This window comes from Bufo bufo, chromosome 2, assembly GCF_905171765.1.
Source record: "Bufo bufo chromosome 2, aBufBuf1.1, whole genome shotgun sequence".
NCBI classification, from domain to species: Eukaryota; Metazoa; Chordata; class Amphibia; order Anura; family Bufonidae; genus Bufo; species Bufo bufo.
In genome coordinates this window covers 716,582,231-716,654,319 of record NC_053390.1, presented here as the reverse complement: position 1 = coordinate 716,654,319, position 72,089 = coordinate 716,582,231, and positions in this window count along the sequence as shown.

The window sequence follows — 72,089 nt, the reverse complement described above, 5'->3', positions numbered from 1 at the left end:
AGGTGGACACCACTGGACCTCTACAGATCCCACTGGGGTGCATTTGGTTCCATTAAGTTGTCCGTCATTTTGATGGGAAAAACATCACTACAAGGAACACTAATTTTCCAGTCAAAAATGGAAGAAAATACAATGGATTTTCTAAAAAGAACCTGTAATACAGATATGAACAGTAATAAAATATATACAATAGGCAATGTACATGAAAAAGTAAGTCTAACCTGTATATGGGATTCAAGGCACTGCCCAGGCAGTTGTGGGCCTTGTGCCATGACCTGTTACAAGAACATAGGAGAATATCATATAAAAACATGTTATACAATATATGAGAATACCATACAAAAGTCATATGTTATACAATATATGAGAATATCAAATAACATTTAAGGCAGGTTTACACTGGCCGAGGAGCAGCCGATTGTCGGAAGGAAGAGTTCCCTCTCAACAGTCGGCTGCTTGTTCAGTGAAGGAGACCTCTACATTTACATGAAATGATCTCCTTCACAGTATGAGGACGAGGGATCGCTATTGTTTAGACAGCACGACCTGTTGCAGAGAAACGATCATTGGTGTACCTGCAAGAACGACAGGGTGACCTGATAACGGGCTTTTAGATGGGCAGATTGTCGGTAGCCAGCATTCGCAGGAACCTTCGTTTCCGATAATCTGCCCAAAAATCAGGCAATCTGCCCAAAATCAGGCAATGTAAATCCACCTATAGTAATGGGAGTAGACCATACCTCAGCATTATTCTCCATAATGCAGTGATTGGGTGAAGGAGGTGAGGTTGGTGGTTGTGACCTCATATTCTCCTATAGTGAGTGTAGACAAGAGGAAGCAAAGATCAGAAAAAACATGAGCATTAAACCATTACAGTATATCAGTATACATAGGAATAATAACTGCCCCAGTATATCAGTATATAGGAATAATAACTGCCCCAGTATATCAATATATAGGAATAATAACTGCCCCAGTATATCAGTATATAGGAATAATAGCTTCCCCAGTATATCAATATATAGGAATAATAACTGCCCCAGTATATCAATATATAGGAATAATAACTGCCCCAGTATATCAGTATATAGGAATAATAGCTGCCCCAGTATATCAGTATACATAGGAATGGTAACTGCCCCAGTATATCAGTATACATAGGAATAATAACTGCCCCAGTATATCAGTATACATAGGAATAATAACCGACCCAGTTTATCAGTATACATAGGAATAATAACTGCCCCAGTATATCAGTATACATAGGAATGGTAACTGCCCCAGTATATCAGTATACATAGGAATAATAACTGCCCCAGTATATCAGTATACATAGGAATAATAACCGACCCAGTATATCAGTATATAGGAATAATAACTGCCCCAGTATATCAGTATACATAGGAATGGTAACTGCCCCAGTATATCAGTATACTTAGGAATGGTAACTGCCCCAGTATATCAGTATACATAGGAATAATAACTGCCCCAGTATATCAGTATACATAGGAATGGTAACTTCCCAGTATATCAGTATACATAGGAATGGTAACTGCCCCAGTATATCAGTATATAGGAATAATAACTGCCCCAGTATATCAGTATACATAGGAATAATAGCTGCCCCAGTATATCAGTATACATAGGAATGGTAACTGCCCCAGTATATCAGTATACATAGAAATAATAACTGCCCCAGTATAACAATATACATAGGAATAATAACTGCCCCAGTATAACAATATACATAGGAATGGTAACTGCCCCAGAATATCAGTATACATAGGAATAATAACTGCCCCAGTATATCAGTATACATAGGAATAATAACTGCCCCAGTATATCAGTATACATAGGAATGGTAACTGCCCTAGTATATCAGTATACATAGGAATGGTAACTGCCCCAGTATAACAGTATACATAGGAATAATAACTGCCCCAGTATATCAGTTCTATAGATTTGCTGATTATCCACAGACATATATGTATAGATGGTAAGATAAGACAGTTTACCTCATCGGAGGAATCACCTCTCCCCAAATTCTCCATTGTGACTGAGGAAATAATGATATAATAAAACAGTGATGAGACAAGAAACCGGGGAGTTCTCTCTACCAACCTGCCCAAGACGTCGTATTGAAAACTAACCTAGAGAAACCTTCAGCTGCTAGTAAATCATTAGCGGTAATATCTGTGGTAAATGACTTACCTGATATTATTATCAGAAATTAACAACCGCTCATCTATCAGTTTTTTTGTGAGGATCGGGCCTGGATTATGGTTAGATAATCTGTGTGGGTGGAAGCAACCTCCAAGCATAAAGTGCCTCTACAGTAACAGTCTAATCAATATACAGAGTTGAGATCTGATTGATGGGCAGAGTTTATGCTAAAACTGCATAAAAAAGATGTGGGAGGGAAAGTATGAACACATATCACCTCTTTTTAAAAAAAAAAAATTATACCCAAAACATTTCTCCTATTTTAAAGAAAAATAAAAGTATAATGACCTCATGTTCAGTTCTGATGAAATATAGGAATTTACACAGAAAATCTACTTTCTATGAACATATAAACTTGGTGAGATACTGGTGTGGTTATAGTAATGTCCAGTGTGAACCTAGTCTTCTAGGAGGCTCTTCAGCACATATATACCCTGTGTCCAGTAACATGTGTCATTACTAATACTTACATTATAGCTGATAAAATGCTGCATCTTACCTGTCAGACAGTCACGCTGCTGGTCCAGATGTTATACCAGAAATCAAATAAATCGCCAATATATAGCACGCTATAGAGCACACACACCGATCAAGGATCAAGTGCAAAATGAGCATAAATCAGCTGCACCTGGAAACTTATAGAACAGTTCTGTCTATGACATCATCAGTGATGTCATCAGTGGAAGCAGTAGCTGTTACATCACAGTCGTCTCCTGCTGCCTGGATACACTTGCTCTGTATACACTGGATATAGGCCTGTTATACAGAGGAGCTGATTTATGAACGTGGAAGAAAGATGTAATGAAATAGAATTTTATCAACATGTCACTGATATACATCGGATCAGTGCGTAGACTGTCAGGGGTTAAAGGGGTTGTCATCATGTCTGCATTTTAAAGCCGTCCAGAAATCTGCTGGTTATCAAGAGTCAAGGGTTTGGACAGCGTAAGGCCTGGACAGATGCCTGGGAGTCCACCATTTCTGTGGTTCGGCATTCTCTGACAGAAGCATTGCGGTGGCTCTTGCGCCCATTCACTAGAGCCAGCCCGACATGACATCCCGCTCTGTGACTGGAGTCATTCATCCTGCTCATTGGCTACTGTCCAGCGGTCAGTGAATAGCTTGCGTCATCACACTCAGTCTCAGAGCGGGATGTCACTCTAGTGACTGACAGCACGAGACAAGCAGCAGCCTAGCCAGCGCACCGCTCACTTCTGGACCTAATTGTCAGCTTTACAGACAAGGTTCTTATATACAATTCATCCCATGAGAGCTGCTTCTGCGTCACTGCTCCATACAGTATACTAACAACGTTTTATGTGAATCGTCCGGATGTTTCATCCGAAGTCGTTTCGCTCATCCCTAGTCCCAACCATCCTGGATCCAGCAGGACAGTCCCGGTTATTCACCACTGTCCTGCTGTCCCGGGGGTTGCCTGCATGTCACACTATGCCTGCCTGGTCCTAAGAGGGCTCTGCTAATGGCTGATAACAGCCATTAGTAAGAGCTGAAGGACCTGTGGGCCTCACTTTCATGCAATTAAATGAATTAATGAATTAAATTAAATTAAATTAATAAATTTTTTGAGAACTTCGCTCATCTCTACATGTCACCCATGCGGCATGTGACCAAGTTTTAGTAGCAATTGTGCCCAGCATTGCAAATGAGAGCAGTACAGTCCATGCAGATTATGGGACTGAGCTGTAATTCCAGGCAGAGCTGTGACTATAATATATATGTTCACGCTGCATTCACCTTCTCATAACCTACAAGCGTACAAACATATTTCACATTCACCACACAGCGAGAGGGCCTGTCCGCTTTACAATGCCAGGGCTGAATTTCAGGCCCAGTCCAGGGCTGGTGGCAGATCTGTTAAATGACATACAGGGGCATCTCAATAAATTAGAATATCATCGAAAAGCTAATTTATTTCAGTAATTCAATTCAAGTAAAACTCATATATTTAATAGACTCACTACACACCGACTGATCTATTTCAAGTGGATATTTCTTTAACGTTGATGGCTATGAAAATAAAATTGCCTAAGACCCCTAGGATAGAACCTGGGAAAGTGAAACATTTGTCCTACATCTCCACCTAATACAGACATATGTGTATAGAGAACAATAACTAAGAAAATAAGCAAATCAATAAACATTTAAGTAGAGAGATAAATGGAATCACAGAGTTCAGTAAATAGGACCCAAAATGGAAAAAGGTCAGACTGTACAAGAACTAAAAGATAAGTAAAAGGATATGTCATAAAGTGTTTTCAGGTGGTCTCTGCAAGAGTCTCAGGGTGGGTGAGTTTTCCAAGTTCTTTCTTCATCTTTACCATCCTCATATCTAAGGCTTCTTTCACACTAGCGTTCGGAGCGGATCAGTCTGATGTTTCATCAGACGGATCCGCTCCTATAATGCAGACGTTTGCATCCGTTCAGAACGGATCCGTCTGCATTATAACTTAGAAAATTTTCTAAGTCTGAAAGTAGCCTGAGCGGATCCGTTCAGACTTTACATTGAAAGTCAATGGGGAACGGATCCGCTTGAAGATTGAGCCATATGGTGTCATCTTCAAGCGGATCCGTCCCCATTGACTTCCATTATAAGTCTGGACGGATCCGCTCGCCTCCGCACGGCCAGGCGGACACCCGAACGCTGCAAGCAGCGTTCGGGTGTCCGCTCACTGAGCGGAGGCTGAGCGCTGGCAGGCGGATGCATTCTCAGTGGATCCGCCTCCACTGAGAATGCATTAGAGCTGAACGGCTGCGTTCAGGACCGCTCGTGAGCCCCTTCAAACGGAGCTCACGAGCGGACACCTGAACGCAGGTGTGAAAGTAGCCTAAGTTGACTTGTTCCCAAGGAGTGAAAGTAGATGGAGATGGAAATGTAGCAACATCTTGAATAGATGACCCATCTGGGACATTAATAGTGAGTAAGTTCAACTTTTCCACGAGGTCTCCCAGGTCAGAATGCTTATGAATCGTATAGTGCTTCCCCTCCACACTAGATAGATAGATCAGAGGGGAACGTCCAACGATATAGAATCTTTGAACCATGGAGGGCGTCCGTGAGGGGTTTAAGGATTCTTCTCCTGGTCCGAGTGGTAAACCATGGACTAATTTTGTAAGTTATCTTCTGAGATGTCTCTATACATATGTCTTCATTAAAATGATTTCTCACATGGAAAATGCATCGGACCACTCTTAGGCATCTGGGGTATCCTTGGCCCTTAGGAGGTTTCTACAAAATATGTCCCTCTTATAAAGCAAGTAGTCGTGACTCCAGTTGCAGTTAAGCACCAAGGACATGGACTCCCCTTGTAGATGGTAGTGTTGGTATCCAGATGTAGAATTGCCAGAGTGGTGTAGAGTGGCCTACAATCTCTCTGAAGGTGTTGTATGCATGTGTAACGGTGCTCCTATCTGGATATCCTTGGATTCCAGACGTGGTGGTCCGAAGCAGTACAGAAAGGGGGTTGTTAAACTTGGGGAGTAGAATAAATAGAGTCCAGACTTTGTATTAACATTGAACACAGCTTTACTTAAATAAACGGTAATCCAAACAGTTTCCAGACTTTATCTTGGTCATCAGCAGGTATTGGCTTAACTTCTGGCAGGCAAACACTTCTGCAACAATCTCAGCTCTGATATGCTGTAGCTTTCTCAGGTCTGCTATGTTGGCTGGACTAAATAGGAACTTTTCCTCTTCTGCTGGAACTTAGCTATCTGTAGTCTGTCTCTTACTTTAATCCTAGGAACTTCTTCCTGGCATCAAGCTCACTTAGCTTAGATATAGGCAATGCAAGCCCAGGAGGGGACATGCAACCATGTAGACTTCACAGACAAGGCCTTCCCTTAGGAAGGGTAACTCTCAATTCCCTCTAACTAACTAACTAACTAACTAACTCCTCCCTCTCTAGAGAGGGCTGGAAGGAACAAAAAGGTTCCTCTCCAGGAAAACTAGCTCTGCACAGATTGCCGCCGCCTGCTGGTGAACCAGGCACATTGCATTTAAACAGTCAATTATGAGAAAATAGGAATACACACATTGCAGGAAATGGAAATTGATATAAGACGTGACACATGATGCACCAACCAAGATAGTGGGGGTACAAAAGAGGTGATAATGCCACTCTGGGGTACTACAAAAGCTGAATCAGAATATGTTGAAGCTTAAGCGCTAAAACATCATAAGTGAACTATGGAAGGTGTCTATAAGTGGGGCAGGTAGGTGAAATGGATTTTCTATGCAGCAGATCTTCCATGAACTCCATTTCCTCCTCAAGCTGCTGGGTCTCTTCTTTGCCGCCTGAAGAAAATCATGTTGAGGGTGCATTCCTTTCTCCAATCGGTTGTAGAGGCCCCTCCAAAACCTTCCACATTTACTGAAAAACAAGACTGAAAAGTTAAAATTTCCACAAGATTATAATCTAGTATTTTTCATGAAGTGTAATACTCCTAAGGCCCATTTTATAGCCTTTTCTGCAATCTAATTTTACTAATATTTAGGACGACTCTTGGTCAGTCCAGGTTATATCTCTGAAAAGCTTTAGCTTATCACCTAAGGGTATGGTCCCATGTAGCAACTGAGAGGTGGCGGTGATGCTGCCTAAAACTATGCAGTCCTGCGAGTCGTTTACTTATTCAGACTGACTTAAATGGCTATTTATTGGTTATTCTTTGGTAATGGCTGCATTGTTTTATGAGTAAACCTGAAAAACCATGCAGATATTATCAATTAATTATTAATAATGATAATAATAATTATGGTCGTGGTTACAGATACTGGTGCTAGCGTCATTAGCCCAGGAACCTAGACATACCATTAAGGGGGCATACCCTGAGGAAGCCCTTGAAAAGGGAAGGGAGGGTGGGGCACAGAATAACGCCAGCGTCGGATGACCGTGGGAGGGGAGCTTATAAAGCCTACGCCCCTCCCACAATCACAGGCTGCAACAGCCTTGACAATTATGGTCGTGGCTACAGATACTGGTGCTAGCGTGGTGAGCCCAGGAACCTAGACATACCATTAACCTAAGTAGGCCTGGATTCTGCCCATAGCCGTACATAGCCGCTTTTATGATGGTGCTGGGATGGAGCCCGAAAGGGTTGCTGTCTAGGGAATTGGAAGCTTCCTAAACAGATCCCCTGAGACTGGTTGCCTGGTGGGAGTGCATGGCAGGCTGCTTTTTTGAATCCCCCTAGGGACTGCCCTGATGGAGGGGGACGCAAATATGGCCTTACTACCTGGATGTTTGATAGTGAAGTAGTATTGCACCTCTGCCATGTACAATCTGATGGAATTGTAGCCAAGCTTGAGGTGATGATGAAAATAAGCTAGAAAAGCCATCGAATAGGTGGTCCTACCCGTGCTGCTCCTAGGATGTAGACGAGACGACTATCTTTGGAAGCTGTTTTATAGTTTCTAGCTGTGTAGGCTGATGGTGATTTTTTTATGAGGGATTTGGCGTATAAAATGATTTGCGCTAGTCCATGCGTAGGGTGTTGAACTCTGGAGGGGACAATCCTGCTGGATCCGCCTCTGGCATGACCTGGAAGAATGGTGGAAATGGAAGTGTGACAGCGTGTCAGCCGCGGAGTTCTGGACACCCTGGATGTGTCTGCATAAAAATAGAAAATTGTGCTGTAGGGAGAACCAAACTAATTTGCGGACGAAAGGCATGATGTGATGGGATTTGGACCTGCCTTTGGTAATGATGTCCACTACTGACTGATTGTCCGTGATGAATGTCACCGGGGAGTTTGCCCACTGCCTGCCTCAACCTTGAGCGGCCACTACAATTGGGTAGATTTTTAGGAGGGGGGAGGATCTGAGATACTTGCTGAACGAAGGAGGATGAGAGCGGTGGCTTCACTGAGAGAGGAGTATTATTTATGGTGGGGGTTGTGATGGTCGCGGAGAAGTGCGGCTAGCAGGTCCATGTTGATCACGCCTAGTTACTTGGTTCTGGCCGATCTGTTTGGGCAAACCGATAGGGGTTGGGCCCTGAAACAAGTGGAGCAGACGTGGAGCGCTCTGCACTGATTGTAATTGCAGGTTGCAAAGTTGTAATTGTTGCATACCTGACTATTTTCTAGGAAAACTATGGGGCGACCCAGCTTGTCCGTGCCCAAGGTGTGTCTAGGCTGGGACCCCGAGGTGCCTGCCACAGACCTAGTCTGGGACGATGGAAGGCTGGGATTTGGACACCAATCTGAGGCATGCAGAATGGATTGGCATGATGAGCAAGCGGGGGCTTTGAGGCCGGCGAAATGTCGGCAAAACAGCTCCCTGTCCAGGGATGGCCAACTGGTGACCCGTTGGAACTGGGCGAGGGCCGCCGTGGCTTTGGCTGAGAAGGAGCGATGGTAGTCATAAAATGCGTACCCTCCGTACTTGTGCCCCAGATCCGTGACCCTGTACAGGTACAAATCTAGCTCCTCACGCCTTTCGGGGAAGGCGGAGCAGATTATGTCCCTGAACAGGCTGAAGGCAGGACGAACTCTGGAACAGAAAGTTTCCTGTTCAATCGGGCGTCCCTGGACCTGAGAACTATCGACACATTTTCGCAGGCGATGGTCCTATTCTCAACCGTGTCGTGGGTGGCAATGAGGATAGCGGCCAAATTGACGTCCTTGCCCTCCAAGATGTCTCATTGAGGGTGTCAGTCACGAAATGGGACGGGGCTACCTCGGACAAGATGGGAACCCTACCTGAGGATGTGGATTGGGACGTGGAAGCGACCGGGAGAGGAGGGACGGGGAGGCTGGGAGGCGGATCTCTGGACTCCACTGCCGACAGCCTGGTCTGAATTTCTGAAACGGAAGTGGCTAGGGTGTTGATGGTGGTGTGCAGCTGAGTCAATGACAACTGGATTGTTGACATTGACACCTGTTCTTCGGAGTGAGAGGAATCGGACACCAGGAGTCGATAAAACTCCGCCTTCCTGGCCGAAGCTGCGTAACGAATCCCTCTTTTGGTTAACTCAGCTATGATTTTGGGGATCGTCCAGCTCCGAAGTGACCCCACGCTGGCGTGGCTGGATGCCAGGGAATCTGGAAGGGAAGCGGAGTCATCGATTTCAGAACGATGTGACATGTTGGAAAGCTGAAAGAGAGCAAGATTTAGTGTTCTTTTGGGGTTAGCCGAGACGTAGCCTCGGAATCATTAGGGCCCTGGATCCGAGGAGGTGTGTTGCATTTGCTGCCCCCAGATGAACGTTTGGAGCGACCTGAAAAAGACGTGACGAGGCTTCGTAACCGGATGAATTTAGATAAAGAGAGGATCAGTACCTGAAAATCCCACCTGGTTTAACGAGGTCTCAGGTCCTGAAGGTTCGTGGCGGCGTAGACGAAATCGGGTCTTTGACTGAGATAAAAGTAAAAGTTTTAGCGGAGGGGCCTATGGCCAGTGAGCAAGATTGAGAATTATTAACCTGATGCCTGGGTAGGCCACCATGAAGACAGACGAAAATGGATGAGGGACCGAAATGACCTGCCTGACGTGGCAGGTGTGAGACAAAGAGTGACAAGGGTGTGACCAAAATAATAAAACCTGGGTGTGTGTGTGTGAAACGGAGTGGTCTGATGGAGGATGAGGATGGAATACATGGATGGAACGAGAAGAAGAGATGTGGCTTGACACGTGAATAGGAGGGGGACGTGAGAAGACAAGACATGGCCTGAATAACGAAACAGGCGTGAGACGTACATGACAGACGTGGCCTGAATAACAGAAACAGGCATGAGACGTGGATGACAGACGTGGCCTGAATAACGAAAACAGGCGTGAGACGTAAAAAGACAGACGTGGCCTGAATAACGAAAACAGGCGTGAGACGTAAATAATAGACGTGGCCTCAATAACGAAAACAGGCGTGAGACGTAAATGACAGACGTGGCCTGAATAACGAAAACAGGCGTGAGACGTAAATGACAGACGTGGCCTGAATGACGCAAACAGATGTGAGACGTAAAGACAGACGTGGCCTGAATGACGTAGACAGGCGTGAAAAATGCAATTTTTTTATTTTTTTTTATTTACGCCTGAGTAAAGTAAAACCGGCGTGAAGCGTAAGACAGACGTGGTCTGAATAACGAAAACAGGCGTGAGACGTAAATGACAGACGTGGCCTGAATGACGCAAACGGCCATGGGTCGTGATGACAGACGTGGCCTAAATAGCAAAACAGGCTGGGACGTAAATGGGACAGGAGACGTGAAAAAACAGACATGAACCGGATAACTAAAACGGCATGGAAATGTGGACAAAATTGTGACCTGAATAACGCAACGGTGATGAGCAGACGTGTCCAGACTACCGTACCCAGAGCGCGAATGAGACAATGGTGAGAGTAAAGAAAATTACCAACCTGTTGATGAAGAAACTGACGGACAAAAAATCAGGTAAATATCGTATTAAATGCGGTTGGCATACAACGGCTCTGTCAGAATGAACCAGAAAGCTAGTTCTGTAACGTAAATGAATGAACTGTGTGACTGTGAAAAAAGAATGTACTATTGTGGCTTAGTCCTGCATGCCTGCCGGGGAGCATGTGCAGAGCGGCGCCGCCTGGTTTGAGGCATGTGTCGATGAAAAAAGGGGGCGTGGAAAAGGAGGAGCTGGCCTTGCCCCCCGCCGCCAGGATCGCAAGGACGCCGGAACAGTGGTGGAGGGGACGAGCATGCCGTCTGCCGGGCCGGCCGGCCCCTGAAGCGCATCGGGCCGAGGTGAGGTTGTAGAGGGGTGCTGGGCTTGGGATGGGGCAGAGCAGTGACCGGGTGGTAAAGGCAGGAGGCGCTGGGTGATGGAGGGCGGGCGGTAGGAGGGGTGCGGAGGCTGGAGCCGAGCAACCCTCCCCTTGGCAACGTTGGTAGCAACCGTGGCAATCAGGACGGGGCTGGAGATGAGACATGCGGACGGCACGCCAAGCGTGGCCGGCGGGTGCCGTGGCCGTAAGTAGCCGAAGCTGCCGGCACCGTGGGAGTCTTTTTTTTGCATTTTTTTTATGGGGAACATGAGGGGGACGTGAATCCACTTGAGGCCGGACGGCTTGCTGGATCAGACGAGGTGGTGAGGAAGCGGCGTGGAGGAGTGTCAGGCCGTACATACTTACCTGGCAAGAGCCTCGTACATGCAGGACTGGCGAAACGAAGTGCAAGCACAGAATAAGGCCAGCGTCGGATGACCGTGGGAGGAGAGCTTATAAAGCCCACGCCCTCCCACAATCACAGTCTGCAACAGCCTTGACAATAATAATAATAATAATATTCAAACTGTTTTGGGGTTTGTATGACTTTTTGATCACTTTTTATAAAAAAATTTGGGGAAGTAAAGTGATGAAAAATGGCAAATCGGCCATTTTTACTTTTTTCCCATTACACCATTTCACCTTATGGGATAATTTTTTATATTTTAATATTACAGGCGCTTTCGCATACGACGATGGCCATGATGTAATTTTTTTTAAAAATATTTTGGGGGGGGGGGGAACGGGGGTAATTAGAATTTTTCTATTTTTGTAATATATTTTAAAAAAAAATCTCTTTATTTTTTTGGGAACTTGTATAGAATAATGGAATTTGCTCAGAAATTGCTATATCACAGTGGTAGTTGCTCTGGCTGTCCCAGTCAATTATCAGCTCTGAGTCTGCTGCAGAAGAAGAAGCACACAGGAACAGAGAGACCAGGATGTGATGTCACCGAAAGGGAGAAGTAGACAGAGAGCAAAGGCAAATGGGATTTACATAATACATTCAGGAAACCTACAACAAGAATGACCACAGGGTGGCAGCATTACATAACATGGTAATGACATGATAACACAAATACAGCAGTTAATCTTAAATGTGAGACATAAATGCTGGAACAGTACACTCCCCGTCTGAAATTTTAGGATTTCACACTATATACTAAACATGAATGTCCATATGACGTTCAATAAAAATATTGGGACCTGAAATACAAAAAGCAATAAAGAAAACACAGTAAACTAGAATGGGTGGACAGGATCAGTCCAATGTCTGGAATTTTAGGAATAGTCCGGAGATAAACGACTAAATGGAACAAAAGTTCTTAAAAAGTTCCTCAAGGTAGAAGAAATCATTACTCAACGGGTAAGAGAAGAACAATCTCAGATGCAGGCCTGATGAAGGACTTGGGATTGCCTTGTTTTGCGATGGTCACTCCCACCTTCCGGACCTAGCCAACTTGCCATCTTGCAATCTGGCAAAGATTTTTGAGATGAGACCCATGGGCAAGGAATTTCTTTCCACCTTCTAGTCATTTATGAGAACAAGATCTCCTATTTGTAAGTTTGGCTTGACCTGCTGCTACTTCCTTTGTCCTTGAAGAAGGGTTAAGTACTCTTTTTTCCACCTGCTCCAGAAACAGTTGGCCAGATGTTGAACGTGTTTCCACCGTTTCTGATATACTGTAGGTTACAGAAGAAGACTCTTCAGGTGTATTAGGAACAGATCCAAACTTCTGAGTGAGAAGAGTTGCTGGAGTGAGAATGGCAGGGGATTCTGTGTCCATAGATACAGGTACAAGAGGTCTTGCTGTAGCTGGCCAGCTAAGACCTGTCCTAGTTTGCTAATATTCCTTATATGTGTATGCAGCTAAACCTGCTAATAGCCTTAATACAGTTCCTATGTTTATGTGCTAAAGACAAAAGCAGAGTTATTTACTGTGACATCATGTTTTAGATGTCATATAACTGTTATATTTTGTGTTCACAGAAGCAGAAAAAGATAATATGCCTTTAAGATTCATTTTGTAGTGTAAGGTAAGCTCAGTGACACAGCAGAAACAACAGAAAGCATAGTGTTAATCTATTGTTATTGGGCAGAAGTCTAGACCAATCACAGCCAGCTTCTCACACAGCAAGAGTTTTCACCAATCACAGCTAGCTTTAGACACAGCCTGTCTGGAAATTCACTGAAAAAAGTGGCCTAAACGGGTGGAAATGCTCCAAACCCAAACACTGTAGCGTGCCTATAACCAGGGGAGCAATTCCTCCGCATGCGGTCCGCAGATAACGGCAATCCCCAGCAAAAAATGCGTACAATGGAGTATGCCGGGGCGGACCACATGCACCACAAGGACATCTTACACAAAATGATACATTGTGCAGATGAAAAAATATATAAATACAAAAATCACTGCAAAAAAATGCACCAAAATGGTCCTTGTGGTGCATGTGGTCCGCCCTGGCACCCTCCCTTGTATGCATTTTTTGCTGGGAATTGCCCTTATCTGTGGACCGCATGCGGTGGAATTGCTCCCCCGATTATAGACACGCTACAGTGTTTGGGTTTGGAGCATTTCCACCTGTTTAGGCCACTTGTTTTTTTCTTTATGTGTATAGTATGTGCCACTTCATTTTGTTGGTAACGTTCTTTTGCACCTGGTAGTTTCTGTGTCACATGGTCTGTTGTGGGTGCGGCTCACAGCTTTATTCTACCTCACAGTGCATTGGTAATACCACTATGGAGGCATGTGAGAGTCTGGCTGTGAGTTGGTTTCTAGCACTGTTCAGACCCTGTTCACACACCACAGGTAGTTTAGTGGTAGGACCCCATGCTTGCTGAGACACCGTGATGTGGTGCATGAGGGGCTCCGATATGTTCCTGACTGGAAGATATTGGCAATGTTCTCAGCTTTTAACATCGGCTTGAGGAATTAGCTAGTATTGTCAGTTGCGTATCATTTTGGTGGATTTTTTGCAGTGATTTCTGTCTGGGAATTCACCTAGCAGGAGCTGCTAGAATCATTCTTCACACAGATCCAGCCAGAGTTCAGTTTTATGGAAGCAAAGAGGCCAAAATAGGTATTTAATACAGTTATGATGTGTTCCTATTGTTAATATAGTGATTAGAACTGTATACTGAACCAGTTATGTGTGTTTGGGCTTGAGGCTCATTGGCACCAACCACTCATTGGTCTGTTGTTCAAGGCTCGTCCACAGCTCCTGCGCGGTGTGGTGTTTGTCCCCCAAGCAGATACGTTTTAAAACTGCCTGCTGTCGTTTACCCCTGGCAAGTTGGTGGTGCAGGTGTTACGCTGACCGGATGAGGAGCCGGTAGAGGATGAGGAAGCGGAGTAGGAGGAGGAAGCAACAGGAGGTAAACTGAAGTGCCCTGCAATCCTTGGTGGTGGAAGGACATGCACCAAACTGCTACCCAGTGTGCTGTTATGGAGATATAACGTCCCTGACCGTGGTTACTGGTCCACGTATCCGTAGTTAGGTGGACCTTGCCACAGATGGCATTGCGCAGTGCACACCTGATTTTGTCCCCCACTTGGTTGTGCAGGGAAGGGATGGCACGCCTGGAAAAGTAGTGGCGGCTGGGCACGACGTACTGTGCGACAGCCACCGCCATAAGGCTTTTAAAACTCTCCGTCTCCACCAGACGGAATGACAGCATTTCAAAGGACAGTAATTTTGAAATGCTGGCATTCAGGGCCAGGGATCACGGGTGGGTAGGTGGGTACTTCCTCTTTCGCTCCAGTGTTTGGGAGATGGAGAGCTGAAGGCTTCCGTGGGACATTGTTGAGATGCTTGGTGACCCAGGTGGTGGTGTTGCTGGCAGATCCTCTGTTTGCGGGGTGGCAGGTGGCGCTGTCACTCCAGAGGTGGATGAAGAGGCCGAGACTGCAGCAGAAGAGGAAGCAGGAGGAGCCAGAGACCTTTCTTGGATTTTGAGGTGTCTACTACACTGCAGCTCGTGCTTTGCACTTAGATGCCTGCTCATGCAGGTTGTGCTCAGGTTGAGATCGTTTATGCCTTGCTTCAGGCTCTGATTGCACAGCGTGCAAACCACTTGTGTCTTGTTGTCAGCACATTGTCTGAAGAACTTCCATTCCAGGGAACTCCTTGGAGCTGGCTTTGGTGTGCTCAGTCCCTGGGTGCGGTGGGCAGTAGCAGGCATACTGGCTAGGGGACGACCACTCTGCTTTTGCACCCTGCTCCCTCTTTTGCTGTGTGGCTGGCGCTGAGTAACCACCACCTCTTCCTCCAAACTGCACACGTCGCTCGCGTGACCTGGATTCCATGTGGGGTCTAGGACCTCATCATCCTCCACATTATCTTCACTCCTCACCCATGCCCTCCTTGCCAGTCTGCACACTGCAGAAAGCCGCAGCAGTTGGCACCCGTGTTTCGTCATCATCAGAGACGCAGACACGTGCGAGAGTGAGGACGTGATGACGTAGCGTTGCGCTCCCCCCCCCCCCCAATGCCGGCCGGAACATGTCCTGAGCGTCTCTTTGGTTCGCGGATCTGAAAACTTTCACTGACCCCTACAGACCTCTGTATGTCTCCCGGACGCTGAGCTGCATTGCATTGCGGACGCCGATCGAAGCTTGCTTGCTTGTCCTGGAGGGGGTGAGAGCGCTGTGTTCTGGGTGCTCCCCCCGGATTTGAAGCTTCCATTAACCTCTACTGACCTGTGTGTGTCTCCCGGACGCTGAGCTGCAGTGCGGACGCTGATTGAGGTTGGTTTGTTCGTCTTGGAGGGGGTGAGAGCGCTGTGTTCTGGGAGCCCCCCCGGATCTATCTGCTGTAGCGACGCGCTTCATATGTCTGTGGCTGCGTGTGTTTGTGGCTCTTCCTTGCCTCCTGCTCTTGCCTCCTGTCCAGTCTCCCTGCTCCCTGCTGATGTGCTGCCTGGCTGTCCCCTTCTGGTTGGATGGATCATTCTGTTTGGATCTTCCGGACCCCTCTGTTTGGACATTATGTTTGGAACTTTTGTCTCTGTTGGTCTGAGGTCTTTTGAAGATTGCAGCCAGAACTTGAAGATCTGGGCTTGGTGAGATCTATCCTTGTCCCCCTCCCTTGTCTGGACTGGTACCTCTTCCCTTTTGCCCTCTGGAGTTTGTGCTCCCTTTTGTTTTTTGTTTTTTTCCCCTTTTTTTTCTCTTCCTCGATTTTAATACCAGTTTTTAATTTTCTCCACTCTCCAACTAACTGTTAACTACCTACTGTTTTTTTGTTTACTGGAAGAAAAAAAAGGGGGGGAGAAAAAAAATAAAAAGTACACGGATAAGGAAAAAAAAAAAAGGGGGGATAGGGAAAGGGGGTGGAAAAAGAAAGAAAAAAATAAGGGAAAAGGGAAGTAAAGGAAAAGAAAAAAAGAGAAGTGAGACACTAACTCAAAAAAGGGGTGAAGAAGCTAATAAAAAAAAAAAGAACAGGAAGGAAAAAAATAAAAATAAAGGAGGAAAATGGCTCCTAAACAGAATAGACGATCAACGGACTCAACGCTGTTCAAGCCAGGGCAGAAACAAATAGAGTCTGCTAAAATTGATAAATTCTTAAGGTCACCAAATTTAAATACCAGGTCTGGGCAAAAGGGGAAGCAAGATATTGATGCTAAAAAAAAATATCGCTGAGTTTAGATCGGAGGATCCACACGATGGGGATCCGGATAACGGAGATGGGGAGAAGCAGGCAAAAAACTCCTTTCGATGAGATGAGATTTTACTGATTGTTAAAAATAATGGAAAAGCGATGGAAAATATTGCTGTACAATTGGGGTCAGTACAGTCAGATATACTTATTATAAAAGATGATCTGACAAAGATTCGCGATAGAACTAAGGAATTGGAAATCACAGTGAATAAACTGGAACAAGAAGTGAAAATGTTAAAGGTTGAACAGTACAGTAAAAAAGGACTATAATTACAGATACATCATCGCTAGCGCTCCCTTCAGAATCGCGGGAGCGCAAAGGGATTTACAATTCAATGAGCAAATCGCGTAAATAGCCATTGAGAAAAATCAGGGTGCAATGTTGGTTTGTGAATACCAGATGGCGCATGGAACTACAGTCAGTTACTTAGTTCCTGTGCGCTATACAGTAAATATCAAAGTATCGCTGTGGAGATACTGTAGAAGTACTGAAAATGTGAAAAAAAGGCAAAAAATTAGAAAATGAAAACAATGATAAAGTGGATTAAAAAATAAGGCAGCAAAGTTCATGTACTGTAGCTGCGAAATTCATAGAGCGATATCTCTCATGGGGCTGGTCCAAATATATGCACATAAATCCGTATAGACGTTATGGATTCAAAAATTTATGATATCTCCTGTGTTAATTAATGGTTATTATATAATCACATACAGTTCATCCATATTTAAAATATAGTGTTCGCTATATAATATTTATAATGCTTCCTGAATCAGACAAAAATTGTTATTTGATCACATACAGCACTGGTTTGCTTGAATTTATAATCTAAGCCCTCAAGAACGTTGTATTGTAATACACTGCGTGAGTATACCACCTTCCAGGAATTATCAGATAATTGATACTCTGTTACATATTCATCATTTACTGAGCGGCTATTATGCAACATGATATAGTGAATTTCACGCAGTGTAGGTAGTGTAATTACCTACTTTAGGTTAACACTGCCATCTACTGGGGTTGTGATGTATTGCAGTTACAGTAGTTGTTTCTTTCATAGCGAAGGATGAGAACTCGCGCTTCAGCAGTAACATTATGCAGAAAAAAGGAGCGCTAGCGATGACACAACTGTACTTGAGAAAAAAAAGGTGGACCTTGAGGATAGGTCAAGAAGATGTAATGTACGAATCTTGGGCCTAACAGAAATCTCTGATGAAAAAATAAATTTGGCAGGAACAATATAATCCATAATTTTTGATAATTTCGGGAAGGAATATTTTTCAGCTTTGTTTCTAATTGAAAGGGCCCACCGAATCCCCGGTGGTAAATCGATCCCGGGGAAGCCACCAAGAACTGTAATAATTAACCACCTCAGCCCCCATAGCTTAAACACCCTGAAAGACCAGGCCACTTTTTACACTTCTGACCTACACTACTTTCACCGTTTATTGCTCGGTCATGCAACTTACCACCCAAATGAATTTTACCTCCTTTTCTTCTCACTAATAGAGCTTTCATTTGGTGGTATTTCATTGCTGCTGACATTTTTACTTTTTTTGTTATTAATCGAAATTTAACGATTTTTTTGTAAAAAAAATGACATTTTTCACTTTCAGTTGTATAATTTTGCAAAAAAAACGACATCCATATATAAATTTTGCTCTAAATTTATTGTTCTACATGTCTTTGATAAAAAAAAATGTTTGGGTAAAAAAAAAAATGGTTTGGGTAAAAGTTATAGCGTTTACAAACTATGGTACAAAAATGTGAATTTCCGCTTTTTGAAGCAGCTCTGACTTTCTGAGCACCTGTCATGTTTCCTGAGGTTCTACAATAGCCAGACAGTACAAACACCCCACAAATGACCCCATTTCGGAAAGTAGACACCCTAAGGTATTTGCTGATGGGCATAGTGAGTTCATAGAACTTTATATTTTTTGTCACAAGTTAGCGGAAAATTATGATTTTTTTTTTTCTTACAAAGTCTCATATTCCACTAACTTGTGACAAAAAATAAAAACTTCCATGAACTCACTATGCCCATCAGCGAATACCTTGGGGTGTCTTATTTCCAAAATGGGGTCACTTGTGGGGTAGTTATACTGCCCTGGCATTCTAGGGGCCCAAATGTGTGGTAAGGAGTTTGAAATCAAATTCTGTAATAAATGGCCGGTGAAATCCGAAAGGTGCTCTTTGGAATTTGGGCCCCTTTGCCCACCTAGGCTGCAAAAAAGTGTCACACATGTGGTATCTCCGTATTCAGGAGAAGTTGGGGAATGTGTTTTGGGGTGTCATTTTACATATACCCATGCTGGGTGAGATAAATATCTTGGTCAAATACCAACTTTGTATAAAAAAATGGGAAAAGTTGTCTTTTGCCAAGAGTTTTTCCAAAACTCTTTTAGAGAAGCCTCAGGTCTGGATGTAAATTGGGATAAAACTACGATTATGCCACTAGATACCACAATGACGCCCTTAGATAAATTATCATTTCCCAAGGATAGTCCTCTGAACACTCTGAAAATTGCAGACTCTTTTGAGTATCTCGGCATTACAGTCTCCCCTAGGGTGAAAGATTTCATTCCGCTTAACTTGATGCCATTGATAAATAAGTTAAGGTTAAAAATAACAACATGGCTTCGTTTATCTCTATAGAATATCTTTAGCTAAGATGGTGATTCTCCCTCCATTACTCTATCTCTTTAGGAATTCTCCAGTTTGATCCCGGATAGGTATTTTAAGGTGATTGAAAGAATTATTAATGATCTACTCTGGGGGAGGAAACGGGTTAGACTTAAATTAGAGCATTGGTATAAGCCCCTGGAGAGTGGAGGAGTTAACCTCCCCTGTTTCAAGGGATATTTTTTAGCTGCACAGTTTTGTTTTCTCCGTGAATAGAAAGATAGCCCACTTTGCAGGGACTTAGTAAACAGATCTCCATATGATAATTTTTTTTACTCTTCTGGAGTCTGATCAATTGACCAACTCCGATAGGAAATTTAGATTAGCCAGGAAAAATTTTTGGGAAGTCATGGCAGGCTATTAGACTATGGTGTGGAGTGAAAGGCTCACTAGGATGCACTCCTTTATGGTATAATCAGCATTTCAAAACTTTTGATGCACTAGCTAAGGAACAATACTGGCAAAAAAGTAATATTATATATTTGACACAGGTAGTAAGTAATGGAGATATTATTGTAGAATTATCACAGAGAGAAAAAGCACAGAAATTATTATGGTTTCGGTATTTACAGTTAAGATCGGCACTTTTGAGTATACAGGAAAAAAAATAGGCTTCAAATATACACTTTAACACAATTTAATGAGTGGATAGGGAATTTAGACCAGAATATGAAGATTTCTCACCTTTATAAAAAAAATTTAATAACTCGATTTGGAGTTGCTTCTTCCCCTGGTCAGAGGAAAAATGAGTGTCCAATGATTTATTTGGATGACCAGGAGAAGGTAACTCTGAATTTAACCCCTTAAGGACCGGGCTCATTTTCACCTTAAGGACCAGGCCATTTTTTGCAAATCTGACCAGTGTCACTTTAAGTGCTCATAACTTTAAAACGCTTTGACTTATCCAGGCCATTCTGAGATAGTTTTTTCGTCACATATTGTACTTCATGACACTGGTAAAATGAAGTCAAAAAAATTATTTATTTTTGCACAAAAAAATACCTAATTTACCAAAAATTTTGAAAAATTTGCAAATTTCAAAGTTTCAGTTTCTCTACTTCTGTAATACATAGTAATACCCCAAAAAATTGTGATGACTTTACATTCCCCATATGTCTACTTCATGTTTGAATTGTTTTGGGAATGATATTTTATTTTTTGGGGATGTTATAAGGCTTAGAAGTTTAGAAGCAAATCTTGAAATTTTTCAGAAATTTACAAAAACTCAATTTTTAGGGACCAGTTCAGGTCTGAAGTCACTTTGCGAGGCTTACATAATAGAAACCACCCAAAAATGACCCCATCTAAGAAACTACACCCCTCAAGGTATTCAAAACTGATTTTGCATACATTGTTAACCCTTTAGGTGTTGCACAAGAGTTATTGGCAAATGGGGAGGAAATTTGAGAATTTCATATTTTTGTCTAATTTTTAATTTTAACCCATTTTTTCCACTAACAAAGCAAGGGTTAACAGCCAAACAAGATTGTATCTTTATTGCCCTGACTCTGCCGTTTACAGAAACACCCAATATGTGGCCGTAAACTACTGTACGGCCACACAGCGGGGCGTAGAGTGAAAGGTGCGCCGTTTGGTTTTTGGAAGGCTGATTTTTATGGACTGGTTTTTTGACACCATGTCCCATTTGAAGCCCCCTGATGCACCCCTAGAGGAGAAACTCCCTAAAAGTGACCCCATCTAAGAAACTACACCCCTCAAGGTATTCAAAACAGATTTTACATATGTCGTTAACCCTTTAGGTGTTGCACAAGAGTTATTGGCAAATGGGGATGAAATTTGAGAATTTCATTTTTTTGCCTAATTTTCAATTTTAACCCATTTTTTCCACTAACAAAGCAAGGGTTAACAGCCAAACAAGACTGTATCTTTATTGCCCTGACTCTGCTGTTTACAGAAACACCCCATATGTGGCCGTAAACTACTGTACGGGCACACAGTATGGCGTAGAGTGAAAGGTGCGCGGTTTGGTTTTTGGAAGGCAGGTTTTGCTGGACTGGTTTTTTGACACCATGTCCCATTTGAAGCCCCCCTGATGCACCCCTAGATTAGAAATTCCATAAAAGTGACCCCATCTAAGAAACTACACCCCTCAAGGTATTCAAAACTGATTTTACAAACTTTGTTAACCCTTTAGGTGTTGCACAAGATTTAATGGAAAATAGAGACACAATTTCAAAATTTCACATTTTTGGCAGATTTTCCATTTTAATATTTTTTTTCCAGTTACAAAGCAAGGGTTAACAGCCAAACAAAATTCATTATTTATGGCCCTTATTCTGTAGTTTACAGAAACACCCCATATGTGGTCGTAAACCGCTGTACGGGCACACGGCAGGGCGCAGAAGGAAAGGAATGCCATACGGTTTTTGGAAGGCAGGTTTTGCTGGACTGTTTTTTTTTACACCATGTCCCATTTGAAGCCCCCCTGATGCACCCTTAGAGTAGAAACTCCAAAAAGTGACTCCATTTTAGAAACTACGGGATAGGGTGGCAGTATTGTTGGTACTAGTTTAGGGTACATATGATTTTTGGTTGCTCTATATTACACTTTTTGTGCAGCAAGGTAACAAGAAATACCTTTTTTGGCACGTTTTTTTTTTTTTTGTTATTTACAACATTCATCTGACAGGTTTTATCATGTAGTAATTTTATAGAGCAGGTTGTCACGGACGCGGCGATACCTAATATGTATACAATTTTTTTTATTTATGTAAGTTTTATACAATAACTTCATTTTTAAAACCAAAAAAATGTTTTAGTGTCTCCATAGTCTAAGAGCCATAGTTTTTTCAGTTTTTGGGCGATTATCTTGAGTAGGGTCTCATTTTTTGCGGGAGGAGATGACGGTTTGATTGGCACTATTTTGGGGTGCATATGACTTTTTTATCGCTCGCTATTACACTTTTTGTGATGTAAGATGGCAAAAAATGGCTTTTTTTACACTGTTTTTGTTTTTATTTTTTTACGCTGATCACCTGAGGGGTTAGGTCATGTGATATTTTTATAGAGCCGGTTGATATGGACGCGGCGATACCTAATATGTATACTTTTTATTTTATTTATGTAAGTTTTGCACAATGATTTCATTTTTGAAACAAAAAAAATCATGTTTTAGTGTTTCCATAGTCTAAGAGCCATAGTTTTTTCAGTTTTTGGCCGATTATCTTGAGTAGGGTATGATTTTTTGCGGGATGAGATGACGGTTTGATTGGTACTATTTTGGCGTACATGCAACTTTTTTGATCACTTTTATTACCTTTTTTGGGAAGTAAGATGGGCAAAATTTCAATTTTCTCATAGTTTTTATTTTTTTATTTTTATGGCGTTCACCGTGCGGGGAAAGTAACATGACCGTTTTATAGATCAGGTCGTTACGGACGCGGCGATACCTAATATGTGTAGTGTATTTTATTTTTTTAATTTTTATTCAGTGATAAATGTTTTTTTTTTTATCTTAACTTTTTTCACTTTTTTTTACATTTTTGTGACCCAGACCCACTTGGTTCTTGAAGATCCAGTGGGTCTGATGTCTGTATAATACAGTACAGTACAATATATATTGTTCTGTGATGGGGTATATGTGACTCCATTTTGTCTTATTTAGCCATGTGTATTACATTTGGTTAGTGCACTTACAAACCTCCCTTCCCCCTATGGAATGTGAGACACTTCCTTAAACTGTTTCATGAAATCCATATATGCCTTAGTTTGAAAGTATGAACAGTCCAAACCATATAAGGTCATCTGACTCAAGTGCCTGCTAGCTCATGTGTATATACCTGATTGGTCAAATGCTGTTACTATGAGTCAGCTATTATGTTAATGCAGAAGCTTATGTGTGACCATACCATAGGTCAAATACTAATGCTAACATATGATTGGATGTAAAGGAAGCTCAACCCCCTCTATTAAAACTGTTTGCCAGCTGTGAATAAACCAGAATGGATTGGAAATAGACATGTGTTCAAGCTGACCACTGAAATCATGTGTCAGGGACACACGTTAGGCGAGAGAGTAAATTAGGCCTAACAGCTTGGGGGCTCAGTTTCCGGGATTGGGAGGGTCAACTCTTCAGGTCTACCGTGAAAGACATCAATTTTTGTCCGCCTTGGACCTGGGAGCAATGACCAAAATCCCATTCAAGTAAGTCGAACCATCTATTTATGATTTCAGTGGACTGCGATGTCTGGGACACGCAAATGTTGATTGTAAGCGGCTCATATCATTGAGTCCATATCGTTATAAAATGTTGATTGTAAGAGGCTCATTTGAGTCCGTATCGTTAAGAGATAGTGCACTAAGGATATCTGTTCCGGGAACAGAAGGATACAAGCTTGAATTAACTCTTATGTATATATAGTATAAGTATTTTAGAAGTATTAAGATTATCTGTCTGTGTGAGATGTTGGCCGGGTGGTAAGTTTACGGTCGCATCCTGCTTTGAAATCATTCTGTTTCTATCACTGCCAACATGTAAACTTTGTTGCACGGTCTAGTCCCACAAATTATTTTCTAGTTAACACATGAGTAGACAATTGGGCAAGATGTGAGAATTGACAGTTAAAATGTGAAACAGAATGTTATGCCAGGCTGGCAGGGATGAAAAGCTGCAAAAAGCTGTTAGAAGCTTACAGACTGGTTACATCAGAGCTCCTGTGATTGTGAAGGGGGGTTAGGGTGAGTGACAAGACACAGCAGAGTCAGGAAGTTAATTCATGGCAAGGGAAAAAGTGTCTCAGTGTTTGCAATTAGAAAGGGCTTGTGTTAAACGTTCAGAAATGAACTGGTTAAGTTTTGTTGCCCTAATGATCTGTGTGTGTTTAAATAGTGACGATTTATAGTCCTAGAATTAGAGATTACAGCACTAAAAGATGGATAGTTAATGCATAAGTGTATTGATAATTGAAGTTAGAGAAATGAAATGAGCAGCATTTCTTATTTCAAGATGGAGGATTTTGAATCCTATATAGAGAACAAAGAAGTTGCCATGAGGCATTCCCCCCCCCCCCAGCACATCTGCTATAAACTCCAAAATGTCACTTGTAGTTCCACAAAAAAAAAAAAAATTCTTCCTGTCCTGTCTGAGATGTGTTTTCAGAGAGAACTCCCTCCCATCTCACCCCCCTCCTCTGCTCAGGAATTTCATATGGGGGTTGGGGGGGGAGGGGGGCTGCTAATTGGTAATGCATAAGCAGCAATGTGAAGATACTAACCTGTGTTATCTATAAGATATTCCAGACAGGGCTCCAGTATTGATTGTATCTTTCCAAATTGTATGTTCCGATGGTTTAAAATGTGCCTGCAGTGATGATGCTAATTGGAAGTGTCCACTCCTATCAATCTAAGGTTGCACCCATTTTAAGTCCTTATTCAGATATGAGTAAAAGTTTGAGGAACATGTGAGACAGCTGAATATCCTTGATGTATTGATTTACTTCCCCTGTTTGAACACTCCTGAAATAGGAGACGCAAGGCAGAGGAAATGGGGGAAGGGTTAGTTATATAGAATAAGTAACGATGTGTATAACACTAAACCAAAAAAACTACATGGCATATAAGATGATTTGTTAATTTTAACAAAATGACTGTATGATTAACATGTATATTGTTTTACAGCGACAGACCATCAGCAATTCTGGGTGGGGTGTGAATATCTGTGTCCCGGAAAGCTGTGTTTGTCTGTGCTGCAAGTTTTGGAATGTAGCAAAGAGATTGTGTGATTGGGTGAAAGATACATGATTCAGTGGAATGTGAATGGGTGTGGCTCTGAGTTGTATGTACGTAGCAGAGCTGTGTGTGCAATTCATATTTTATGTGTAAGGGCGTGGTTATGAGCTGGTTTGTGAAGATGAGTACATGAAAATGTATATGAATGCGTATGGAATACGGTATTTGTTTTTAAATATGCGCATTAAGAATTTTATTTTATTTTCTTGGAAGTTTTTTGGTTTTTTATTGGTACCAACAGCATTGATCAAGCTGTACATTTTTATTTCAATGAAAAGTTTTTATGGGCCCTTTGTGTGTTCATGTCTGTATTGTCAGATCTGTTTGTTTCAATGTTTGCAGTTACATGTTACATGTTCAGTGTTGTGCTAAACATCAGAGCTCTGCTCGTATGGACAGCTGGGATACTAATGGCAGAACAGAAGACAGACCAAAGCGTCCACCAAAAGGGGGGGACTTAGATGACTCAGAGTGTCAGGAAGGAAATGTGAGCCCTCTATGGGAATAAATGGGGTACTGACAAGGACATACAGAACAGATTCCTTACCAGTAGAAACCATGGACAGGGAATACATCATGTCATGTATTTAGCATTATACTAGATTGCCCAGTCAGCCTATTAGGGAGAGATTTGTTCATTAAGCTTGACTTGCAGGTATCAGCAAAGAATCAGGACATAAGAGTACACTCAGATCTCATTCCAGTCTCTACACCAGTGCCACTGATTCTTGCAAACATACAGGACCACCCAGAGCTTAATAACATTAACCTTGCATTATGGTCCTCAAATGAATATGACACAGGATTCATAGATTGCACACATTACAAAGCTACTGTGAAACCAGGTGTCATCTCAGTGTTCCAGAAACAATACCTGCTGTAAAAAGAGAAAGTTGATGGGCTTAGGCCAATGATAAAGGAATTCCTACAAAAGGGAATCCTGGCAGAGGTGATTTCACCCTACAGCACGCCCGTGAATCCAGTGACAAAGGCAGATGGTACTACCCGCTTTGTACAGGATTTAAGGGCCATCAACAACATCATTGTGCCTATAGCCCCTGTTGTACCTGATGTCACTTAATCATTATCTGCCATTCCAGCAGACGCTGTTTGGTTCAGTGTGATAGATCTGAAAAATGCTTTCTTTTCTATCCCACTTGATAAGATAACCAGACTACTTTTTACTTTTTCCTTTTGTCCTCACAAAAGGTGAACGGAGAATCAGCACAGAAAGAGCCCAGTCTATTGCGGGTTTGGTCGCCCCGCACACCAGGAAAGAAATATTATCTTTCCTTGGTATGATAAACGGTAGACAATGGATTCCTGATTGCTCCCACTATTGACAATGTTTTGAGGCAAGCCACTCTGGAAGAAAATCCAGATTTGATTAAATGGTCTTCTGAAATGTACAATGCATTTGATTATCTGAAATGTTCGCTCATGTCGAGTGCAGGGCTGGGCCTCCCTGACTATAATATGCCCTTCCACATGTTTGCACGCCAAAATTGTAAAACCATGGCGGGTGTACTGACACAAGAAAACGGAGGCAAGTTGCGTCCTTGTGTGTTTTTCTCAAAGGTAATGCCCACCTCTGTCCAGGGGATGCCGGCATGTCTGTGTTCTCTTGCAGCCTGTGCTATGATGGTAGAGTTGACAAATTCTTTCACAATGTGACATTACACCATTTTACACACCACTCATGATGTTGTAGGCCTACTCAAGGACATCCACACTCAAGAGAGCAGGCAGCTGAGCTCATTGCACTCACTAGGACATGTATTCTACATACTGATAGACCTGTCACCATCTATGCTGAGAGTAGGCACACACATGGGGTAGTGTAGGACCATGGTATGATCTGGCAGAGGAGAGGATTCACGGCAGCAGATGGTAAGGATCATGTCTCACAGGGCAATGCGCTGGCAGTTAAGGTGGCGAAATGAGTGGCCAAATGCAACCTCACAGGTTTGTATAACCATTGGGAGATGCCATGTTTGGCACCTCCAACCACCGAGATGTTGCAAATGCTTACTGATCTTCAGTGGTATGTCACTGAACAGGAACAGCAGGACTGGTGTTATCCAGTATTGCAGAAAAATCCTGAGATAGGATTAGTCTGCGAAGAGGGGAGGTTGTGTATTCCCCAACACAGTGCTTCCATCTTAAGTAGCACATTTCCACAGAGTAGGACATAAACAGCATTGAGATACTCATGGGTAGGCCTTTCCCCACACCATGGGCAAGACGCCCCCTGGTAGTGCAGGAAGGGGACTTGGACCTGATCAGAGAGGAGTAATAATCTGATCAAGGTCCTCAGTAAAACTGAAGAATAAGTTGATTGTAAGTCTTTTTCTCTTTCACAGGAATCAACCCGTCCATTCCGGATAGGCGACCAGGTGATGATCAAGATCTTAAAGAAGGGAAAGGAACCAGGAAGTTTCACCTACGGACAACCCACCGAGGTAGTCGTGATCACCAGAACAGCGGTCCTCACTGAACAATCGCCCACGTGGATCCACGCCACAAGGATTAAGTTGGTGAAGAAAAGAGAGGTACTAACGGGGGCAGACAGCCCTGACCTCCAACGAGGCCCAGAGGTACTAACGGAGGCAGACCGCCTTGACCTCGAAGAAGATACAGAAGGGGTACTAACGGAGGCAGACAGCCTTGACCCCCAACGAGATGACGCAGTCGGGAAATTCCTCGAGATGGCTGAGATGTAGTGCCTTAATAATTGTAATTTTGTGTCTCCTACTTACTGTCCCATGGCTGTGGAACAGACAGATATACCTGAAAACAGAATGCAGAGGGGAAGACAGTCTATGCAAGACAAAGGAGAACTTATGGCTGTACCTGGCTAAAACTCTGAACTTAACTGACTCTTGTCTCCAAACCACTTTATCGGCATCTAACATTTTGGAGACATGTCTGGTAGCGGTCCCCACCCCACTAGACGTATGGACGGAGCTCCTACGTTCCCAATGGAATGACGCAGATATGGAGGATCATGATGTTAAATATGGATATGTAAATCCTTATCATGCTTGTTATGACTGTCCTACATATGAGACTCTGCAAAGTAATATGATGGAAGTAATTACAGGTCTTGTCACAGCAGCAGAAATATGTTATAACTTCACCTGTGATGAGACACTATTGCCTCCCTGCATACAAGCAAAAATGCAGAATAAGACTAAACCAAATATTTGTGATAGAGATTTAGGTAGTTGTAAAAAGATAATATCAGGAAAAAATATGCAATGTAATATTACTAAAACAGTACCATCCCTAGACAAACATGTACCTCTACCAACAGGATGGGTATTGGCCTGTGGGAATACTAGTTACACATACATACCGGCCAATATTACAGAGGGACCCTGTACAATAGCCAGGCTGACATTAGCAATGATACCACTATTCCCAGCAATGCAGACACGACACACGAGAGACACTTCCCTACAGTTACCAGAAAATTGTGATTATAATGTGAATCTCCTCTCTAGATTAGAATATATGAGTTTAGGGGTATCTATGATAGGAGTACCAGGGTTGGCCATATATAACCACAGGACAATATTAAAACTTGCCTGTTTTATGATAAAACAGATAAATGTCACTAGTGCAGTTCTGCAAGATATGCTGCTGGATATACAATAGTATGAAAAGGCTATCTTGCAGAATAGGGCAACTATTGACTATTTATTGCTCCAACATGGTGTAGGATGCTCAGCGTTCGCAGGGATGTGTTGTTTCAATTTATTAGATCACTCCCGTGGAATAAAAGATAAAATAGGCCAATTAGAGGAGATGAGAAAACATATAAAACAGGATGTTGACCAAGGTTGGTGGGACTGGCTTTTTGGCTAAATACCTGACTTTGGTCAAATAAGATATGTTTTAGGAGTGGTACTCGCCGTGGTCGCTGCAATAGTGTGTCTCTGCTGTTGTCTGCAGTGTGTGCCCTCCCTTCTTGTCATATGTCAAAAGGTGGCCGAAAGAGGGGTACACTCAACATTCCTCTATACTCCGGTAGAGGTAGAAGAGGTAAACCCAACCTCAACAAAGCCTGAGGATTATACTCCTGAAGGGTATATGGAATACCTAAAGGCTTACAAGCAAACAAAGGAAGAGCAGAGAAAGAACCATATAGTATATATATATATATATATATATATATATATATATATATATAAAAGGTTCTAAGAGGGGATTTGATGGGGTATATGTGACTCCATTTTGTCTTATTTAGCCATGTGTATTACATTTGGTTAGTGCACTTACAAACCTCCCTTCCCCCTATGGAATGTGAGACACTTCCTTAAACTGTTTCATGAAATCCATATATGCCTTAGTTTGAAAGTATGAACAGTCCAAACCATATAAGGTCATCTGACTCAAGTGCCTGCTAGCTCATGTGTATATACCTGATTGGTCAAATGCTGTTACTATGAGTCAGCTATTATGTTAATGCAGAAGCTTATGTGTGACCATACCATAGGTCAAATACTAATGCTAACATATGATTGGATGTAAAGGAAGCTCAACCCCCTCTATTAAAACTGTTTGCCAGCTGTGAATAAACCAGAATGGATTGGAAATAGACATGTGTTCATGTGGTCTATCTTCTTCATTCTCCCGGTACTGGTTAGACTTAATTCAAGCTGACCACTGAAATCATGTGTCAGGGACACACGTTAGGCGAGAGAGTAAATTAAGCCTAACATTCTGTACTGTATTTTACTTACACTGAACAGATCTATGCTTTTAGCACAGATCTGTTCAGCACCATGGACAGCAGGACGCCTGAGCAGGCGTCCTGTTGCCATGGGAACCTTCCCTGTCTGCCACAACTTCGCAGACGGGGAAGGGTAAGCACAGGGTTGAGGGGGGCTCTCTGGGGGCTCTCTCCCTCTCCATCGGGGGGCTGCAAAGGCACAGCAGCCCCCCGATGGAGAGGGAGGGAGCTCCCTGACCGATGACAGTTAACTTTTTCCATACAGCGGTCCGTACGGACCGCGGTATGGAAAGGGTTAAACGGCTGACATCTGCACAGATGTCAGCCGTTTATACCAGGGTGCCAGCAATGTGCTGGCACCCTGGTATACCCACTAGAAGCCAACGATCGTTCATAGGGAGGCGGGCGGGGGATCGCGATCCCGCCTGCCGCACCGCCCGCCTCCCGCAACGCCCCCACCGCCTGCGACGCCCCCCCCCGCACCACCCGCCGGCATAAAATCGTGCAGGGGTGCAGGGGGGGGTGAAAAATATTGATTTTAGCCACTCTAAAGTTTCTGATCCCCGCGGTCAGGGACCGCGGGGATCAGAAACGGCAAAAAGCGCAGCAAACCACAGGTCTGAATTGACCTGCGGTTTGCTGCGATCGCCGATACGGCCCCCTGCATTGTTACCCCCCCCCTGCATTGTTACGGGATGCCGGCTGAATGATTTCAGCCGAAATCCCGTTACAATTAACCCCTGGGGCGCCGGAATACAGATTTTAAGTCAGGACGTCCTGGGTCCTTAAGGACTCGGGAAATAGGGCGTACCGGTACGTCCTGGGTCCTTAAGGGGTTAAAATTGGTCTCACATAATTTTAATCACGTGGTGGTTCCGTTTAATATTCTACATAGACTTTATGTTACACCTCTCTGGCTTAATAGATGTGGGATTAGGAAAGACTCTAACTGTCCTAGGTGTGATGTCCCTGAAGCGGACTATCTGCACATGTTTTGGTCCTGTGCAGAGCTGAAACAGTATTGGGGAGCTATTCATAAATACATTGAGGGGAAACTGAAGGTGCGGATCCCTTTCTCCGCTGAATGTTGGGTACTGGGTGAGCTGGCCAAGGTGAGCTGTCAGCAACATAAAAAAAATATTTTATTCAAGATAATGTTTTTGGCACGTCTTTTGATAGCACGCTCTTGGTTTTTGCGAAAGAGTCCCACTATGAATACATGGTTAAATCTGGTGAACACTACTAAGAGATATGAATATATTCTGTACAAGCAGAGAAATACGGAGAAAAAATGGATTGGAATTTGGGGAGACTGGAATTCATAGAACTTCCAATCCTCACTCGTCACCATTCTCCTCGGTCTTAGAACCGAGGAGTGGTGGTGAATGAAGACGCATCGCAGGGGGGGAGGGTTGTTGGGGGGTTAAAGAAAAATATGATGATAAATGTTAGTAATGATATTTTTATACAACGTGTATTGTTGGATGACTAATAAAGTGTTCAAAATTTTAAAAAATAAATAAAAGTAGTTGGGCATCTCTTCCACGTCTAAGGCAGGGCTAGGTGAATGGCCTATGGAAACCCTGCCAGCAGAGTCATCAAAAAGCATAAGAGACTGCTGCATGACTTGGGGCTCAGACTGCTTGGCTGATTTTCAAGGGGGTGAGGTGAAAGACTGATGGACATAGGCTGCAGGTGCCAACTCTGATCTTTCAGCCGGAGACTGGGTGGGAGACAATGTAAAGGAACTGGAGGCACTGTCAGCAACCCAATCTACTATCGCCTGTACTTGTTCTGGCCTCACCATTCGTAGAGCCGCATTAGGCCCGACCAAATACCGCTCAAGGTTCTGTCGCCTACTCGCACCTGTGGAAGGTGTTTAACTTGTGCGTATAGCTGGCACAGATCGACCACGTCCTCTCCCTGCACGTCCGCTCCACCAGCAGCACCACAACCGGGGCCACGTCCCTTATTTGACGCTCTCCTTATATTTCTCAAATTTAGGATCTTGCCCAAAATGGGTGTTTTTTTAATAGCAGAATAGAACATCGTTATCTAAAGGGTGTATCTCACAATGACAGATGCAGCAAAGGCTGCAAAATTTAGATTTTTGCCCTAAATAGGTGTTTTTTTTATAGCAGAATAGAACAACAGTATCTAAAGGGTGTATCTGATAATGACAGATGCAGCAAAGGCTGCAAAATTAAGATTTTTGCCCTAAAAAGGTGTTTTTTTTATAGCAGAATAGAACAACAGTATCTAAAGGGTGTATCTCACAAGGACAGATGAAGCAAAGGCTGCAAAATTAAGTTTTTTGCCCAAAATAGGTGTTTTTTTAATAACAGAATATAACAGTATATAACGCTTGAATTTCACACATACACATGCAGCAAGGGCTGTAAAATTGAGTTTTTTGCCCAAAAAGGGTGTTTTTTAATAACAGAATATGACAGCAGTATATAACGCTTGAATTTTACACTGACAGATGCAGATAAGGCCGCAAATTAAGTATTTTGCCCAAAATGGGTGTTTTTTTAATAACAGAATATGACAACAGTATATAACGCTTGAATTTAACACGTACAGATGCAGCAAGGGCTGTAAAATTGAGTATTTGCCCAAAAGGGGTGTTTTTTAAAACCCAGAAAATTATAGCTGTATTTGTAGCTTAAATTGCACACTGACTAATGCGGCAGAGGCCCAGATGGAGAGTATTGCCAAAAATGGGTGTTTTTTAAAACCCAGAAAATTATTGAATTATTTCAAGCTTGTTTTTAACAATCACAGATGCAGCAAAGGTTGCAATAATAAGTATTTTTCCCAAAAAGGGTGTTTTTTTAATAACAGAATATGATAGCAGTATATAACGCTTGAATTTCACACGTACCGATGCAGCAAGGGCTGTAAAATTGAGTATTTTGCCCAAAAAGGGTGTTTTTTCAAACCCAGAAAATTATTGCTATATTTCTAGCTTAAATTGCACACTGACAAATGCTGCAAAGGCACCAGATGTAGGATATTGCCAAAAATGGGTGTTTTTTTAAACCCAGATTGTTATTGCAGTATTTCAAGCTTGGATTTGAATGTCACAAAAGCACATATGCTGTGCTGGTGCACTGAGCTTGCATAAAACTGGCCGCCACCGCCCACCTAACTAACAGACGGATAAAAGTTCTTTTATTTTGTGTTACTGGGCTCAGGGCAGGGATGTGTGGGATTGTGCACTGCACCCACACAACTAAATCTATCTAGATCACTGAGTTAACAAGTACTTCTGATTAAAGATTCGTTCCTATTCTCTCCCTGATAGCAGCAGCATCATCCTCTCCCTACACTAATCAGAACAGAGTGACTCCTGCTTATATAGAGGCTGGGTCACATGCTGCACTGGCCAATCACAGCCATGCCATTAGTAGGCATGGCTGTGATGGCTTCTAAGGGCACAGAGTCAAATGCTTGTTGATTGCATATATATATATATATATATATACAGTTGTGTTCAAAATTATTCAACCCCCAACGCTGTAAAGGGTTTTAGGGAATTTAGTGTACATTTGTAATTGTGTTCAGAATGAAATCTTACAAGGACTTTTTAAAGAACCATAAGCAACTAAAATGACATCAATTGTTTTTGTAATACAGTATTAAATGTTTTTTTTGTGATTTCTTCATTGACACAATTATTCAACCCCTTAAAGACTACCACTCTTAAGAACAGAGGTTCATTCAAGTGTTTTCGATCAGGTATTGAAAACACCTGTGGATGTCAAGGAGCAGCAATCAAGCATAACAAGCACCAATTAGGCAAATTTAAAAGGACTGTGATACTCAGCTCCTTCTAGACATTTACTGGTGTGTTTACAAACATGGTGAAGTCAAGAGAATGGTCCAGGAAGACAAGAGAAGAGGTGATTTCTCTTCACAGGAAGGGCAATGGCTATAAGAAGATTGCAAAGATGTTAAACATACCAAGAGACACCATAGGAAGCATCATTCGCAAATTCAAGGCAAAGGGCACTGTTGAAACGCTACCTGGTCGTGGCAGAAAGAAGATGCTGACTTCGACTGCTGTGCGCTACCTGAAGCGCAAAGTGGAGAAAAGTCCCCGTGTGACTGCTGAGGAACTGAAAAAAGATTTGTCAGATGTGGGTACTGAAGTTTCAGCTCAGACAATAAGGCGCACACTGCGTAATGAAGGCCTCCATGCCAGAACTCCCAGGCGCACCCCCTTGCTGTCTCCAAAGAATAAAAATAGTCGACTGCAGTATGCCAAAAGTCATGTGGACAAACCACAAAAGTTTTGGGATAGTGTTCTGTGGACTGATGAAACAAAATTAGAACTGTTTGGGCCCATGGATCAACGCTATGTTTGGAGGAGGAAGAACAAGGCCTATGAAGAAAAGAACACCTTGCCTACTGTGAAGCATGGTGGGGGGTCAATCATGCTTTGGGGCTGTTTTGCTTCTACAGGTACAGGGAAGCTTCAGCGTGTGCAAGGTACCATGAATTCTCTTCAGTACCAGGAGATATTGGATGAAAATGTGATGCAGTCCGTCACAAACCTGAGGCTTGGGAGACGTTGGACCTTTCAACAGGACAATGATCCCAAGCATACCTCCAAGTCCACTAGAGCATGGTTGCAGATTAAAGGCTGGAACATTTTGAAGTGGCCATCGCAGTCACCAGACTTAAATCCGATTGAGAACCTCTGGTGGGACTTAAAGAAAGCAGTTGCAGCAGGCAAGCCTAAGAATGTGACTAAACTGGAGGCTTTTGCCCATGAAGAATGGGCGAAGATACCCGTAGATCGCTGCAAGACACTTGTGTCAAGCTATGCTTCACGTTTAAAAGCTGTTATAACTGGAAAAGGATGTTATACTAAGTACTAAGATTGAATGTCACTTGGGGGTTGAATAAAACTGATAATGATGTGAGCACAGAAAAGACATTTGTGGCTATTTCATTATAAATGTTATGTTATATTTGTCTGACTTACAAGGGCCTCTTTGATTTAATTGTAAGCAAGGTGACTGAAATGATCAAAATCAATGTCAAACTGGCCAAAACACTCAATTTCAGTGGGGGTTGAATAATTTTGAACACAACTGTATATATATATATATATATTAGATTAATAATGAACATGACGTTAATACAGTGATGGAAGAATAAATAAATAAAATATGATATAAATTCATAATAAAATGTGTAAAAAAGAGTGAGTAAGTGAAAAAAAAGGTGAAAAGTTCCAGCACTGTAAACATGCATGTGAAAAGTGAGATATCACACAGAAAAGTAATTATAATTTTAATATAGTGACTCATGAGAATCCTGCTCAATATAGTAGCTAAACCAATAAATTGCCCACGACAAATAGCATTGATAGAAAATCCCTATAATGTCTCCCTTGATATATCAACATCCAAAATGCACACCAATTTGTTGTAGGAATAATTGAGGTACACAAAGTTGCAGTGAACCAGAACATCTTTTTACTGAACAGTCCAACTATATACAGTCTTCAGTTAGTTCCATATGTATAATGTTGAATACAGGCAGGCTTCATACAAATGGCAGGCAAAGTCTTTGCAAGATACTCAGAGGGAATAACGCTTACAGATCAGGCTGTACTTTCCGCAGATCCTATCTGGCTTTCACCAAGGCCTGTATGCCCTATTGCTGGCTTTATCCTTGGGTAGGGAAACCTTCCTCTGGTATATATCCTTATTGCTGGAAATATCCTTCTGCCCTTCAGCTTTCTATTTGGCTGGATAAAAGTAGCTCTGCACTGTACTTTTAAAGGTGCTATATTATTTTCAAGAGGTAACTTCTTCCCCTGGAGGCAAGCTAGGAGCCTGGGCTATCTAGCTGCATGTCAGAAGCTGCTCCTCAGCTCCTGCCTGGCTGAAGTGACTCTTGGCTTCTGACCACACACCCCTCTCTGGACTAGACCTGACTATATATACTAGGGGGTTCCCTAGCTCCCTCTACTGCCTAGGAGGAGGAACTACACCCCTAACAGGCCTGGTACACAGGAGATAATATGACAACATACATTAAAATGCAATATAAAATACCATAACCATGTTCCACAGGAGGTGGAGAACAACGTGACCCAATTGACCCTTGTGTAGTGCCCACCCTTACGTAGTGGGACACTACATATGGACTAACAGTATTAAGTTGGAAGATCCACTTCGCCTCCCTTTGTGCTAACAGGCGTTTTCAATTCCCTCCCCTACCTGCAATCAGTATACCGTCGATACCCCTTACCTTAAGGAAAGAACAATCACATGAATGATGGAGCTTGAAGTGACGAGGAATGGGCGTATCCTCTCTCCTTAAATTGATTGTGTAGTTCTTTCGCTCGTATCTCAATTTCACTGTCACAAGAACACAGTCTCCTTATTTGCAGGAATTGGCCTATAGGAATACGGTCTATCAGCTTCTTTGGATGTGAAGACTTGGCATGAAGAAGGCTGTTGACTGATGTAGGTTTACGATATAAATCAGTGGGAATAAAGCTCTCTTGATCCACCTGTAATAATACATCTAAGAAGTCCATATTATTTCCCAACTTTATAGGTGAGGTGGATGTTCATGTCATTTCTGTTTAAAGACATCATAAAGGTTTGTAAATCCTCTACTGTGCCTTGCCAAATCATCGGTACATCATCGATGTAACAGCTCCTTAACTGTACTTTTTTAATTTGGCTAACAGGGTCCGTCCTTTCCCACAGCCCCAGAAACAAATTTGCATACGCGGACACACAAGCCGCCCCCCATAGCAGTCACCTGGAGCTGTAGATAGTAGGATCCCTTGAACGTGAAAAAATTATGACGCAAGGCAAAATCTAAAATATCCAATATGAAAGCCCCATACTCACCATGCTGACTGGACATGGATAAGAAATGGGTGACCACCTGCATTCCATCCTCATAACGAATTGATGTACAGTACAGACCAAAAGTTTGGACACACCTTCTCATTCAAAGAGTTTTCTTTATTTTCATGACTATGAAAATTGTAGATTCACACTGAATGCATCAAAACTATGAATTAACACATGTGGAATTATATGCATAACAAACAAGTGTGAAACAACTGAAAATATGTAATATTCTAGGTTCTTCAAAGTAGCCACCTTTTGCTTTGATTACTGCTTTGCACACTCTTGGCATTCTCTTGATAAGCTTCAAGAGGTAGTCCCCTGAAATGGTTTTCACTTCACAGGTGTGCCCTGTCAGGTTTAATAAGTGGGATTTCTTGCCTTATAAATGGGGTTGGGACCATCAGTGGCGTTGAGGAGAAGTCAGGTGGATACACAGCTGATAGTCCTACTGAATAGACTGTTAGAATTTGTATTATGGCAAGAAAAAAGCAGCTAAGTAAAGAAAAACGAGTGGCCATCATTACTTTAAGAAATGAAGGTCAGTCAGTCAGCCGAAAAATTGGGAAAACTTTGAAAGTAAGGGCTATTTGACCATGAAGGAGAGTGATGGGGTGCTGCGCCAGATGACCTGGCCTCCACAGTCACCGGACCTGAACCCAATCGAGATGGTTTGGGGTGAGCTGGACCGCAGAGTGAAGGCAAAAGGGCCAACAAGTACTGAGCATCTCTGGGAACTCCTTCAAGACTGTTGGAGGACCATTTCAGGGGACTACCTCTTGAAGCTCATCAAGAGAATGCCAAGAGTGTGCAAATCAGTAATCAAAGCAAAAGGTGGCTAATTTGAAGAACCTAGAATATGACATATTTTCAGTTGTTTCACACTTGTTTGTTATGTATATAATTCCACATGTGTTAATTCATAGTTTTGATGCCTTCATAGTCATGAAAATAAAGAAAACTCTTTGAATGAGAAGGTGTGTCCAAACTTTTGGTCTGTACTGTATAAAGCGATTCCACATCGCAGGCAACAATCATCATATCATCTTCTAGCTGTAGACCATTCACTTTGCGTAAGATGTCGCCAGTATCTTTAACCCCTTAAGGACACAGCCTTATTTCACCTTAAGGACCAGGCCATTTTTTGCAAATCTGACAAATGTCACTTTAAGTGGTGATAACTTTAGAACGCTTTGACTTATCCAGGCCATTCTGAGATTGTTTTTTCATCACATATTGTACTTTATGACACTGGTAAAATAAAGTAAAAAAAATTAATTTTTATTTATAAAAAAAAAAACAAATTTAGCAAAGATTTGTAAAAAATTGCAAATTTCCAAAGTTTCAAATTCTCTACTTCTATAATACATAGTAATACCTCCAAAATAGTTATTACTTTACATTCCCCATATGTCTACTTCATGTTTGGATAATATTGGGAATGATATTTTATTTTTTGGGGATGTTACAAGGCTTAGAAGTTTAGAAGCAAACCCAATTTTTAGGGACCAGTTCAGGTCTGAAGTCACTTTGTGAGGCTTACATAATAGAAACCACCCAAAAATGACCCCATTCTAGAAACTACACCCCTCAAGGTATTCAAAACTGATTTTACAAACTTTGTTAACACTTTAGGTGTTCCACAAGAATTAATAGAAAATAGAGATACAATTTCAAAATTTCACTTTTTTGGCAGATTTTCCATTTTAATAATTTGTTTTCAGTTACAAAGCAAGGATTAACAACCAAACCAAACTCAATATTTATGGCTCTGATTCTGTAGTTTACAGAAACACCCCATATGTGGTCGTAAACCGCTGTACGGGCACACGGCAGGGCGCAGAAGGAAAGGAATGCCATACGGTTTTTGGAAGGCAGGTTTTGCTGGACTGGTTTTTTTGACACCATGTCCCATTTGAAGCCCCCCTGATGCACCCCTAGAGTAGAAACTCCATAAAAGTGACCCCATCTAAGAAACTACACCCCTCAAGGTATTCAAAACAGATTTTTCAAACGTAGTTAACCCTTTAGGTGTTCCACAAGAGTTATTGGCAAATGGAGATGAAATTTCAGAATTTCAATTTTTTGGCAAGTTTTCCATTTTAATCCATTTTTTCCAGTAACAAAGCAAGGATTAACAGCCAAACAAAACTCAATATTTATGGCCCTGATTCTGTAGTTTACAGAAACACCCCATATGTGGTCGTAAACAGCTGTACCGGCACACGGCAGGGCGCAGAAGGAAAGTAATGCCCTACGGTTTTTGGAAAGCAGGTTTTGCTGGACTGGTTTTTTTGACACCATGTACCATTTGAAGCCCCCCTGATGCACCCCTAGAGTAGAAACTCCAAAAAAGTTACCCCATTTTAGAAACTACGGGATAGGGTGGAAGTTTTGTTGGTACTAGTTTAGGGTACATATGATTTTTGGCTGCTCTATATTACACTTTTTGTGAGACAAGATAACAAGAAATAGCTGTTTTGGCACCGTTTTTATTTTCTGTTATTTACAACATTCATCTGACAGGTTAGGTCATGTGGTATTTTTATAGACCAGGTTGTCACGGACGCGGCGATATCTAATATGTATACTTTTTTTTTATTTATGTAAGTTTTACACAATGATTTAATTTTTGAAGCAAATAAAATCATGTTTTAGTGTTTCCATATTCTGAGAGCCATCATTTTTTCAGTTTTTGGGCGATTACCTTGGGTAGGGTATGATTTTTGCGGGATGAGATGACGGTTTGATTGGCACTATTTTGGGGTGCGTGTGACTTTTTGATCGCTTGCTATTACACATTTTGTGATGTAAGGTGACAAAAAATGGTTTATTTAGCACAGTTTTTATTTTTCATTTTTTACGGTGTTCATCTGAGGGGTTAGGTCATGTGATTTTTTTATAGAGCCGGTCGATATGGACGCGGCGATACCTAATATGTATACTTTATTTTTATTTATGTAAGTTTTACACAATGATTTAATTTTTGAAGCAAAAAAAATCATGTTTTAGTGTTTCCATAGTCTGAGAGCCATCATTTTTTCAGTTTTTGGGCGATTACCTTGGGTAGGGTATGATTTTTGCGGGATGAGATGACGGTTTGATTGGCACTATTTTGGGGTGCGTGTGACTTTTTGATCGCTTGCTATTACACATTTTGTGATGTAAGGTGACAAAAAATGGTTTATTTCGCACAGTTTTTATTTTTTATTTTTTACGGTGTTCATCTGAGGGGTTAGGTCATGTGATATGTTTATAGAGCCAGTCGATACGGACGCGTTGATACCTAATATGTGTACTTTTTTTTCCCCACTATTTTTTTCCAATTTTTTTTTACTTTATTTGGGGAAAATGACGTTTTTGTTTATTTTACTTGAAACTTTTAATTTTTTGGGGGGAAAACTTTATTTTTTCTCACTTAATTTTTTTTACCACTTTGGGACTTGAACTTTTGGGGGTCTAATCCTTTACAATGCATTCCAATACTTCTGTATTGGAATGCATTGGCTGTATGAGTAATACTGTGTGTATTACTCATACAGCTTCCGGGGCCTGTGAGATCCAGGGGGCTGGATCTCACAGGCTCGTCACCGGAAGGCAGCACGATGCCTTCCTTAGACATCGCGCTGCCTTCCATGCCATCGGGTCCCCCCCACAGCCGCATTGGGACCCGATGGCACCGCCACACGCCACCACCGCAACTTAGAAAAGCCGCAAACCGCAGGTCTGAATTGACCTGCGGTTTGCGGTGATCGCCGACATGGGGGGGTCACGGGACCCCCCGGGCATTTAGCCGAAGTGCCTGCTCAATCATTTGAGCAGGTACCGGCTGCGCGGCAGTGATCAGAAATACACAGGGCGTACAGGTACGCCCTGTGTCCTTAAGTACCAGGACATAAGGGCGTACCTGTACGCCCTGTGTCCTGAAGAGGTTAAAGGGAACCTGTCACCAGTTTTATGGTGTCCAAACTAAGGGCAACATAAATAAGTGACTGATTCTCTTAGCAAAATGCTGGGTCACGTTCTTTAATTGACCCAGTCAATCTGCCAACATCTTGTATTGAAAAGCTCCAGCTCATAATGATGAGTCCTGAATATTCATGAGCTCCAGACTCTCCCCGCCTACCTGCTGCTGATTGAGGTTTTTTTCCATATGAATCAGCAGCAGGTGGGCAGGGGAGTGGCTAATTATTTTTTTTTAAACTCTGGACTCTCTGACATCATGCAATGAGCAGGATACGGGTATACGCTGACGCCAAATTATGCAATGACTGGGTCAGGTGTACAGGGTGGGCCATTTATATGGATACACCTTAATAAAATGGGAATGGTTGGTGATATTAACTTCCTGTTTGTGGCACATTAGTATATGTGAGGGGGGAAACTTTTCAAGATGGGTGGTGACCATGGCGGCCATTTTGAAGTCGGACATTTTGAATCCAACTTTTGTTTTTTCAATAGGGTCATGTGACACATCAAACCTATTGGGAATTTTACAAGAAAAACAATGGTGTGCTTGGTTTTAACGTAACTTTATTTTTTCATGAGTTATTTACAAGTTTCTGACCACTTACAAAATGTGTTTAATGTGCTGCCCATTGTGTTGGATTGTCAATGCAACCCTCTTCTCCCACTCTTCACACACTGATAGCAACACCGCAGGAGAAATGCTAGCACAGGCTTCCAGTATCCGTAGTTTCAGGTGCTGCACATCTCGTATCTTCACAGCATAGACGATTGCCTTCAGATGACCCAAAGATAAAAGTCTAAGGGGGTCAGATCGGGAGACCTTGGGGGCCATTCAACTGGCCCACGACGACCAATCCACTTTCCAGGAAACTGTTCATCTAGGAATGCTCGGACCTGACACCCATAATGTGGTGGTGCACCATCTTGCTGGAAAAACTCAGGGAACGTGCCAGCTTCAGTGCATAAAGAGGGAAACACATCATCATGTAGCATTTTCGCATATCCAGTGACCCCCTTACACTTTTATAACACACGTCCCAGGTTAGGAATGCCAAAGTGGTGTAATGGCCTATAATGTCTCCATAGGTGGTTATAATTGTGTCAACAGTGTCTCCTACCTGGGTACGGCTGGACTCCTGGCTCCTGGCTCACTTGCAATACATTTTTGGGTAGTGATAGTAGGAGTAATAGAGGAATTTTGAAATGATATCCTGACCTTTAGATGACGTTCAAACGTTTCTTTACTGAAAATAACTATACAGCTTTGGTCTTTGGTCCCAGCAGGTTTTGGCAATGGTTGACAAGAATGAATGCTTCTGCTTTAATGTGAGCTTACAGGATAATTTGTCTGCTTGATCGCTCTGTAACTGTGGTAGGAATTTATCTTCTGCGCTTCTCGATATCTTCTGCTTTGTGGGAACAGATTAGCTGAGGAGGATATGGCTTCTCCTAGGTCCCTGGACTTGACTCACAGATAGGCTCTCAGGGAATGCTTCCATCCTGGAACTCTGGAGATTGTCTGCTTTCTTGCTCAGACTGGGAATATGATCAATGTCTCAGCCGAGACAAGATCCTGGCTTTCTTCCCTATACAGGGGGACTCCTGAACTCTATCACACAGCCTTCCCCAACAGGGGTGGCTGGCACACTACCACTAACTTTCTTCTCCTCCCATGCTGAAGGATGTGGGAACAGTCCACACCTCCACAGGGGGGAAACTAAGCTGGAATAAACCATTCTGGCAAGCGCCCGACTGTATAGGGAGGGTGCTCAAGGACTGATGGTCCTCCCCCCTTTTCTCCTTAGGGGCGTTTAGGGAGCTGGCCCCATCTCAGTAATGGTTAAGTGGGTTGCAGATTAGGGTCATTAAGGGTCAATTCACTGGGGATCCTCCTTAGACAGGATGGGGGCGGTGCAGGAAATCCTGAAGGTCACATATACCTCCTCCCTGTTCTGGTCACTTCCTCTTGCAAGTGGAAGCAGATTGGTGTGGTATGTGCCCTTTTGCTCTGTCCACACCAAGATGCCGCGGGAGGTGCTTCCCTTAAGGAAGCCTCCTGGCGAGTTTCATGAGGAGGGTGAGGGTTAGCTGCGCTCAGTTTTGAGCAGCCTCAGCTCTCCCCTGACATCCTCCTTCCCTGTGCCTGCTTTTGTGCCGAGTGTGGAGCTGCTGCAGCATGCGTGCAGCTCCAGCGCGTCGGGGGGGGCGTATCCGCCCCCCCCCCCCCCCGCACGACTTGGTCATAATCCCCCAGCTGCCCGCTTCCTCTGGCATGTCTAGAGCGAAGTGCGCACCATTTTTCCGGCTCAGCCTAGGGAAGTTTTGCGGCTCTGTGCCGGGGCTCTGCCCCTCCCCTGCAGCGCTTCTGGTACGTGGGTGTTGGGCAGCGCATGCCAGGCAGGATTGTTAGACATGAGGGGGGGGGAAGGCGCGAGACTGCTCCTTTACTCCCTGAAGAAATCCACCTCCTCTACACCACCTCCATTGTAGCCTATTGTGCCCCCTACCGCTAATGTGGGGCAGCATGAGGGGGTCACCGCAGCCCTCACTGCTTCAGGCAGGACCCCTTCAGCGCCCATGGTGCTAGCTGGAGCCTGGCCCCGCCACCTTCTCCTGCAGCGCTTACAGGGCGCTCATAACGGGCGCCGCTTGGCAGCAGGTTCGTTTGTTACTCTGAGGCCCCTGGAGAGCTCTTTGCCCACCCCTGGCATCCCCCTACCCCTCCTCCCTTCTCCATCCCGGATTACAATGTCACCACTAATATAATATTGCATCAAAGGGGAGTTACTGCCCCCCCCCGCTTCTGTGGTCAGTGCCCCTCTAGTACTGTGGGGTGATCGGGGTCTCTGTTGGAGCATGTTATGGCACCTCCCTTTTTTCTCGCCATGCCTGATTGCATTGCACCCGCGCCTATGGCTTGCCTCGAAGGGGTGTTCCTGCTGTCCCTGCTTCTGCGATCAGTGCCCCTTCAGTACCATTGGGGCTCTCTGGGTCTCATTTGGAGCCCATTTTGCAACCCCCCCTTCCCCATGGGTCACGCAGGTGCAGGGAGCTCTCTGTTTTTCCTCCTCGCAGGTGGTCAGGAGGCATGGTGCAGTAGGCGCTCCAGATCCTCCAGGTGGCGCTTACCGTCGTCTTCAGACGGAATGTCAGGCGCATCTGAGGAGCCTGATCTGATGTTGCGATTGAAAACTGTAAGAGGCTGGTGCCTGACCATCAATCCAGGGTTCTTAGCCTGGTCACTGCAGCGGCCCACCAGGATGGAATTCCTATACCCGCTCCTTCGGCGGTGCCATCCCTTCCTACGACTGGTGAGTACTAATGCGGTGGGGGGTGGAAGGTCTTGTGCAGATTTAGAATCATTACTATGGGCACTTTTAGATACCGGGTCCCCCGCCCCTCCAGTCGAGCTGGTAGCTCCATGGTACTGTAATAGCGTAATGGGTAGCATTTCTGGGTTTAAAACTTCTTTGGTTTAGGTTAGTTGTGTACAGGTTTGGAGCTGGGAGGTTCCCCAGCAATTTTTTACCTGAGCTTGTGCAACTGCGGGTTTAGCACTTGGGGTATTCATCTCTATAGAAGAGGTTTTCCCAGACTATACGTCCACCAAAAAAATAAATAAAAATTATGAAAGAGTAAAATAAATAATAAACAAACACAGAAAGCGACAAAGCCCCTCTATCAGTGTCGGTTTTGTGACGTCTGTTGCTCCCCAGCATGTAAGCACGACTTCCCCCCCTTTAAAGGGATTCCTACGGTGGTCGTCACAAGTAGTGTAATGAGTAGGGATGAGCGAACCCGAACTGTATAGTTCGGGTTCGTACCGAATTTTGGGGTGTCCGTGACACGGACCCGAACACGAACATTTTCGTAAAAGTCTGGGTTCGGGTTCGGTGTTCGGCGCTTTCTTGGCGCTTTTTGAAAGGCTGCAAAGCAGCCAATCAACAAGCGTCAGACTACTTGCCCCAAGAGGCCATCACAGCCATGCCTACTATTGGCATGGCTGTGATTGGCCAGTGCAGCATGTGACCCAGCCTCTATTTAAGCTGGAGTCACGTAGCGCCGCACGTCACTCTGCTCTGATCAGTGTAGGGAGAGGTTGCAGCTGCTGTTAGGGCGAGATTAGGCAGTGATTAACTCAGCAAAAACACTTAATTCAGAGATCGATCTACAGCTGTGGATCATTGAACTGCTGCTATTTAATTGCTCACTGTTTTTAGGCTGCCCAGAGCGTTTTTATGTCACTTTTTTCTTGGGTGATCGGCGGCCATTTTGTGTCTTGTGGTGCGCCAGCACAAGCTGCCACCAAGTCCATTTAACCATCAATAGTGTGGTTATTTTTTTTGCTATATCCTACATCAGGGGCTTGGCTGTGCTTGGTATTTTATTGAGGGGTAAAATACAATTGCCAAAATAGCAGTACCCTAAATCTGGTGTTTCAGCTGTGGCTAGCCAATTGTAATACTGTCTGCTGTCTGCCGAAGCACAGTTTTTGTTTTGGGTTGAATACAATTCCCAACTTAGCAATTCCCTAAATATTTTTTTTCTGCTGTATCAGGCCAAGTTTAAATCGATCCATAAAAGGGTATATTAGATTTAAGGTGCGGACAGTGTCATCCTCAATAACTTCACACGCTACCGTGCATTTCCAAGTTAAATTCTGTCCGTAAAAGGGATACCTGTCATCCAGGGCCTAAATACTAGGCCTACAATTTATATTCAGCTAAATCTGTCGTTACTGCTGTGCCTGTATTAGTGTAATACGGTACCTAAATAGATAGCCAGATAGTGTTAGGTGCCTGTAAAAAAAGGCCTGAATTTGAATTCAATACATTGGGCCAAATAATTTTTTTCTTATTGTGGTGAACGGTAACAATGAGGAAAACATCTAGTAAGGGACGCGGACATGGTCGTGGTGGTGTTAGTGGACCCTCTGGTGCTGGGAGAGGACGTGGCCGTTCTGCCATAGCCACACGTCCTAGTGAACCAACTACCTCAGGTCCCAGTAGCCACCAGAATTTACAGCGATATTTGGTGGGGCCCAATGCCGTTCTAAGGATGGTAAGGCCTGAGCAGGTACAGGCATCAGTCAATTGGGTGGCCGACAGTGGATTCAGCACGTTCACATTATCTCCCACCCAGTCTTCTGCAGAAAGCGCACAGATGGCGCCTGAAAACCAAGCCCATCAGTCTGTCACGTCACCCCCATGCATATCAGGGAAACTGTCTGAGCCTCAAGTTATGCAGCAGTCTCTTATGCTGTTTGAAGACTCTGCTGGCAGGGTTTCCCAAGGGCATCCACCTAGCCATTCCCCAGGGGTGGAAGAGATAGAATGCACTAACGCACAACCACTTATGTTTCCTGATGAGGACATGGGAATACCACCTCAGCACGTCTCTGATGATGACGAAACACAGGTGCCAACTGCTGCGTCTTTCTGCAGTGTGCAGACTGAACAGGAGGTCAGGGAGGGAGACTGGGTGGAAGACGATGCAGGGGACGATGAGGTCCTAGACCCCACATGGAATGAAGGTCGTGCCACTGACTTTCAGAATTCGGAGGAAGAGGCAGTGGTGAGACCGAGCCAACAGCGTAGCAAAAGAGGGAGCAGTGGGCAAAAGCAGACACCCGCCGCCAAGAGAGTCCGTCTGCTACCGGCCACCGCCATCTGGGACCGAGCACCCCAAAGGCAGCTTCAAGGAGTTCCCTGGCATGGCACTTCTTCAAACAATGTGCTGACGACAAGACCCGAGTGGTTTGCACGCTGTGCCATCAGAGCCTGAAGCGAGGCATTAACGTTCTGAACCTTAGCACAACCTGCATGACCAGGCACCTGCATGCAAAGCATGAACTGCAGTGGAGTAAACACCTTAAAAACAAGGGACTCACTCAGGCTCCCCCTGCTACCTCTTCTGCTGCTGCCGCCGCCTCGGCCTCTTCCTCCGCCTCTGGAGGAACGTTGGCACCTGCCGCCCAGCAAACAGAGGATGTACCACCAACACCACCACCTCCGTCACCAAGCATCTCAACCATGTCACACGGCAGCGTTCAGCTCTCCATCTCACAAACATTTGAGAGAAAGCGTAAATTCACACCTAGCCACCCTCGATCCCTGGCCCTGAATGCCAGCATTTCTAAACTACTGGCCTATGAAATGCTGTCATTCAGGCTGGTGGACACAGACAGCTTCAAACAGCTCATGTTGCTTGCTGTCCCACAGTATGTTGTTCCCAGCCGCCACTACTTCTCCAAGAGAGCCGTGCCTTCCCTGCACAACCAAGTATCCGATAAAATCAAGTGTGCACTGCGCAACGCCATCTGTGGCAAGGTCCACCTAACCACAGATACGTGGACCAGTAAGCACGGCCAGGGACGCTATATCTCCCTAACTGCACACTGGGTAAATGTAGTGGCGGCTGGGCCCCAGGCGAAGAGCTGTTTGGCGCACGTCCTTCCGCCGCCAAGGATCGCAGGGCAACATTCTTTGCCTCCTGTTGCCTCCTCCTCCTACTCGGCTTCCTCCTCCTCTTCTTCCACCTGCTCATCCAGTCAGCCACACACCTTCACCACCAACTTCAGCACCGCCCGGGGTAAACGTCAGCAGGCCGTTCTGAAACTCATATGTTTGGGGGACAGGCCCCACACCGCACAGGAGTTGTGGCGGGGTATAGAACAGACCGACGAGTGGTTGCTGCCGGTGAGCCTCAAGCCCGGCCTGGTGGTGTGCGATAATGGGCGAAATCTCGTTGCAGCTCTGGGACTAGCCGGTTTGACGCACATCCCTTGCCTGGCGCATGTGCTGAATTTGGTGGTGCAGAAGTTCATTCACAACTACCCCGACATGTCAGAGCTGCTGCATAAAGTGTGGGCCGTCTGTGCGCGCTTCCGGCGTTCACATCCTGCCTCGCCTGTCTGCGCTACAGCGTAACTTCGGCCTTCCCGCTCACCGCCTCATGTGCGACGTGCCCACCAGGTGGAACTCCACCTTGCACATGCTGGACAGACTGTGCGAGCAGCAGCAGGCCATAGTGGAGTTTCAGCTGCAGCATGCACGGGTCAGTCGCACTGCGGAACAGCACCACTTCACCACCAATGACTGGGCCTCCATGCGAGACCTGTGTGCCCTGTTGCGCTGTTTCGAGTACTCCACCAACATGGCCAGTGGCGATGACGCTGTTATCAGCGTTACAATACCACTTCTATGTCTCCTTGAGAAAACACTTAGGGCAATGATGGAAGAGGAGGTGGCCCAGGAGGAGGAGGAGTAAGAGGGGTAATTTTTAGCACTTTCAGGCCAGTCTCTTAGAAGTGACTCAGAGGGAGGTTTTTTGCAACAGCAGAGGCCAGGTACAAATGTGGCCAGACAGGGCCCACTACTGGAGGACGAGGATGAGGAGGAGGTGGAGGAGGATGAGGATGAAGCATGTTCACAGCGGGGTGGCACCCAACACAGCTCAGGCCCATCACTGGTGCGTGGCTGGGGGGAAACGCAGGACGATGACGATACGCCTCCCACAGAGGACAGCTTGTCCTTACCTCTGGGCAGCCTGGCACACATGAGCGACTACATGCTGCAGTGCCTGCGCAACGACAGCAGAGGTGCCCACATTTTAACGTGTGCGGACTACTGGGTTGCCACCCTGCTGGATCCCCGGTACAAAGACAATGTGCCCACCTTACTTCCTGCACTGGAGCGTGATAGGAAGATGCGCGAGTACAAGCGCACGTTGGTAGACGCGCTACTGAGAGCATTCCCAAATGTCACAGGGGAACAAGTGGAAGCCCAAGGCGAAGGCAGAGGAGGAGCAAGAGGTCGCCAACGCAGCTGTGTCACGGCCAGCTCCTCTGAGGGCAGGGTTAGCATGGCAGAGATGTGGAAAAGTTTTGTCACCACGCCACAGCTAACTGCACCACCACCTGATACGGAACGTGTTAGCAGGAGGCAACATTTCACTAACATGGTGGAACAGTACATGTGCACACCCCTCCACGTACTGACTGATGGTTCGGCCCCATTCAACTTCTGGGTCTCCAAATTGTCCACGTGGCCAGAGCTAGCCTTTTATGCCTTGGAGGTGCTGGCCTGCCCGGCGGCCAGCGTTTTGTCTGAACGTGTATTCAGCACAGCAGGGGGCGTCATTACAGACAAACGCAGCCGTCTGTCTACAGCCAATGTGGACAAGATGACGTTCATAAAAATGAACCAGGCATGGATCCCACAGGACCTGTCCATCCCTTGTGCAGATTAGACATTAACTACCTCCCCTTAACCATATATTATTGTACTCCAGGGCACTTCCTCATTCAATCCTATTTTTATTTTCATTTTACCATTATATTGCGGGGCAACCCAAAGTTGAATGAACCTCTCCTCTGTCTGGGTGCCGGGGCCTAAAAATATCTGACAGTGGCCTGTTCCAGTGTTGGGTGACGTGAAGCATGATTCTCTGCTATGACATGAAGCCTGAATCTCTGCTATGGGACCTCTCTCCTCTGTCTGGGTGCCGGGGCCAAAATATCTGACAATGGACTGTTCCAGTTTTGGGTGACGTGAAGCCTGATTCTCTGCTATGACATGAAGCCTGAATCTCTGCTATGGGACCTCTCTCCTCTGTCTGGGTGCCGGGGCCTAAATATATGACAATGGACTGTTCCAGTTTTGGCTGACGTGAAGCCTGATTCTCTGCTATGACATGAAGACTGATTCTCTGATGACATGAAGCCTGAATCTCTGTTATGGGACCTCTCTCCTCTTTCTGGGTGCCGGGGCCTAAATATCTGACAATGGACTGTTCCAGTTTTGGCTGACGTGAAGCCTGATTCTCTGCTGACATGAAGCCTGATTCTCTGCTATGGGACCTCTCTCCAATTGATATTGGTTAATTTTTATTTATTTTATTTTTATTTTAATTCATTTCCCTATCCACATTTGCTTGCAGGGGATTTAACTACATTTTGCTGCCTTTTGTAGCCCTCTAGCCCTTTCCTGGGCTGTTTTACAGCCTTTTTAGTGCCGAAAAGTTGGGGTCCCCATTGACTTCAATGGGGTTCGGGTTCGGGACGAAGTTCGGGTCGGGTTTGGATCCCGAACCCGAACATTTCCGGGAAGTTCGGCCAAACTTCTCGAGCCTGAACATCCAGGTGTTCGCTCAACTCTAGTAATGAGTAATTAATTTGTATTGTGTAGAAATCTTGTTGAGTTCAGAATGGGTCGTACGTTAGTCGCCAGTTTCTTTATTTTGTCTATGCGATACCCCACACGATCCATGTAACGGTTCTTGGTTCCACCGGTCTTTCGGCAGGTCTTCTTGCAGCTGGTTTAGCTCAGTCCTTCTGTTTTCCCTTACAGCTTGAAGTGTAGGAGTTTACTTGTTCTAACTAGATCGTATTTCTCCTTTTATGCAGCAGTTTAAAAAGTGTAAAAAAAAATATATATATTTTTTTAAAATATATATAAATAAAAAAATAATAAAAAAAATCTTTTTATAAATGAATTAAAAAAAATAAAATAAAATAAAATTAATGAACATAGGAGAGTATGAAGGAGCGGTATATTCGGGTGCTTTCATGTGTAAAGTAGTACTGCCTGTTATGCTCCTATCTGTGGGCACTAGGCCGTGTGTATATTAAAAAAATAAGATAAAAATTGGTTCTATTTGGGCTTTCAACAGTGACCTATAGGACATGGTTAGTTCATATGTACAGAGGCGAGGCGCAGTAGTAACAATCCCTCTAGCATTCAGCTCTATAACCCGTGGCTATGGACTTTCCTTTAATGTAAATGGTTTTCTCTTTCTGCAGTCTACGGTACTGGTCCGCGGGCCCAAGGTTCCGTTGGTATGGTTGATAACGGCACTTCTGCTGAGCTTCTAACATGTCTATGCAGGCTGGCAGCTTGGTGGTAATGCACTTGCCTCATGTCCAGTGTTACAGGAGTTACAGTGCAGTGGGATCCAGTGGGGTCGAATCCAAGGGAGATGTGGATATGGCGAAATCAGTAGTCGCAGGTATAACTAGATGGTAAGCCAGAAGCGGATAACCAGGTCCGTTCATATACATCGCTCAGGGTAAAGCCTTGATACAACACAATTCATGGAGTTACACAGTAAAACTGCAGCCTTTCATTCCCCGTTCAGATCTAGGTTTTGATGCGGGTCAGACACACTGACTGGTCCTCTTGACAGGACTTCACAGGTCGGCATGGTGACCCTCCAAGCATTATTTTGCATGTATTGTTTCATAGTACGGTAGGCGATACGGGTATATTTAGGGAGTATTTAGTCTGGATAGCCATGTCCCGTCTCCTTCAGCCTTCTGTTCTGGCTGATTGATATTTTCTCCAAGGTGTTTCTCTCTTCATTCAAGGCCGCACTGTGTGGGGGGTTGTTATTCCAGAATTTTTGTATGGGCTAATAGTACTCGGGATTGGGGTCCGTCTATACACGTCGATCCAGTTAATATAAAGGGGTGTGTACCTCCCCTCCGCCTGGTTTCGGTCCGGCTGGTCGGTTCGTTTGGTATTTGGTAATAACTTCACGCATGGTGGGGCTCCAATTGTTTTTCCCTTTAGGTTGGTTTCCCCTAGGTGGTTTGACAATTTACCTTGGTCTTATAACCCCTTAAGGACATAGGGCGTACAGGTACGCCCTTGTGCCCTGGTACTTAAGGACACAGGGCGTACCTGTACGCCCTGTGTATTTTCGATCACTGCCGTGCGGCTGGCAGTGGTCGGAACCCGGTGCCTGCTCAAATCATTGAGCAGGCACCTAGGCTAAATGCGCGGGGGGGTCCCGTGACCCCCCCCCCCCCATGTCGGCGATCGCGGCAAACCGCAGGTCAATTCAGACCTGCGGTTTGCTGCGATTTCTGCAGTTTCTGATCCCCGCGGTTCCTGACCGCGGGGATCAGAAACTTTAGTATTCCTAAAATAAATCTGTATCCCCCCCCTGCACCTTCCACCGGGCTAAAATCACTCAGGGGTGCAGGGGGGGGATACAGATGTATTTTAGGAATACTAAAGTTTCTGATCCCCGCGGTCAGGAGGGTTGCGGGCGGTGCGGCTGGCGGGATCGCAATCCCCCGCCCGCCTCCCCTTGAATAATCGTTGGCGTCTAGTGGGTATACCAGGGTGCCAGCACATTGCTGGCACCCTGGTATAAACGGCTGACATCTGTGCTGCGATGTCAGCCGTTTAACCCTTTCCATACCGCGGTCCGTACGGACCGCTGTATGGAAAATGTTAACAGCGCAGGGAGCTCCCTCCCTCTCCCATCGGGGGGCTGCTGTGCCTTTGCAGCCCCCCGATGGGAGAGGGAGAGAGCCCCCAGACAGCCCCGTCCTTACCCTTCCCTGTCTGCGAAGTTCTGACCAGTACTGAGCAGACGGGGAAGGTTCCCATGGCAACAGGACGCCTTTTCAGGCGTTCTGCTGTCCATGGTGCTGAACAGATCTGTGCTAAAAGGCATAGACTTGTTCAGACAAAGTGTAAAATACAGTACAGTACAATATATATTGTACTGTACTGTATTATACAGACATCAGACCCACTGGATCTTCAAGAACCAAGTGGGTCTGGGTCAAAAAGAAAGTGAAAAAAGTGGAAATAAAGTAAAAATCAAAAAACACATTTATCAATTAAAATGAAAAAAATAAAATTCCCTGTACGCCAAAATTGTGACAATCAAACCATCATCTTATCCCGCAAAAATCATACCCTACCCAAGATAATCGCCCCAAAACTGAAAAAACTATGGCTCTTAGACTATGGAAACACTAAAACATGATTTTTTTTGTTTCAAAAATTAAATCATTGTGTAAAACTTACATAAATAAAAAAAAGTATACATATTAGGTATCGCCGTGTCCGTATCGACCGGCTCTATAAAAATATTACATGACCTAACCCCTCAGGTGACCACCGTAAAAAAAAAAAAAAAAAAAAAAAAAAAGGGAAAAAAAATTAATTTTTTTTCATCTTACATCACAAAAAGTGTAATAGCAAGCGATCAAAAAGTCATATGCACCCCATAATAGTGCCAATAAAGCCGTCATCTCATCCCGCAAAAAATGAGACCTCACATTCCATAGGGGGAAGGGAGGTTTGTAAGTGCACTAACCAAATGTAATACACATGGCTAAATAAGACAAAATGGAGTCACATATACCCCATCACAGAACAATATATATTGTACTGTACTGTATTATACAGACATCAGACCCACTGGATCTTCAAGAACCAAGTGGGTCTGGGTCACAAAAATGTAAAAAAAAGTGAAAAAAGTTAAGATAAAAAAAAAAACATTTATCACTGAATAAAAATTAAAAAAATAAAATACACTACACATATTAGGTATCGCCGCGTCCGTAACAACCTGATCTATAAAACGGTCATGTTACTTTCCCCGCACGGTGAACGCCATAAAAATAAAAAAATAAAAACTATGAGAAAATTGAAATTTTGCCCATCTTACTTCCCAAAAAAGGTAATAAAAGTGATCAAAAAAGTTGCATGTACGCCAAAATAGTACCAATCAAACCGTCATCTCATCCCGCAAAAAATCATACCCTACTCAAGATAATCGGCCAAAAACTGAAAAAACTATGGCTCTTAGACTATGGAAACACTAAAACATGATTTTTTTTGTTTCAAAAATGAAATCATTGTGCAAAACTTACATAAATAAAATAAAAAGTATACATATTAGGTATCGCCGCGTCCATATCAACCGGCTCTATAAAAATATCACATGACCTAACCCCTCAGGTGATCAGCGTAAAAAAATAAAAACAAAAACAGTGTAAAAAAAGCCATTTTTTGCCATCTTACATCACAAAAAGTGTAATAGCGAGCGATAAAAAAGTCATATGCACCCCAAAATAGTGCCAATCAAACCGTCATCTCCTCCCGCAAAAAATGAGACCCTACTCAAGATAATCGCCCAAAAACTGAAAAAACTATGGCTCTTAGACTATGGAGACACTAAAACATTTTTTTGGTTTTAAAAATGAAGTTATTGTATAAAACTTACATAAATAAAAAAAATTGTATACATATTAGGTATCGCCGCGTCCGTGACAACCTGCTCTATAAAATTACCACATGATCTAACCTGTCAGATGAATGTTGTAAATAACAAAAAAAAAAAACGGTGCCAAAAAAGCTATTTATTGTTACCTTGCCGCACAAAAAGTGTAATATAGAGCAACCAAAAATCATATGTACCCTAAACTAGTACCAACAAAACTGCCACCCTATCCGTAGTTTCTAAAATGGGGTCACTTTTTTGGAGTTTCTACTCTAGGGGTGCATCAGGGGGGCTTCAAATGGGACATGGTGTCAAAAAAAACAGTCCAGCAAAATCTGCCTTCCAAAAACCGTATGGCATTCCTTTCCTTCTGCGCCCTGCCGTGTGCCGGTACAGTAGTTTACGACCACATATGGGGTGTTTCTGTAAACTACAGAATCAGGGCCATAAATAATGAGTTTTGTTTGGCTGTTAACCCTTGCTTTGTAACTGGAAAAAAAAATATTAAAATGGAAAATCTGCCAAAAAAGTTAAATTTTGAAATTGTATCTCTATTTTCTATTAAATATTGTGCAACACCTAAATGGTTAACGAAGTTTGTAAAATCAGTTTTGAATACCTTGAGGGGTGTAGTTTCTTAGATGGGGTCACTTTTATGGAGTTTCTACTCTAGGGGTGCATCAGGGGGGCTTCAAATGGGACATGGTGTCAAAAAACCAGTCCAGCAAAACCTGCCTTCCAAAAACCATATGGCGCACCTTTCACTCTACGCCCCGCCGTACAGTAATTTACGGCCACATATGGGGTGTTTCTGTAAACGGCAGAGTCAGGGCAATAAAGATACAGTCTTGTTTGGCTGTTAACCCTTGCTTTGTTAGTGGAAAAAAATGGGTTAAAATGGAAAATTAGGCTAAAAAATGAAATTCTCAAATTTCATCCCCATTTGCCAATTACTCTAGTGCAACAACTAAAGGGTTAACGAAGTTTGTAAAATCAGTTTTGAATACCTTGAGGGGTGTAGTTTCTTAGATGGGGTCACTTTTATGGAGTTTCTACTCTAGGGTTGCATCAGGGGGGCTTCAAATGGGACATGGTGTCAAAAAACCAGTCCAGCAAAACCTGCCTTCCAAAAACCATATGGCGCACCTTTCACTCTACGCCCCGCTGTGTGGCCGTACAGTAGTTTACGGCCACATATTGGGTGTTTCTGTAAACGGCAGAGTCAGGGCAATAAAGATACAGTCTTGTTTGGCTGTTAACCCTTGCTTGGTTAGTGGAAAAAAATGGGTTAAAATGGAAAATTAGGCAAAAAAATGAAATTCTCAAATTTCATCCCCATTTGCCAATAACTGTTGTGCAACACCTAAAGGGTTAACGAAGTTTGTAAAATCAGTTTTGAATACCTTGAGGGGTGTAGTTTATAGAATGGGGTCATTTTTGGGTGGTTTCTATTATGTAAGCCTTGCAAAGTGACTTCAGAGCTGTAGTGGTCCCTAAAAATTGGGTTTTTGTAAATTTCCAAGCCTTGTAACATCCCCAAAAAATAAAATATCATTCCCAAAATAATTCAAACATGAAGTAGACATATGGGGAATGTAAAGTCATCCAAATTTTTAGGGGTATTACTATGTATTACAGAAGTAGAGAAACTGAAACTTTGAAATTTGCAAATTTTTCCAAATTTTTGTTAAATTAGGTATTTTTTGGTGCAAAAAAAATAATTTTTTTGACTTCATTTTACCAGTGTCATGAAGTACAATATGTGACGAAAAAACAATCTCAGAACGGCCTGGATATGTCAAAGCATTTTAAAGTTATCAGCACTTAAAGTGACACTGGTCAGATTTGCAAAAAATGGCCTGGTCCTAAGGTGTAATAAGGCTGTGTCCTTAAGGGGTTAAAAAAAAAAAAAGAATTTTTTTTTTGGGTGAAATCTAACAATTTTGTGGCTAGTTATACGATCATCTTTTGTGTGTTGAGGCTCGGGCTAATTGTTTTTTCTTTCAGGTTCGTGGCGTTCAGCGGTTCGATGGTTGGCCTTTCGTATATCCTCTGTGCGGTGCGGAGAGAGGAACAGAGGCTGGTGGGCGCTCTTTGTTTTTTTCGAGAGGTGGAAGTCTTTTGGAAAGGGATCCAGGAATTCAGGTGGTCATAACTTCTTCCGGAGGTGGTTGGTATAGAGTTCCGCCGGAGGCGCGGTGATGCTTGTGACCCGCGCTGTGGTAATGCCTTTGTCTATTCCAGAGCTCTGGACCTCATGTGTCCTAAAATATGATGATCCCTTTCTTTTTCAGGAAGTTGGTAGTAGGGTAGTTGGTGGTTATCTCCCGGGTGGGTTGTTCTGGGCCATATATGGAAGGCGTTATGAATATAATACAAAGGTAGAGATCAAGGGGCGGTAGTTTGGCAGTGTTATAGGGAAGATGCAGCTATATAGTGTAGTGGTTACAGTCCTCTGGATCAACGACCCCTCTCTAGTAGCTATAGGCTGTAATATTATTACACTCCAGAAATACATCCAGGCCCCTCTTGAATTATTTTATTGTACTCACCATCACCACCTCCTCAGGCAGAGAGCTTCATAGTCTCACTGCTCTTACCGTAAAGAGTCCATAGTCTCACTGCTCTTACCGTAAAGAGTCCTCTTCTATGTTGTGAAAAAACATTCTTACCTCCAGACGCAGAGAGTGTTCCCCTTGTCACAGTCCTGGGGATAAATGGATGATGAGAGTGATCTCTGTACTGACCCCTGTTATATTTATACATCGTTATTAGATCTCCCCTCAGTTGTCTTTTTTTTTCTAAAGTGAATAACCCTTATTTTGCTAATCTTCCAGGGTACTGTTGTTCCTTCATTCCAGTCATTACTTTAGTTGCCCTCCTCTGAACCCTCTCCAGCTCTGCTATGTCTGCCTTGTACAACTGTACACAGTACTCCATGTGTGGTCTGACTAGTGATTTAAAAAATGGTTGGACAATATTCTCATCACGGGCCTTATTGGCCTTGGTTTTTTAATGGAACCTGATGGTTGTCTTCTTGGGTGTTACTTGGGACAATTCCTTTTCTAGCCTGTATGAGAGCTAAAACAGACTCGGTTCTGCTGGGTGGTGGTCGGAGCCCCGTTGGGAGAACGGGTCTCCTCCGTGGCAGCATTTGAGTATAGCGGAGATATGGTGGTAGCAGATGGCGTAACTGCCCGCTGGGAGTCCAGTGGTTGGCAGACCGCTCTGATGATTACAGTTTAACTTGCCCGCTGGGAGTCCAGCCTTTTGCATACCGCTCCGATATTATGGTTTATTAAGGCTTGCTGCTTTAATAAAGAAGCTGTGGCCGATCACCACCCAGCAATAAAATGATACAGTTGTCGGTGTCTTTTGTTATGGGTCAAGGTTGGGTACAGGGGCCAAGGATGAGTTAAAGGTGGTACCCCCTCCCCTGTTTCCCTGGATACCAGCAGTCCAGCCTAGATATACTAAACTGTAACTAGTTCGTTACCAATGAATTGCTGCCACCTGCTGGTCAACCTGGAAAATTACAAGGAAATTTACATTTAACAAAGTTTTACATGCACATTTGCGAGGACATAATGTAAATTATATCAGATGACAATATAAAAGCTATTAAAAGGCAGTAGCGGGGTAGAGGCGAGTAGTAACACAACTCTGGGGTGTTACAGTCACGCTGGACTCAAATCAGCTCATTAGCATGAGGCATCTTTGTGTGTATATTATGAGGTAACCATCTGTCACACCAGTAAATGAATACATCTAAGGCACTTTTTAGTAGTTAATGATTGTATATAATTAGATTATAATCAAATATCCACATGACAGCTTCCCTTTAAGGTAGGAAGGGAGATTCGCAACCAATGGTCTGAAGGTGTCCTAACACGTGCAGCAGCCATTTTAGGAAAAAATGTGATTCGTTACCACGAAGCATGAGGAAATTCGGATTCGGTGGGAATCGAATTTTTCCTGAAATTCGGATCAAATTCCACTTCGTCAACTTCGATACGCTCATCTCTAGTATTATTCAGTACTCTATGATGTTATCTTGTCCCATTATAATGATATGATCCAGGTACAGTATGGAAGTATTATTCAGTACTGTATGGTGTTAGCCAGTTCCATTATAATAATATAATCCTGGTACAGTATAGTGGTATTATTCAGTACTCTATATAATTATAATGGGACTGGCTAACACCATAGAGTACTGAATAATACCACTATACAGTACTTCGATTATATAATTATAATGGGACTGGCTAACACCATAATCGAAGTACTGTATAGTGGTATTATTCAGTACTGTATGGTGTTATCCGTCCCATTATGATATATTCCTGGTACAGTATGGTAGTATTATTCAGTACTGTATGGTGTTATCCGTCCCATTATGATATAATCCAGGCACAGTATGGCAGTATTATTCAGTACTGTATGGTGTTATCCTGTCCTAATATAACGATATGATCCAGGCACAGTATGGCAGTATTATTCAGTACTGTATGGTGTTATTAATCACTGGATGGTGTTTTTTTTTTTTTAATTCTGTTTATTTGGAGCAGATTCACAAAATACAAGGCAAGGGTCATGAACCCGCATAACATACATTAAGCACGCTTTCTCCCCCTGGCTTCTGAAGGAAGTCAGGGAGTCACATATAGTAACTTTAAAGAGGACCTTTCACCTGTATAAACTATGTTAACTGAGTATGCTGCCATATAGAGCGGCGCCCGGGGATCTCACTGCACTTACTATTATCCCCGGGCGCCGCTCCGTTCTCCCGTTATAGGCTCCGGTACCTTTGCTCCTTAAGTTATAGTAGGCAGGTCTTCCCTTGTCCTGTGGGCGTCTCCTTCTCTTAGGCTGCAGCGCTGGCCAATCGCAGTGCACAGCTCACAGCCTGGGAGAAAAAAACCTCCCAGGCTGTGAGCTGTGCACTGCGATTGGCCAGCGCTGCAGCCTAGGAGAAGGAGACGCCCACAGGACAAGGGAAGACCTGCCTACTATAACTTAAGAAGCAAAGGTACCGGAGCCTATAACGGGAGAACGGAGCGGCGCCCGGGGATAATAGTAAGTGCAGTGAGATCCCCGGGCGCCGCTCTATATGGCAGCATACTCAGTTAACATAGTTTATACAGGTGAAAGGTCCTCTTTAAGGAACATGAGTTTAATATACATGAATCTGACTGCATTTTTGAATTTTAATTCAAAAGTAGTAGGAAACAGAAATAATAAAGAAAAGAAAGGGAAGAGGGGTAAAGGAGAGAGATATAGGGGGGGAGGGAGGCAGGACTATACTGCCAGGGGTCCCAGAGTATTACTTAGAGATGCTTTAAGATACCATGAAGTGTACTGAAAGGGTTTAACCAATTCTCTAACTTCTACCATACTAAAGTGTGCCATAACAAAAGTGCGCCACTTATTAAAGAATTTGGAAGCTGAACTTTCTTTGTGCCTAGATGCTTCAATCCTTTCATATCCCAAAAGAACTTTCAATTCAGAGATCACAGCAGGAATGTCTGGCATGGCATCTGTGAGCCATCTCTGGAGCAAGACCCTTTTGGCTACTAACAAGACCGAGTGTAATAAAATCGGTATCTTAGTTGGGTTCTCCAGACGGATATAATGGAAAACCAAGGTCTGGGGTTCCATAGGTAACTCCACCAACCAGTTAGTCTTGATATACTCAATCACAGCGGCCCAAAATTTGACTACCTCAGGACATGTCCAAATGCCATGCCAGAAATCCGTAGCAGCCAATTTACAATTAGGACAATGTGTGATACGGTCTGGAAACTGGGGAGAGGCTGGAAAGTTAAATCCATAGATTGCCCGATGCATCATTCTAAAAAACGTTTCACGCCAAATCTCACCAATCCCGCACTGACGTACCTTACTCCAACCTTCCAGGATCTTCACCCCAATCTCATCATCCATAGTGATGTGCTCCCACTTCTTAAAAAGAGTGGAAACCTTGGCTTTTGTGAAATTTCCTGAAAAGGCCCTGTACAACCTAGAGAGGGAGACTGTTTGGGGAGAGAAACTAAGGATCTCATCAAAGGAGTTTTTGGTCACCTCCCTCGATAGATCACGCAATCAATGTGAGCAGAAACCCACAATCTGCATTATTTGCAAGAAATGGGAATCCGGTAAGGCGTATTTTTCCTTCAGTTCTTTTGGAGTCAGCCAACGTTTCTCCCCCTGATGCATCAGATGTTCCGCCCTAGTCAAACCCCTAGATATCCACAACTCAGAAGGTCTCAAACTAATTCCTGACGGAAATTCTGGATGACCCCATAGCGGCATCCATTTAGAGATTGCATGCGGCAGATTTACTGTTTTCCTAACCGCCTTCCAGGTTGCTATCGTATCTCTCAATAAAAGCGAGGATTTAATTTCCCCGGGTAATGCGGCCAAATTAGAGTGGAGGCACGCTACCAGGTTCCATGGAGCTAACAGATTTTGTTCTACTTCCCTATTAGAGAAAAGATCAGTATCATGCACCCAATCCGAAACATGACGCATAAGACATGCCAGATTGTAACCCCGTACATTCGGGAATTTCACTCCTCCTTCTGGTTTCCATAACATAAGCTTCGAAAGAGAGATATGCAGCGTACTCAAGTTGTGTGTAATAGGTGTTTCTGGGTGATGTAGTGCAATAGACACTAACCTGGTACGGCTGACTCTCTGCAAGGGCAGGTGATGATATATAGATAGTTCGTGACGCCAGTGCCAAGTAAACGGTGGCACGCCGTTTGCGGATGCAGGAATAAATTGAGGAACACGTGGTATTAAAACAGAACTCCAACTTTAGTAGTTTTCATGCAGAGACAATATTGGAATCGCAGTTCCTTGGCATACAGTCGATTTTGCAATACGGTCGATGCAGGCAATACAGATTTAGCAAGGTGATTACAGAGTGTTAAACACAGGACTTGCAGCACAGGAGCTTGCACTCTATTTCTGTCTGATCCTGGAATATAGCAAATCTTCACCAAGGCCCATTAACCTAGTTCTGGCTTTATATCCTTGGCTGTAGCTTTCTAGAGTACCTCCTCTGTTCTCTTGAGTACCTCTTGCTTCCTTTGATCTTTGCCTCTGTCTCTCTCAGCTTCCTTAGGCTCTTTCCTTTAAGTATTCCTGTTTCTGCATAAGGGAATTCAGGAGGAGAACTTTCTCCTGATGGCAGGCTTCAGGCCTGGACTGGTTTCTGACATTGTCTAATCTCCAACTGCAGATCACAGACACTAGACTCCGTCTGCTTTCTACTTCCCTGACTGGGCCTTATATAAACTAGGGCTCTCTAGCTCCCTCTAATGACTAGAAGCTGGAATGACACCCCTAGCAGGCCTGTACATGCAAGTTTCAAGTAACAGGGAAATACATGCATTACATTACATGACATTTTATAAAACTGACATATACCAACTTCTCCATAATTAAGGAGGGACGACAGCACACCAAGTGACACTTTGGTAGTGACGGGTATTACAGTCCCCGTACACTACAGATACGAGGGCGTCTGCCTGACCACAAGAACGTGGTAAAAGCCTTGTTTAGAGCAGTGACATCGGTATGTTTCAGTAGAATCTGAAGCGTTTGGAGGGGGTAGAGCAACTTAGAAAAACTCATCATCTTAATGAGCTGGCACCTTCCCAGCAGAGATAAGGGAAGTGAATGCCATTTCTGTAGTTCAGATATTATTTTCGCTATGAGAGGAGGATAGTTTAGTGAGTACAATGACCCCGGAAGCTTACAAATTTTGACCCCTAGGTACGTGATATATTTCTTAACAGCAGATAAAGAGAGACCTATGTCCTGCCAAAACTGCGGTGGGTTAGTGGCGTGAAGCTCTAAAATCTCACTTTTAGACGAATTTATTTTATATCCTGAGAAGGACCCAAAAAAACTCAAAAACTCCATTAGGGGGCCTAAGTGTTGCTGTGGAGTGTCCATGAAAATCAAAAGATCATCCGCATATAAAGTTAGTTTTACCTCTTTCTTGCCTATGGTAATACCCGTATATAAGTCAGAATCCTCTAAAAATCTAGCTAAGGGCTCGATGGCTAGGTCAAAGAGGAGGGGGGAAAGCGGACAACCCTGTCTAGTCCCTCTCTGGAGGGGGAACACCCGAGACAGGAAACCTCCCGTATGTATGCGCGCCCCTGGGCTGGAATAGAGACCCTTCAGAAAGATACGGATATCCCCCAAAATCTTGAATTTATCGAGCACCGCCCCCAGCCAGTCCCAATGCAGTGAGTCAAAAGCTTTTTCCGCATCTAACGCCAACAAAATGGGGGTTCCGGCTGGCTGAGGGCGGCGCTGGACCCAATCCAAGGTTGTCAACACCTTCCTAATATTTGCTACCCCCGACCTCCCTTTAATGAAACCCACCTGGGAGGGCCCTATCAGGGTAGGCATTAATAGGCTCAGTCTGTCAGCCAATATTTTAGTCAATATCTTGAGATCCTGATTAATGAGCGAGATCGGGCGGTACGAACCTGGATCTTGTGGGTCCTTATTTGGTTTAAGTATCAATTTAATGTAGGCAACATTAGCATGAGCAGGGAAACTACCTGTGTGTAAAAGATGGTTAAAATATTCCGTCAGTGTGGGGGCAAGATTTTCTTGTAGCACTTTGTAAAATTCTCCTGAGAATCTGTCAGGGCCTGGCGCCTTTCCGTTGTGTAGGGAACGTATTATATGTAGCACTTCCTCAGCCGTTATTTCCGCATTTATAGATCCCTGCTGTTCCTCCGTCAGGGAAGGTAATTTGACGTCTGACAGAAATCTCCTACCCTTTTCAGGGTCTTCTGGGGTGTCGCTATAGAGACGCTCATAATATTTTCCTAGCAGATCATTTATCAATTTAGGATTTGTTTGGACCACTCCCCCCTCCCCTTTCAGAGCTGTGATGACTGTAGGAGCCCTCCTGCCCCGTGCTAAGTTGGCCAGCATTTTGCCTGACTTATTCCCAAATCTGAACAGATCCGTCTGGAATTCTGACCTATACATTGCCTCTCGTTTATCTACCCAAACTTCAAAGGTATTTCTAGCTGCAATCCAGGCCTCCTTGTGCTGAGTGGTAGCCCCCCGGAGAAATTGAGTGTATGCCTGTCTAAGGGCCGAGCTAGCCTCCTGATATTGTTTAGCGACCACCTTGCGTAGATTACTAACATAACCGAGAATTCGACCCCTCAGAACCGCTTTTGCAGCCTCCCAATGGGTCGAAACATCTGATGCATCACGGGGATTGTCACCCTGAAACTCCCACCACCAACCTTGTAGTGTATCTTTGAAATTGTCATCCTTGGCAAGAAAAGAAGGAAAGCGCCATATAAAATCAGTTCCTCTAGGGTAGGTATCCTGCAAGGAAATGGAGACAGGTGAGTGGTCAGAAATTAGTAAGTCATGAATTTCAGCGGAGACCACCCTAGATGACATATGCAGAGGAAGGAAAAGATAGTCAATACGAGACCATACATTATGTGCGTGTGAAAAATGCGTATACTCCCTGTCGTCAGGATGTAGAGAGCGCCAGGTATCATATAAACCTGTAGAAGTTAGAAAGGGAGGTATAACCTTGTCAGAGAGTCTTTGCGAGCTGACCATCCCCTCCTCTCTCTTCCGGTCTTCCAGAACAGAGGCGACTGAGTTAAAATCACCACCCACAATTCTGTTGTGGGTTCCATCCATATGCAGTCTGTTCTCCAGAAGAGCGTAAAAGGGAGCATTGTTTTCGTTTGGGGCATACACATTATGAATGCTATAAGAGATCCCTCCTATCTCTACCACTAACTTATGCCATCTGCCCTCACTGTCATGAGACTCTGAAAGTATTTTCCCTGAGAAATTTCTATGTACTAAAGTGAGTACTCCAGCTTTGCGCTCCCTGGCTGAGGATCCAACCACAGAACCTACCCAAAATTTTTTCAGACGGAAGAAATCCTTATCCTCCAGATGCGTCTCTTGCAGGAGAACTACATCAGGTTTAAGACGCTTCAGGTGACGTAAAATCTTTGACCGCTTCTGCGGGGAGCGTAAGCCCTTGACGTTCCAGGAGATAATTTTCATTTCAGTTCCGGTATGTACGGATCCCCAGACAGAGAAAGCCAAGGGAGAAGGGAGGGAGGAAAAGAGAACAGAAAACACGAGCAAAAATCAATATATGTACAACCAAATAGAACTGCCTAAGTGTGTGGCAGCAGGTACCGATCCACTGGACCGGATACGGCTAGATGGTGTCAGCCGTTACTAAATCTAGTTATAGACTTTCCTTTTTTCCGCCATGGCAGAACTCTCACATACCTAGCCTAAACAATTGCAATCTGTACAACTGAACAGTAACGGCCCTAATATGGAGCATAAAGCAGAATAATAAAACATTCTTAATCTGGAACAGCTTAGCAGCATTAACAAAATTCTACCCCTAAGGGTTGAGTTTCAACCACATTTATGCAACACGCCAGACCTGCAGGGTATAGCGAAGCGAGGTCACGGTTATAGGCAATCGAGGGTTGCTCACTATATTGGAGAACCCTGGGCAGGCATGCAGCAGTGAATGAGAGGTAGACACAGTTCCTCTGGGGCACACTCTGTTTGTAGGGACCAGGCCTGATGGTGGATGAGGTGCCCTGGATGTTACAGGTATTTTTAGTGCCTGGGGCAAGGTCCCTGTTGGATTCGTGACGCCAGTGCCTGTAACGGTGGCACACCGATTTATAGGAGTAGTAAATGAGTACACAGTTGGTGAACTAAACGTTGCTTTACTTGGTGGAAAAACAGTCCAACCTTGTACAGACAGTTACAGTTGATAAAGATGATGCAGTCCCTTGAACAATACTCCACAAGCAGGTTTTCTTTCAATAACGGCAGGTATAAATCAAGCAAGATACTTGGAGGGCAAACAGTTAATGCTTTGCAGTGCAATGCTGCTCTATCGCCTTCAGCTATTCTAGCTGGCTGGATCCCAAGGCCCGGATGCCTAATTGCTGGCTTTAATCCTTGGTATATAAATCCTTCCTCCAGTATTGACCCTTGCTCTTTACTGTATAGTACTTCTGCCCATCAAGTTACTTATCTGAACTTGTATTATCCTTGCTTGGTAGGGAAGCTGCAGGTTTCTCCCAGGAGGTGCTGTCCTGCAACTGGGGTGTCTCTACTGAGCTAATCCTAGCCTCAGGAGCTTCAGGTGGACGAAGTAACTCCTCTAGTCCCCTGGAATGAACTACCACTCCCCTGCCTGGGCCTTCCTATATATATCTAGGGCTCTCTGGCTCCCTCTAATGTCTGGGAGGCTAAACTGCACCCTAACTAGGCCTGACACCAGTTAAACACAGGGAAATGCATACACATAACATTAAATGTAATAAAGACACATTAACCCCTTTTGTGCAGTGCCCACCTTAACCTAGTGGGACACTACATACCACCACGCTATAACGTTGCCCGTCCTCGGCGCAACATGGAGGGGCCCTGCCCGGCTGGATACTGCAGCCTGAAAGACAAAATGTGAACCGGCATACATGGCAAATATCACAGCAACAATACAAACATTAAACTGAAGGAATGGTGAAAAGGGGCGTCGTTCTCTTCTCTCAGGATAATGGAAGGGAACAGGGGCGCTGACCTGGTGCAGCGTATCAATAAACCAGGATAGTCCATAAATGCAAATTGTCCATAATATAACAGTAGAACAATATAAAACGATGTAAAGTTCTTGGAGGCTCAAGGAACAAATATGAGTCCGTACCCAGGCTTGCAACAGAGTTAAACAGGGGTTTCCCGTGAGGGGCTACCTGGGCTCATGATGTAGTCCTCAAACCTCACAGGTGGGTGTCCCCTGGTAGAACGGGTAGACCTCCTTAGTGGCGGAGATTCTTCCTGCCTGAACTCAGGAAGGTCAAGGGAGCTCACCGCCTCTGGAACTTCTTCAGGAACTCTCTGAGGTAAGGTCTCCTGAGACGGGAGACCAACAGGAACAGGAGCAGGAACCAGCCAATTCAACCAAGGCGTGAGGGCCCAGTGGAGTGGCTCTTTATCATGGATCAAGTTCTCCACAGCCTGCATAGGGTCCATAGGTGGAGCCGGCAATTCCTCCTCAGAAGGCTCAGGCTCCATCTCCTCCGCCGCTGGTTCTCCTTCGATACAGGGTTTGAGACGGTTCCTGTGAACGACTTGGGGACCTTTTCCTTCTCTGGAGACCTGGTAAATGTGGGCTGCAGCATTGGGTATGGCAGTAATAAGGTAGGGAATCCTTTCCCATTTGCTGTCCAACTTGCTGGTCCGGTGGTTGTTTCTCAACCATACCTTGTCTCCCAGAGCCAGGGGTCCCGCATGGGCAGTCTGGTCATAGTCCTTCTGCTGCCTCTCACGAACAATCTCCATCCGTTCTTGGACAATCTCCTTAGCATTGAGGAGACGCCTTTGATGCTCCACTACCCAATCGGTCCTGGGCAGTGGGTTGATTACATCCGGTACCTGAACACCCAGGGAGTGGTCCGCAGGCAATCTCCCTTGTCGGCCAAACATCAAATAGAACTGGGTGTAACCGGTGGAACAATGGATGGTGTTGTTGTAAGTGTACATGAGCTGCGGCAACAGAGTAGGCCAATCACCCCTTGTCTCAGGAGGTACTGCTCTCAACATTTCAATGAGAGTCTTATTCATCTTTTCACAGAGTCCGTTACCTTGCGGATGATAGGCAGTGGTCCGGACTTTCTGGCAGTTGTGCAGCAGGCACATCTCATGGAACAGCTGTGACTCAAACGCAGACCCTTGATCTGTGAGGATCCTTTCCGGACAGCTGTAGGGCAGAAGGAAATGTTTCCAGAACGCCTCCGCTGTAGTCTTGGCTGTCAGGTCTTTCACAGGCACTGCTACGACAAACTTGGTGAAGTGGTCAATTATAGTCATGGCATATGTATATCCAGAGCGACTCGGCTCCAACTTCACATGATCAATCGCGACCAATTCTAGAGGAGCTGTACTTACAATAGGATGGAGAGGCGCCCTCTGGTCATGGCGTTCCGTCCGCCCCACAGCACAGGCAGTGCATTCTCGGCACCATTTCTCGATATCTTCTCTCATCCCAATCCAATAGAATCTCCTCCGTATAGTGGCCTCAGTCTTTTGCACCCCGAAGTGTCCGGACTGGTTGTGGTACATGTCCAGTACCAGGCTGGCATCCCGACGTGGCAGGAGAATCTGGTAGACTCTATCACAGGACACTGGATCCAGACTCCTTCTGAGCAACAGGCCTCTTTGAAGGAATAGTTGGTGGCGATGTCTCCACAGTCTTACTAGTTCTGGGTCTGCACTCTTCCTGCGGATTCTCTCAGGGATTTTCCCACTGGTAAGGAAGTCGAGCAGTTCACCGAGGACTCTACTTTCGGACTGAAGCTTAATCCATCTTTCTTGATCGCCTCTAGACTCAGGATCATCTGATGAGGGAGGATCAGCAGCAGGGAGATTTTCAGTACGGATATTATCCTGCTGGGCGAATTTATTGTAGAACGCAGGCATCTCCACTTCTTCCCAGGCATCTTTTAGATCATCTGGGGCCTCTGTAGTGGGAAGCCGCGACAGGGCATCAGCATTATCATTGGAGCGGCCTGCCCGGTACTTCACAGTAAAGTCATAGTTGGCAAGGCGGGAGGCCCATCTTTGCTCCAGTGCCCCTAACTTGGCCGTGTTCAGATGCGCCAGGGGATTATTGTCCGTGAAGGCAACAAACGGTGTGGCAGCGAGATAGTCTTTGAACTTTTCAGTCACAGCCCACACTAAGGCAAGAAACTCCAGCTTGAAAGAACTGTAATTCTGGTCATTCTTTTCAGCTCCCTTCAGGGATCTGCTGGCGTAGGCAATTACCCTTTCTTTGTTGTCTTGCACTTGAGCCAACACAGCCCCCAGGCCTCTTTTACTGGCATCCGTGTAGAGGAGGAACAGCTTCTGATAATCTGGGTAACCCAGAACAGGGGGTTCAGTCAACTTCTTCTTTAGGATTTGAAAGGCAATTTCTCGTTCTTGGTTCCATTCAACAGGAATAGGGGTTTTCGGGCTCTTTTTTGGATGCCCCCTCAACAGTTCCTGGATGGGATCCGCAATTTGTGCGAAGTGCGGGATGAAACGCCTGTAGTACCCTGCAAAACTGAGAAAGCTTCTCACCTCTTTCACGGTCGTTGGAGTAGGCCAGTTGCGGACAGCAGCAAGTTTATCAGGATCAGGCTGTATTCCGTCGGCACTGACAACGTGCCCATGGTATTTGACTGCTGGTTTCAGTAGGTGGCACTTGGATGGCTTGATCTTGAGGCCATATTTAGCAAGAACTTGAAACACCTCACCCAGGTGCTTTAGATGGTCCTCATACGTTTTGGAGTATACAATGACGTCATCCAGATACAAGAGTACAGTCTCAAAATTCCTATGGCCTAAACAACGTTCCATCAGCCTCTGGAACGTTCCTGGAGCGTTACACAGTCCAAACGGCATATAATTGAATTCAAACAGGCCCATAGGTGTAGTGAAAGCAGTCTTTTCTCGATCTTCTGGGGCCATGGGTACTTGCCAGTACCCACTGGTTAAGTCCAAGGTAGAGAAATAGGCTGATGACCCCAGAGCAGTCAAGGACTCTTCAATGCGTGGCAATGGATATGCATCTTTGTGGGTGATTTGATTAATTTTTCTGTAATCCACGCAGAACCTTATGCTGCCATCTTTTTTTCGGGCAAGAACTAGGGGCGCAGCCCAGGGACTATGGCTGTCCCGGATTATATTAGAGTCTTTCATCTCTTTTATCATCTCTTTCACAGACTGATAGGTAGTAGGTGGTATGGGTCTGTGCCTCTCCTTAATAGGAGGATGAGAGCCGGTGGGTATGGTGTGTTTGATTACACTGACCTCTCCATAGTCCGTGGAATGCTTGCTGAAAGCCTGGTGGTGCTCCTTCACCAGCTTCAGGACTCCCTCTATTTGCTCTTTTGGGGTGGATTCGTTCCCCACATGTAGTTCTTCCCACCAGGATGTCGTAGGGGTGCTGCTGCTCTGTGTGGTCTGGAACGCCTCCGTGGCAGGCAAACGGATCACATCCTGGAAAGACACTTGAAAAAGCTGAGCAACTGGGCAGTGTTTAAGGAGAGTAACGGGATGATCACCAAAGTTAATTAAGCGGACAGGCACTTTACCTTGAGACACAGTCACCATGCTCTTGGCTGTCCGTACGAAGGGATGATTTTCAAAGGGAATAGGTTCCACTAGGGCTTGATAGTCCTGGCCCTGGATCCCTAACACCGCACGGCACCACAGGATGATCTGGGAGTTTGGAGGCAGAATTACCGGTCGGTTATCCCGGATCCGGACAGTGCAAATTTCTCCTTTCTTGTTGGCAAACTTTTGTTGAGCACTCAGCACACTAATAGTCTTTTGGATAACTCTTCTGGAAGCAGGTGAGGCTGAAGATATAGTTTGATTTAAGGCGTCAAGCACTTCAGAGTAACAATTTTTCAGAACGTTAGTCCCTAAGATCACAGGGTGTCCTCCTTTATCTCCTGCTTGTACCACAATCACGCCTTGCTGTGGCAGGGTGGCTTCTCCCACTTGAAGGGTAGGTTCCCAATACCCATGCACTTCCACTGGCTTACCGTTGCTGGCGATGATATCTAGCCAGGACTCTGGTGGCTGGGTGAGAAGACTTGGGTCCCAGAACTTGTCAAAGGCAGGCCGTTGAATGGTGGTGACCTGTGACCCAGTATCCAAGAGGGCTTCAAAGGGTACTCCGTTGATGCATATATTAATTTTTGGACGGGATCCTACATACTTAGGCATCCAGCTTGGATCCTTTGGACCTACTGTTCTACCTCCCGAGGGGCGGTCCTCTGCCTCAGGGGTTGCCCGTTTAACTGCCAGCACATTGATTCAGTATGTCCATATTTCTTGCAGTGGTGACAGACAGGCTGTTTTCTGCTTCTGGGCCGGTACCTTGGTCGCCCATCAGGCTCTTTTGGATATACGTCTCCATATGCAGGTGGGAGCCTTGGAGGAAGAGGACTTTCATCTTCTAGTAATAATGGTCTCTCCCATTCCTCTATCTTCTTGCACACCTTCTCTAGACTTAGAGTAAGATGGTTCACTTGCTCCATGAGGGCTGCCACTACATCCGTGACTGGAGTTTGGGTGGCCTGACTGACCCCTGCAGACCCCACATTAACAGTCTTTGGCTGACAAGCCTGGGGTTCATAGGAGGCTGCCAGCCCTGGAGCCGGGTTCTGGCCCAATATACTGATGGCCAATTCTTTAAAGTCCAGAAAGGCACAGTGGGGGTGTTGAGCTGACAACATGCGTAGCTGGCCCTTTAAATGCTCATTACTTACGCCTGCAATGAATTGCTCTCTAAGAGTCCGGTCCTGGTCCTCAGCTTCTTTAGGATCCACTTGGACTACAGCTCTCAGTGTCTCTTGTAAGGACAGGGCAAAATCACGGAGCGACTCCCCAGGTTGCTGCTTTCTGCTGAAGAAACGCATTTTAACTTCTGACACCGTTCTGGCCTCAAACGTGGTGCCCAAGCGATCAAAGATCTGTTCCAGGCTACTTTTCTCAGAGCGGGGCCACGACATGACTTCCCTGCGGGCGGCCCCTTCCAACTGAGCTAGGAGGATCTCCATTTGCTGTTCTGCATTTATGGGATAAAGCCGGAACAAGGCCAGTATCTGTTCCCTAAAGTCCTTTAACTTATGGGCTTCCCCTGAATAACGTGGGAACCAGGGGGCCCCAAAATAGTACGGCATAGTTAGTGGCATCATGCTTGGCGGTGCCGCGGCGGCAGGGGCCCTAGGGTCGGCTGGGGATACTCCAGAAGGCACGACTGGGGCCACCTGTCCGATTTCCTCAGGTGTGGACATGGCGTTGCTAGGTGGGTATGGCCCTTTAAATGTAGCAGAGCGGACCGGAGCGGCAATGATAATAACTTTTTTTTTTTTTTTTTCTTCACAGAAAAGTCTTTTGTCGCTAACGGGGCTCCCTCCAGTGCCCTGGCAGGGGTCGAGAGCGTTCCGGTAAGGTAAATAGCAGAGCCGGCAACAGTTTTAAGTTGGTACTCACTCCGGTGGTGCTCGCTCCAAGTCTCGCGAGATGCGCGGCTACGGGCGTCGGACGTCCTGCGTACAGCGTCAGCAGGTGGGCGCGGCCTCTCGTAGCTCCGGGACTCAGGTAGGCGGCACCTTTTTCTCCAGACAGGGCGGCGTTCTTCCTCCTCGCCGGCTGGGTGATGACTCCGCCTGGTTCTTTTCGCGCCAAAGTTCTCTTTTTCGCGCCAAACAGTTCACCGGGCGCACTTGTAATCCACCTCAGGTCTAAGTGGCAAAATGGCTGTCTATTCACTGACAGCAAGCGGTGGCTTAAACAAGCAGCAAACAGTCCAGAAAACGTTCTCTTCACACCGCTAATTATGACAGTTCTTTGGCTCAGCAATTTTGAATAAAACAATAGGGCTTGGTCACTTTAAGGCAGTCTTTAGCACACAGTTTTATATCCGCAATGGCGCAGGAATGTTCCGTAAATCCTGTTCGTGACGCCAATTTATGCAACACGCCAGACCTGCAGGGTATAGCGAAGCGAGGTCACGGTTATAGGCAATCGAGGGTTGCTCACTATATTGGAGAACCCTGGGCAGGCATGCAGCAGTGAATGAGAGGTAGACACAGTTCCTCTGGGGCACACTCTGTATATAGGGACCAGGCCTGATGGTGGATGAGGTGCCCTGGATGTTACAGGTATTTTTAGTGCCTGGGGCAAGGTCCCTGTTGGATTTGTGACGCCAGTGCCTGTAACGGTGGCACACCGATTTATAGGAGTAGTAAATGAGTACACAGTTGGTGAACTAAACGTTGCTTTACTTGGTGGAAAAACAGTCCAACTTTGTACAGACAGTTACAGTTGATAAAGATGATGCAGTCCCTTGAACAATACTCCACAAGCAGGTTTTCTTTCAATAACGGCAGGTATAAATCAAGCAAGATACTTGGAGGGCAAACAGTTAATGCTTTGCAGTGCAATGCTGCTCTATCGCCTTCAGCTATTCTAGCTGACTGGATCCCAAGGCCCGGATGCCTAATTGCTGGCTTTAATCCTTGGTATATAAATCCTTCCTCCAGTATTGACCCTTGCTCTTTACTGTATAGTACTTCTGCCCATCAAGTTACTTATCTGAACTTGTATTATCCTTGCTTGGTAGGGAAGCTGCAGGTTTCTCCCAGGAGGTGCTGTCCTGCAACTGGGGTGTCTCTACTGAGCTAATCCTAGCCTCAGGAGCTTCAGGTGGACGAAGTAACTCCTCTAGTCCCCTGGAATGAACTACCACTCCCCTGCCTGGGCCTTCCTATATATATCTA